Genomic DNA, 72089 nt, shown 5'->3' on the forward strand with positions numbered 1-72089 from the left:
ACCTGTGACATCACATAGGCGGGACCGGCAGATCTGTTGCCAAGGCAACAGCCACCATATTCCCAGACTCCACTTGACTCACCTCCCACCTTTACCTGCGTTATGTCATCACCCATATATAAAGAAAGCCCCCTCCCTCTCTTCCCCCCTTTTCTTTCCGCCGCCACCTTGACCCTCTCTCTCCCAATAAACCTCTTACACGCGGAACTGCTTTGGCCTGGTGTGCTGTGTTTGGACGGAAGCCGATATTCTAACACGTCCCTGACTCATCTCTCCAGTCTCTTAGGAAATTTTTAGAAAAGACTTTAACACATCACAAAAATAGACAAAAAATGGTTAGCTTATTTCTAATCAACAAACATAAGTTCTGTGTTATTGGTAGATTCTGGCCACTTAAATTGCTTAGCATCAAACACACATCACTGTATTCTAGTGCTCTTAGTATAAACTCAGAGAAATTGAAAAGTTGCATAATCAATATTTACCTTAAAACAACATATTGTGTCCCCACAAACAACTCAGTTGTTAAGAGTGTTTACTGCCTGGGCACGGGGACAGGTGTAACAATCTTGGCATGTTCTTGTACCTACCTGTAACCCCAGCACTGAGGAGGGCACAGACAAGATTGCCACAGCTGGATGACTTCCAGCTCTGGGTTCAAGGAGAGACTCTGTCTCAATGAACTAAAATGGAGAGGGACAGAGTGGACACCTGGGGCCTTCCTCTGTCTTCCTCCTGTCTACACAGTTGTGCATGCCCACACACACAGCTACCTGAGCTTGTACCACAGTCACATGTATGTGCTATTTTAAATAGGTCACCTGCCTGCTTACAGGACTTCCTTGAAGGATGGGATGTTTCAGTATTGGAGGAATACTGTTACACAATCAATCAATTGATCAATCAATATATAAAGAAACAAACAAACAAATGCATATTTTTAAAATATATAACACTTCAAGGTCTGGAGAGATGGTTGGGTGGTTAAGAGCTCTTTCAGGGGACCCGAGCTCAGTCTCCAGCACTCACTTTGGTGCTGGTTACAACCACCTGCAGCTTCAGAGGACTGGACACCCCCTTCTGGCCTCTGTGGGCAATTGCACTCACAAGATGAAAAAATAACAACAACAAATTTTCTATGGATTATCTGGCACTTCCACTAAGGAGTAATACAGAAGTACAGGTTAACAGGAGATGAGACATGTTTCTCCCTTATCCTCCTCCCTCAGGCTTCTCAAGCCACAATGGCTTGCCTTGACCACACATTCACTCCTACCCAACTCATTCACTCCTACTCATCTTGGCTCTGTCAGCTTTCATTGCATGCTCTGGAAGTGGGGGGCTAAGTGAATCTGGTCAGTTTCTGGGAGCTATTTGAGTTGTTTACATTCCTGCTTACAGAGCAGTCTTGCAGGTAGGATGTTTCAGTCTTGGAGGAAACTTACATAACAGTGTGTTATGAGAGAAAGAGATAGACAGAGACAGAGAGAGAGGGATGGAGAGAAAAGAGAGAGACATGGAGACAGACAGAGAAAGGAAGAAAAAAAGAGAGGAGGGAAGGGGAAGAGGAGGCTATGAAGGTGACAGGAAATTCCTGGGGTCATAAGAGGTGGGTAGGAAGGAAGATTCTGGTTGGATATGATCAAGATACATTGCATAGAGATATAAACTTGTCATAGGAATATCCTTTTAGAGAGAAGGATCCTTTTAAAAAGAAGAAAGAAGAACCTAGTGAGAATGCTCAAGGAAATGACAGCATTTAAATTGCACTTTTGAAGTCAAAGGCCATGTGGAATAGTAAAGAAAGCTTGTTTGAAATTTATAAATGTTTTGATTGGATGCCAAGTGCCAGTTATCAACAGCAGTAATTAAACAACTATAAAAAATGAAAACTTCAGAATTATAAGAGTTTAAAAGAAAACATTCAATCTTTGTCATTTTGATGAGTCTGTGGAACCATCCTGCGTTGGGTGATGACGTCCATAGCTCTTTCTTTTCCAAACTTTGAAGACCATCATTGGTTAAATTTCCCACTGTGGTGGATCCAGGTCCTCACCCTAAGTTCAAGCCGGAATGAGCTTTAAAGAAATAACCCACCATATTATAGAGAGGTTTGTTGCCAAATGATGATGGTCTACTAACAATAGCTATTCAATGAGAGATCAACCAAGTTCTTATGATACAAGAGATTGTACACTACCACAAAAGATTTATACTGTGATCCTTCATCGCGGTCTATGTGATGACTGTCCATCAAGAGGCTATGGAGTCACACAGGGCTGCAACGGTGATGATTTAGATCATCCAAGTGGATTTTACTACAGAAGCTATGAGAAGAGTGTTACCTGGGCCAATGTTCCTCATGCAAAGAGTCCCACTTCCTTCTAGTAGAACCAATCACTGTGGTAATAACTGCATTTTTTTGTGACAGATAGGGTGGAGGACAAAACACATCTTTATTCAAGATGTCACAATTACACAATTTCCTTGGAATACAAGAACAACCCCCACCACCACCACCACCACCACCGCCACCGCCACCCCTCCCCATCTGGGAAGGAGGTACCCTTCACACAAACCCTACAGCGATGCAAGCCACAGAGCAGCAAATGTGGTAACACTGGGGGGAGCCAGTCTTACAGAAACCCTAGAAATCCATAAAACCCTGGGCTAAAATATTAAATTAAAATATAGAAATTATTCTGTCATAACTACCTAAGGATTCATAGAAGAAAAAGTTGTGTGCACCTGAATGCTTTGCAGCTGGGTTCCTCCTCATAGCCTGTATGTTTCACCAGGAGAAAAAGGAAAGCACTGTTAATTTTTATAGAATTATTTCAGCAAGAAAATGCTAAGTGTGTTAAGTCCTGACTTGAACTAAATGTAAGTTTCAAATAAACGAATCTCTAAAGCTAGAGAGAGTGAGAGTGAGAATGAGAGAGAGAGACAGAGACAGAGACACAGAGAGAGAGACAGACAGACAGACAGAAAGACAGAGAGAGACAGAGACTCAGAGAAAGACAGAGACACACACAGTGACAGAGAGACAGAGAAAGAGAGAGGGAAAAGAAAAAGAGAAGAAAGGGGAGGAAGAAAAATGGAAAGAGGAGGAGAAGGAAAAGGTGGAGGAAGAGGAAGAGGAAAAGGAAGAGGAGGAGGGAGGGGGGGATACCTGTAGCTCAGAGATCAGAGTTCAAGCTAAATTTAATTTCAGCAAACAAGATAAAACAGGCAGAATGCCTGAGAAAACTCCCCCTACAATATCATGGCCAATATTCTTTTTTTTAATTAATCAATTATTTTTATTTATTTACATTCCAAATGTTGCCCTCTTCCTGGTCCCTTCTCGAACCGTTCTTTCTCTCATCCTCCTCCCCTTTGCCTCTGAGAGGGTATCTCCCCCATCCAGGTGTACCCTCTCCCACTGAGGCCAAACAAGACAGTTCTCTACTTTACATATGTGGGAAGGAGAGAGAGGGCTTAGACCAGCCCCTGTATGCTTTTGGTTGGTGGCTCAGTCTCTGAAAACTCTGAGGGTTAATTGACACCATTTGTCTTCCTATGGTGTTGCTATCCCCTTCAGCTCCTTCATTCCTTCCCTCTTTCATAGGAATCCCTGACTTCTATCCAGTATTTAGCTATGAGTATCTGCATCTATCTCAGTCAGCTGCTGGTAGAGCCCCTCAGAGGACAGCAATGCTAGACTCCTGTCTGCCAGCACAACATGGCATCAATAATAGTTTCAGGGATTAGTGTCCATCCATGGAATAGATCCCACGTTGTGCCATTCGCTGGTCGGCCATTCCTTCAGTCTCTGCTACATTTTTCTCCAAGCACTTCTTTCAGACAGGAGCAATTTTGGGCATGACCAATGTTCTTAAGAGTTTGGTTTGAGAAACTCTCAAAAAAAAAAAAAACAGGGAACAAAGACCTCCATCAAGTTAACTCTCAGTCTGAGGACTCTCTCCTCCCCCTCAGTGATTCATAGAGTGATTCCTCCAAAAATCACCATACTGTTAAACTCTGAGAGGCTGAAGGTGGAGTGTACATCAGAGGCCTCCACCTCTAGGCACCTCCATCTGAGCACTGTGTGTCCCTATCAAGCCTGAGTTGAGGAAGACAGAGACACTCTAGAAATATTGTGTATCAGTGTGGCATGGTAGCACAGACCTGAAATCCCAGATGATCAGAAATTCAAGGTCACCTTCAGCTATACAGGTGTTCTGAGTTACAGTACACGCCATGTGCTAGTGGGTGGGGATGGGGTAGTGTGTGTGACAATGGCCAGTAGCAACACACACACATCAATGATTATGTCCTATCAAATAAATGCGACTACCCTTAGTCACTGAGGTTATGCAGAGGACAGTTAGAAATCATTTTGCTCCAGAGTGTACGGCTTCAATTAATTCAATCACATGATTACTTTTTTCTTCTCTGGTATTTTCCATCACAGTTAAAAAAGAAAAAGAAGAAAACTATGCTTTGATCTCCAGAATTATTAGAGACAGTAAATAAATGTAACAGCTGTAATCTTTGTAAGTGCTAAGAAAAAAGTTTACAGCTAAAATTTTACTGTGATATTTTTCCCCAAAACTTTCTACTGAAAAAAAAAAAAAAAAAAAAAGCAATGTATTCTGCAGAGAAGTTTATCCACAGCATGTTGGGGGTGGGGGGTGGAGAATAAATTCAACCGTCCATTTTGGGGGACAATTAGTTACCCAGGCCAACAGACATATGGTGAAAAACATGATGATAAACATATGATGATCTTGGCTTCAGTTAGTGAATTCCCTTGAATTTGAGGGCAGCCTGGTCTATATAGCAAGTTACAAGCCAGCTGGGGAGGCACAGTGAGACTCTCAAAAAAAAAGTCTGCACCCAGCAACTGTTCAGGCCCTACAGTAGATCACAGCACTGACTGTGGCTCAGGCCCTACAGTAGATCACAGCACTGACCGTGGCTCAGGCCCTACAGTAGATCACAGCACTGACCGTGGCTCAGGCCCTACAGTAGATCACAGCACTGACCGTGGCTCAGGCCCTACAGTAGATCACAGCACTGACCGTGGCTCAGGCCCTACAGTAGATCACAGCACTGACCGTGGCTCAGGCCCTACAGTAGATCACAGCACTGACCGTGGCTCAGACCCTACAGTAGATCACAGGACTGACTGTGGCTCAGGCCCTACAGTAGATCACAGCACCGACTGTGGCTCAGGCCCTACAGTAGATCACAGCACCAACTGTGGCTCAGGCCCTACAGTAGATCACAGCACTGACTGTGGCTCAGGCCCTACAGTAGATCACAGCACTGACCGTGGCTCAGGCCCTACAGTAGACCACAGCACTGACTGTGTCTCAGACCCTACAGTAGACCACAGCACTGACTGTGACTCAGGTCCTACAGTAGATCACAGCACTGACCGTGGCTCAGACCCTACAGTAGACCACAGCACTGACTGTGTCTCAGACCCTACAGTAGACCACAGCACTGACTGTGACTCAGGTCCTACAGTAGATCACAGCACTGACTGTGGCTCAGACCCTACAGTAGATCACAGCACTGACTGTGGCTCAGGCCCTACAGTAGATCACAGCACCGACTGTGGCTCAGGCCCTACAGTAGATCACAGCACCGACTGTGGCTCAGGCCCTACAGTAGATCACAGCACTGACTGTGGCTCAGGCCCTACAGTAGATCACAGCACTGACCGTGGCTCAGGCCCTACAGTAGACCACAGCACTGACTGTGTCTCAGACCCTACAGTAGACCACAGCACTGACTGTGACTCAGGTCCTACAGTAGATCACAGCACTGACCGTGGCTCAGACCCTACAGTAGACCACAGCACTGACCGTGGCTCAGGCCCTACAGTAGATCACAGCACTGACTGTGGCTCAGACCCTACAGTAGATCACAGCACTGACTGTGTCTCAGACCCTACAGTAGACCACAGCACTGACTGTGACTCAGGTCCTACAGTAGATCACAGCACTGACCGTGGCTCAGACCCTACAGTAGACCACAGCACTGACCGTGGCTCAGGCCCTACAGTAGATCACAGCACTGACCGTGGCTCAGGCCCTACAGTAGATCACAGCACTGACCGTGGCTCAGGCCCTACAGTAGATCACAGCACTGACCGTGGCTCAGGCCCTACAGTAGATCACAGCACTGACTGTGACTCAGGCCCTACAGTAGATCACAGCACTGACCGTGGCTCAGGCCCTACAGTAGATCACAGCACTGACTGTGACTCAGGCCCTACAGTAGATCACAGCACTGACCGTGGCTCAGGCCCTACAGTAGATCACAGCACTGACCGTGGCTCAGGCCCTACAGTAGATCACAGCACTGACCGTGGCTCAGACCCTACAGTAGATCACAGCACTGACCGTGGCTCAGGCCCTACAGTAGATCACAGCACTGACTGTGGCTCAGGCCCTACAGTAGATCACAGCACTGACCGTGGCTCAGGCCCTACAGTAGATCACAGCACTGACCGTGGCTCAGGCCCTACAGTAGATCACAGCACTGACCGTGGCTCAGACCCTACAGTAGATCACAGCACCGACTGTGGCTCAGGCCCTACAGTAGATCACAGCACCGACTGTGGCTCAGGCCCTACAGTAGATCACAGCACTGACTGTGGCTCAGGCCCTACAGTAGATCACAGCACTGACCGTGGCTCAGGCCCTACAGTAGACCACAGCACTGACTGTGTCTCAGACCCTACAGTAGACCACAGCACTGACTGTGACTCAGGTCCTACAGTAGATCACAGCACTGACCGTGGCTCAGACCCTACAGTAGACCACAGCACTGACCGTGGCTCAGGCCCTACAGTAGATCACAGCACTGACTGTGGCTCAGGCCCTACAGTAGATCACAGCACTGACTGTGTCTCAGACCCTACAGTAGACCACAGCACTGACCGTGGCTCAGGTCCTACAGTAGATCACAGCACTGACCGTGGCTCAGACCCTACAGTAGATCACAGCACTGACCGTGGCTCAGGCCCTACAGTAGATCACAGCACTGACCGTGGCTCAGGCCCTACAGTAGATCACAGCACTGACCGTGGCTCAGGCCCTACAGTAGATCACAGCACTGACTGTGACTCAGGCCCTACAGTAGATCACAGCACTGACCGTGGCTCAGGCCCTACAGTAGATCACAGCACTGACCGTGGCTCAGGCCCTACAGTAGATCACAGCACTGACTGTGGCTCAGGCCCTACAGTAGATCACAGCACCGACTGTGGCTCAGGCCCTACAGTAGATCACAGCACTGACTGTGGCTCAGGCCCTACAGTAGATCACAGCACTGACCGTGGCTCAGGCCCTACAGTAGACCACAGCACTGATTGTGTCTCAGACCCTACAGTAGACCACAGCACTGACTGTGACTCAGGTCCTACAGTAGATCACAGCACTGACCGTGGCTCAGACCCTACAGTAGACCACAGCACTGACTGTGGCTCAGGCCCTACAGTAGATCACAGCACTGACTGTGGCTCAGGCCCTACAGTAGATCACAGCACTGACTGTGACTCAGGCCCTACAGTAGACCACAGCACTGACTGTGGCTCAGGCCCTACAGTAGATCACAGCACTGACTGTGGCTCAGACCCTACAGTAGATCATAGCACTGACCGTGGCTCAGGTCCTACAGTAGATCACAGCACTGACCGTGGCTCAGGCCCTACAGTAGATCACAGCACTGACCGTGGCTCAGGCCCTACAGTAGATCACAGCACTGACCGTGGCTCAGGCCCTACAGTAGATCACAGCACTGACCGTGGCTCAGGCCCTACAGTAGATCACAGCACTGACCGTGGCTCAGGCCCTACAGTAGATCACAGCACTGACTGTGGCTCAGGTCCTACAGTAGATCACAGCACTGACCGTGGCTCAGGCCCTACAGTAGATCACAGCACTGACCGTGGCTCAGACCCTACAGTAGATCACAGCACTGACCGTGGCTCAGACCCTACAGTAGATCACAGCACTGACCGTGGCTCAGGCCCTACAGTAGATCACAGCACTGACTGTGGCTCAGACCCTACAGTAGATCACAGCACTGACCGTGGCTCAGACCCTACAGTAGATCACAGCACTGACTGTGGCTCAGGTCCTACAGTAGATCACAGCACTGACCGTGGCTCAGGCCCTACAGTAGATCACAGCACTGACCGTGGCTCAGGCCCTACAGTAGATCACAGCACTGACCGTGGCTCAGGCCCTACAGTAGATCACAGCACTGACCGTGGCTCAGGCCCTACAGTAGATCACAGCACTGACCGTGGCTCAGGCCCTACAGTAGATCACAGCACTGACCGTGGCTCAGGCCCTACAGTAGATCACAGCACTGACCGTGGCTCAGGCCCTACAGTAGATCACAGCACTGACCGTGGCTCAGGCCCTACAGTAGATCACAGCACTGACCGTGGCTCAGGCCCTACAGTAGATCACAGCACTGACTGTGGCTCAGGCCCTACAGTAGATCACAGCACTGACCGTGGCTCAGGCCCTACAGTAGATCACAGCACTGACCGTGGCTCAGGCCCTACAGTAGATCACAGCACTGACCGTGGCTCAGGCCCTACAGTAGATCACAGCACTGACCGTGGCTCAGGCCCTACAGTAGATCACAGCACTGACTGTGGCTCAGGCCCTACAGTAGATCACAGCACTGACTGTGGCTCAGGCCCTACAGTAGATCACAGCACTGACTGTGGCTCAGACCCTACAGTAGATCACAGCACTGACCGTGGCTCAGGCCCTACAGTAGATCACAGCACTGACTGTGGCTCAGGCCCTACAGTAGATCACAGGACTGACCGTGGCTCAGGCCCTACAGTAGATCACAGCACTGACTGTGGCTCAGGCCCTACAGTAGACCACAGCACTGACTGTGGCTCAGGCCCTACAGTAGATCACAGCACCGACTGTGGCTCAGGCCCTACAGTAGATCACAGCACTGACTGTGGCTCAGGCCCTACAAGTAGACCACAGCACTGAAACACAAGAATGAAAATAATTGCAGGTATTTCAGGAAGTCTCCGTTGGCTTCATTACAGTGGAAGGTTCAGACTCTATTGGTTATCTCCATGGCCTTGTTATTAATAATCTGTGCCTTGTCGGGAGAGTTGGATTTTTTTTTTTCATTCGCACAAATTACAGCCTTCACAGTGTGTTAATATATGTGTATGTATATATTTATGTATGTATAGAGAAAATTACATGAGCTCATCAGATTATTTTATTAATTTAAGAACCATGGTATAGATTAAAACATTATAGAATTGAAAGTATCAACAAATTATGTCTTTGCCTGTTTTCTCTCTGGACAGGGAGTTTTCAGAGAATCAAGACCACCCATGTATTACTCTTGTATCTGGACCACCTGGTACCTTGTAGGCACTCAAACCCAATGAATTGAACCCAAATACAAATATGTGTATAGCTCGCCTTCACTCTCTCAGTAGTAATCGATAGCTGTCTCTGGACTCGCCCTCCAACTGCTGTAAAGGCCAAAGATGTTTTGAGATAAAATGAAGATAGTTATTTACTTTGCCAATCCTGGTCCTCTAAGAATCGAGCCACGAATTAACGTGTGTAAGAAAAGGCATTAAACCTTAAAGAGGCCCATGGAAAATTGGTGCAGAACTCCAGATTGGCTAAATCAGGTTTGTTATTTTATCCATTAAATAGTCTAAGCAGATTAATTGGAACCAGACATGTGAAGATTCATAGGATTTGCATTTTTACTAACATTGGTTATTTTACCAGAAAATCTGTAAGTTACATTTCAACACATCCAAACTAACTCCTTAATGAAAATAGAGATCTTGATTAATAATTCTTAAAAGCACACATAGGCAGGGATGTTATAAGGCTTCTTTCCTTTTGTAGCCAGATCCACCTCACATTAACAATGCATTCAACTCCATATGCCTTATATAAATAATAGCAGCGACCTACATTATCATAGATACATTGTACTTTACAAATTACGTACATCAAGGCAAAAAAATGTTTTCTTGAGTAAACAAAGTGAGGGAGTTTACATCCTGAGTTGGTATTTTGCGGATACCTTTAAGTCACAGCTGCCTGTTGTCCAGGCAACAAAGGAGCCAAGCAACTGTTCTCAGCAGATGCCCATCAAAGGAAACGTTTCTCTCAGAACACGGATCATCAGACTCCAGGGTCAAAAGCTGACTCACGTGATTCTCAAGACTGCTGAGTCATAACTGAGACCCACCCCCATCAAAAATTAGCATTTTAAAGCTTTACCTTGGTGTAGACAAACCAGTTAAAGAGAGCACAGGACTGCTGCATTCTAGCAAAGCTCTATCCACATTCTCCTTCCAATTACAGCCTCACAATTATTCCATTCCCAGACATAATACTCAGCTATCAAACAATATGTGTCTGAATAGGTTTTGAAATGTCGCATTAGGTCTGCGCTGAAGTGCTCAAACCTTTGTGAGAGACCCCAAGATAAAAATAAATACCTAGTTAGATAAGATCAATAGCCTCTACATTGCATTAAAAATAAATTTAACATAATCACATTACAGGGCCATTGTACTTTATTATTCTGTGAACCAGTTATTACAGCCTTGGACACAATGTCAAAAAATAAAATTCCTAAGTTTAATGCTTATAGTGAAGAAATACATTAATTGTCAGGAATATGCACTAGCTCCCAATAAAGGACCAAATAGTCTGTCCCCTAATATCCAACCCCCTCCCCCAGATGTGTGCTCTGTTTTGCTGGGTGATGATTTCACCTTAATTTTATAGCTTTGTTTCCAAACCTCTCTCCCCAGCATCTTTACTACTGTAATGTTTCAGAGCTGTTCCTCCTCTGTAACACTTAGCACAACTGCTGTTGACCTGGACAAATGTGTTTCTGATGCCTGTCAGCAAGTATAAAAGCATAATTTCATTAAAGTGTATTTTATATGCTCTGGACCGAGGGAACAGTATAAAATGAAGTTTGGCGAAAGTTCAACCGGGCATCAAATAGCACCAGCGAGAATGTTTTTAAACAGATGGTGCAAAATCTTGCTAACACGATAGTGTGTGCTCGACACAGGAAAGCGATCGGGAACAGATGTGCTCCAAATGACCACCGTACCAAGCAGAAACGACTAACAGAGATATGCATTAGAAACGACACCCTCACCAGCCAGAAAAGCAAGCAATGAACACAGAGTGCCCTGTCAAACCCCAGGCTCCACTGAAGCTTTCTGTGTATTAAAGGTGGCGCGCAGAAATTTTCCCTTTGGCTTCTGCTCATATGTTATTACTAAACTTCTCTCAAAGTGGCCAGAATTAAAAGCGTGGTTTTTCAATCTAGTAAAAAGATAATTCCACGAAGGGAAAGTAAGTTCTTGATTTAGCTTAAGAAATTCAGCACCCTGAGGACCCTGTCCATCTTTGAAACAAAACATAGTTTCATTAGCCTAGAAGAAGCGCAAGCGCAAGCGCAAGCGCGCGCGCGCGCACACACACACACACAGCACGCCCCCTTTAGGACTGTACACGCGTGTCTAATCAAGTTACAAGCGTTCGCCCCAGAATTGAACGGCTTTATTTAAAAAGTACCAAAGGCCAAGCAGCTGTGATTGGCAAGGGGACTAAGGCCAGATAGGCAATCCGCAGGGAAATTCTCCCGGGAGAATGAGATTGAGCCACTCCAGAAGGATGGCCAGGCCCACATCCTTAGAGACTCCTCCTGAGCCACCTGCGATGGAGTTGGAAGATAGAACTTTCAGCTGCCTGGAACTTCAGGCCCAACCCCCACCCTCGAGAGGTTTGGCCTAATCAAGCCTTGCTACAGTGTCTTGTCCCAAGCAGTTGACTGGAGCAGGAACCTTCTGCTCCACTTTTCAAAGCTTTCTGCTCCCTTCTGTAGCTTTTTAGAGCCAGAGCAAGAAGTTCTCTATGTATTTACAAGCTAGTGGGGCTGAAGGTAACCAAGGCTTGGGACCCGGAGCGTCCTCCTGGAGGGAGCTGACTTTCTCATAGAGAAAAGTCTTAAGGCTCTCTGGATGCCAAATTCGATTTCAAACCAGGAACCTTTTGTGGTGTTCCAAGCCTGAGTGCTAGACTAGCCCACCGCCTAGGGCAGCAGCCTGCATTCCAGGACCAGCCTAGCAGGTTCCATACTCCTCTTTACAGTGACTAGGTGTGGTGTAATGACCAGCCACAGCAGCCTTCCTGGACATTTGAGTTTTGGGATGCTTGCAGCATGCCTAAGTCAGTGTTACCTCTGGGTCGAAGGCCAAGGGGGCGCTGTCCACTGCCTGGACGCTCCCGGGCTGGATGGATCTAGGGCAAGCCAAATGAGGCCTGCAGAGGGGGCGCCGACCCATGACCCATGCAGCACAGGCTGCCCAGGAAGAGGAAGGGCCTGGAGCAGAGCAAGGGGTGGCTTGTTAGCCTGGGGTGTGGGAATTACGAAGGAAATGCAGCAATATTTATGACCCCAGACTGTAAGAAAGTGCACGTCCAGCATGTGATCTACCCTATCTCTTACAAGTCTGCTGCCAGGAGGCGTTCCTTTGCACAGACCATAAGCCTTGAAATTGATGCTCAGGACCCTCCAACCTCGCACCTTCCACCGCCCAAACTCGATGATAACTCTTCACTTCTATTATTCCAAGGGGGTTGGGGGAGCCTGCTATGGGGTAACTCTGTGATTAAGACCTTGTCACGTGCTTATGTCCAGCTTCTGTGAGGCATCTCTCAGAGCTTTTGATTTCTGGTCTGTAAAGTGGGCATCGCAGATGTCGGGGACAGGTGACACAGTAGAAAAAGCTGTGTGCTGCTCACTCAACAGCTGCTTATGATGATACTCAGACACCTCAAGAAAGTGGGCAGTCCTTGAGGGAAGCAAGTACCTCACATACAACGCCATTTCAAGAAGCACAAACAAGCTGGGCAGTGGTGGCGCACGCCTTTAATCCCAGCACTCAGGAGGCAGAGGCAGGCGGATTTCTGAGTTCGAGGCCAGCCTGGTCTACAAAGTAAGTTCTAGGACAGTCTGGAACTCACTCTGTAGACCAGGCTGGCCTCGAACTCAGAAATCCGCCTGCCTCTGCCTTCCAAGTGCTGGGATTAAAGGCGTGCGTCTCATACGGAGCGGCACCATCAGCCTCTGATTCAGATTCCATGAAAAGAAGTTGCTTCCACCCCACTGTATCTTTTACATTACTGGTGCAGAGTGGAAATATTCCAAAGAGAAGGAAGAGGAAGAATCACTGAAATGTTTACTACATGCTGTATTGAAGAGCTGTTTCTATATTTAAAAACTCAGAAAAAAAAAAAAACACCTCTGCCTATTGTGTCCAAGACACAAAAACAATAATGAATACACTAGTTCAGAATATTCTCCAAAGGTGATGCAATGTGAGACATTCCTTACCTTTTTTTCTCTTAAATTACTTCTATTTGTTGTGAGAGAACACATGCCACAGCTAGCCTACACAGGTCAAAGAATAACTTACATGTGTTCCATCTCCCTCCTGAGTGTAGGTTTCCAGCAGTGTGACTTAAGTGTCTTTACCCTCTGATGGCCTGGCCTGGCTAGCGCACACTTTGGAGGATGGGAGTGAGTGGGCTGGAGTCCCTCCTGAAAAGAGTTTGGTTGAAATCCATGAGCTTGCCTGCTCTTTAAAAGTTGGGTTTTGCCACGTTGGCATAGCAGCCCATAGCAGCGCCTGATGCATGTGCAGGTGTTATTCGTACATGTGAGAGACTCATGAGCAAGATGAAGCCTTCCCACCACCATCACCCTGCCCCAGGGGAGGGTGAGTTAATCACAGTCAGAGCTGGTGCCCCCCACCACAGCATGAGAGGCCTCTTCCAGCCCTTTCCAAGAATTGGAATCCCAGACATCAACTTTCCTGGGGGTCCTGTACAGGGTGGCACAGCCAGGGTGGAGGAGGGCTGAGTTTGGGATAGACCTTACACAGCACCTGGCTCCCCATGACTCCAACTCCAAACTTTACTACCTATTCTGGACCACATTCTTTTCCTGGAGCAAAACCTGTGTCAGCATCTGATAATATGCAACAGGAGTTCTGTGTGTGCAGAGACCAAAGAGGCTTATATGTCACTGAACACACATATTCTCTATCCAAGATGTCCCTGAAATGATACACTATAGTAGCCCCAGGTGTCCCTACAATGATACACTGTAGTATCCTCAAATGTCTCTACAAGTGATATACTGTAGTATGTCTGGATGTACCAACAATGGTACACTGTTGTAGCCCCAGGTGTCCCTGCAATGGCACACTGCAGTGTCTCTACAATGGTTCACTATAATAGTCCCAGGTGTCCCACAATGATTCACTTAATATCTCCAGGTTCAGAGGCTACTTACTCCTCCTGTGGCTTCTCAAGAAGTCAAGGCAGGTGTCCAGTTCCATTACACACACTGAAATCTGAAGAGTTCACTCATGATAAATGAAGGATGGAACCCAAGTTCCCACAATTTTATGGTCAGATTGTCTACTCCCTTCCTTGCTTAAGATGTTCAAGGAAGAAGAGGAGGAGGAGGAGGGGGAGGGGGAGGGAGGGGGAGGGGGAGAAGGAGAGGGAGAAGGAGGAGGAGGAGGAGGAGGAGGAGGAGGAGAAGAAGAAGAAGAAGAAGAAGAAGAAGAAGAAGAAGAAGAAGAAGAAGAAGAAGAAGAAGAAGAAGAAGAAGAAGAAGAAGAAATAGAAATCAACTGTAGTTCCTACTGAACAGGAAGGTGCCAGAACAAGGGAGGATGTGTTGGAAACAGGCAGAGAAGGAAGTGAGCCTACTGTTATCCAGAACTGTTACTGTCTAGCACCAGGAATTAAATCGGGTTATAGAGAGTCAGGGGACCACACTATTTCTGAAGGCTTTCCCACAGATAGTAGTGGGTAAGATACTCTGGTTTTGCATAGCCAGAGCCAGGCTCTGGGTCTTCATATTCTATAGTTACAGAGCCAGTTGTAGTCGAATTTAAAGGAGAAGTTACAGGAGAGGTCTCACCTTCTACACCACTATTAGTAGAGATTCACTTATTGCTGGATTCATCCAGGATGAATCCATTTATGAAAGTAAACACCATCTGTGAGGGAAGAACAAAGGCTTCACTGTGGGTTTAAGACCTCACTCCATTTTCCCCTCTTGGGGCTTTTTTTTTTTTTTTTTTGATTCTCCGTTGTTCCCTGCTGTTATTGGTCAGGTGTCCATAGAAGTAGAATAAAGCATACTTCACCACTAGATACCAGAACCTATTTACCTAGGGGTATGGAGGCAGACAGAACTCCCAGGAGGAAAGGGATGGAGGGGGTCACAACCAATTCTCCTGAACTCTAAAAAGAATCAAGTCACAAACACATATACTAAAATGTGCCTTTCTGAACTCACCCAAAAGAGCCATATGGCTGAAAGACTAAAAATGCAGCTTCCATGATTTGAACGTGTAGCATTGTTGAGCAAGTTAAAATTTGGAATGTGCTCTGGAGCACACGCTGGTGGGGCAGTTGATAAGGTATCTACCACATCTACAATCATGCACGCTCTTGGTACTCAGATGCTTGCACTCATTCACAGAAACCCTGCTGCCTGCTTTTGAATGGCATAAGATTAGCCTCACATAAACCTGGGAGAAAAGAGCAGTTTGGGAAAGCTGGAACCCACAGAGGGGAGCAGGGGAGCTAAAACTCCCAGTAGAAGGGGCTGCAGACTGACTGCTCTCTCCTAGAGCCTCAGAACTTCCTGGAGACACACACCTGCTTAGAACAACAGATCTACCTGAAGCCATAACAGGGCCAAATGCATGCATCACACCAGACAGTCAAGAACCTGGCCTGTTCCTACCTCTTGGCTGTATGCTTTGGTAATGCTTCTGCCCCCAGCCCTCTTGAGAGAAGCATGGGAGAATAGGCAGAGAAGGTGAGAATTGCATCCACACTGGACCTACTGTGTGGGTGAACACTTATTCAAGCATTATTTACATTCATATATCAACTTCTTAGTGGTACCCTTAGGTAAAGATCGTGTGGATGATAAAACTGAGGTCTTAAAGTAAATTCCTCAATACCCGACTGCAAGTTGACTAGCTCCAAACCTCGAATTAATAGACAGCACATCACCTAGCCTTTTAACACCTCCCACCCCCATCCCAAGGAAAGCAAGAAGGGAGAGAGGAGAAAGGGGGGAGACAAGGAACTGGAGGGAAATATTACCTTGGTTACAAGGGCCAAGTCTCCTGTAGTTGAAATCCACATATAAAGTTCTTAACTTTAAAAAATATGGTTTAGAGTTTTGCTGCGGCCACTCATGGCAAACGCATGCTTTTATAAGATCTGTTAAGATATGAAATGACAGAACATGACAGAGAAGTGTTGCTGAGGGAAGGAGCCACAGACACCAATGCTGTGGGCATCCTGCTGGCCACCAGGACAGTCTATTTCCCTTAGCAACCTTTATCAAATTCTGGGAATCAGAGGCTGTCCCTCACAGTACACTGTGCTCCCACTCCAGGCTACAGAAACTCCCTTGGCGCCTGGGCTGCTGCTTTGAGACTGAGCGTGGCTTTCTTGCCACCCTGGCTGAGGCTTAATTCCAATTATGGAACCTGGAGGAATGGAGTCAGGATGGGTAGGGTGACTTGGGTGAAGTATGAGTGTGTGGGGGTGCACCTCCAGGCTTGGGTCTCCACCCTCCCAAACCAGGGAGCTCAAAGCTGGATCGCCTTGGAGAGGGGAGTGCCTAGAACCTGTAAGAAAACTGGAGGGGTGGTGGAGAATATTAGTTGGATTTTTCTCATTTTCCCCGATACACAGGCAGGATCCTACAAAAACAGCAGTCAAGTTTCCGAGGTTCCTGGTTTATTGGTCATGACAAAAGGCACAAAACACCCACGTTTCCAAATCACAGGCGTGCTTTAGATGAGACTATGGGTTTGAGGATGTCACACTGCATAAATGGAGTCTTCCAGGAAGCCCCTTCCATTAGTTTTGGGCTTCCAATGGCCCCCAAGTTCTTTTCTCACTTCATTTCTCTGCTCATTTACTGGGCCCAGGTTTCCTCTGCTTGTGTGCAGGCTCAGTAACCTTAACAGGAGAGCCTGGCTCTCCTACCTCGGATCTCCAGAGTTTATCTTCATAGAGACCTGAAGGCTTCCCACAGAGTCAAGGAGAGCCGCATTGTTCTGCACACCAGGGTACCTAGAGTGTGTGTGTGTGTGTGTGTGTGTGTGTGTGTGTGTGTGTGTATGTGTGTGTGTGCCCTTGAAAGAAAGTCACTCACACACACCCCACCCCCAGGTTCTCAGCCTCAACTAGCAGAAAATCCGCAGATCGGTGTTCAGGCATCCACCTTCTTGGCGACCTTCTCTTTCTAGAATAATCTCACCTCTGTTTTCCCCCTGAGACTGGATCCAGTTTAAGTCTCAAAGTTAGCAAGTTTCACCCTCTGTGCCACAGAGTGCAGAAGCAGATTCCTAGCCTCCGGCTTTTAGCAACAAAACAAAACAAAACCTCTGGACGCTCTCTTTTCTCCACTTTCCAGACTCCGATGAGCACACGAAGTGGGCAACAATCCAAAGTGTCTTGCATGCAGTTTCAGGGTGATCAAAACTGAGCGTTCACATCAGGGACATTGACAGTTCCTTCTTGGGAGCCAAGGTCACACATTACCCTAGTGCAGCAGATAATCCTTGGGTTACATTACCGCCCAGAATCCTTGGGTCGACTGTGCAGAGGCGCGGTACTAGGAAGTGAATCTCTCCGGTCTTGGGTTGGAGAAAGTGCCAAGCTAGACTTTGGTCAGGACACTGTAGCTACTTCACTTAGGCTTCTCCCCAGGTTCCAGCCCTGTCTAGACTAGGATTTTGTGAGTCCTTGCCAGCCCTCTGGAGGATCGCAACTCCAGAGAGGGCAACATTAGAAGCTGAGAACCAGAGTATGACCTGCCTTTTGCTCAAGTTCCGGGATAAGTCCCTTCAAAAGTGTAGTTAGCACAAGGAGCTCAGAAGCGCAGAGTTCAATAGTTAAATTGGCGGGGACTTTCACTACAGTAATAATTTTCTAATTCGGATCTATTGCTTTTAAATATCGAACTCCAGAGACCTCTGTCAATGCAGCCTTTTTCTGCCCCATTGATGCTTGATGTTCATAAACGGCTCCTGCCTTTCGAGCAGAGTGTGAAAATACCATTTTATGCCTTTGATAGGAATCGCCAAGGAGGAGGAGAAGGGTAATTAGAAGACTGCAGATTTCGCAGCAGCTCGCCGTCCAATTAGGAAGCTCTTCGCCAAGGTGGAAGCTCTGAGTGTCGGGTAGATTCTTTCTTGGATCCTAGACGAAGGCCTGGCTCAACGGGCTCCAGACCCTTTCCTGCACCCCACCCCAAGGGTTTAGCAGGGCACACTTAGTGCCTCCGAACTTGCAAGCGAGCCGCACAGCCCCGGAACAGACATAGTTTTCTTTCCTACCCCATTCAATCCTTGGAGAGAGCCAGGAAATCCACGGTGTTGGCAGACCTCTTAGTGGGCCTTCCTCTCTGGTTTTCATTTGATGAACAGTGGCTTCTAGAAATTTCAGTCCAATAGGAAGGCACCAACAAGGCACGGCCGATTTATTTTCCCACCTACAGACAAGCAAGATAATATATATATACATTTTTACTGTGTTTCGTTCAAAATTGATCTCAATTGGCTTGCGGAGGCCAAAACTCTCATTCTGATTTTTTTTTTTTTTAAGAAAAGTGCTTTGTAAATTTTACCTCAAACACTTAAACTTGGAAAGAGCAGAAGGCGAACTTTTTCTCTGTCCGATCCGAGGAACAGCGAGCTCTAGTTTGCCTGCAGGCAAGGAGAAGCTAAACATTTTTTAGGCAAGTGGTATACGCAGGGTCAGAAGGTCATTAGGCCCAAGACCCCGCAACTCAGCCTTGACTTTCCCAGTAAAAACTTTCACTTTCTGCTCCGCCCCATCTCCAGCCCAAACCCCAAGCCAAAGCCTCGGTGGCCAGGACAGGGAACGCACTTACCACGGGGTAACCCCTGGAGCGTGCTGGACACAGGCAATTATGCCGCTGGTGAGGTCTCAGTCCCGCCGGGCGCCGGGAGCAGGGCGGACGCCAGACCAGCCCTTTAGACTCCAGTCTGAGGTCCTCCTTCTCTAAGCCCGGAAGCCTCTAAAAAAGAATCATTTCCTCCACTTATGCAGAGATAGGAGCTCTCAGATCAAGATTAGTATGTTGAAAACCTGATTGAGAGCAGCCTGATTAGGCGAGAGTGGGTGGAAAGGCGGCGTACACGACGGCGCCCCCTCCCTATGTCCCCCAAACAGCTCTAGCACGCTGGGCTCTCCAGTTGACCAGCACAGACCATTCTCGCTAGCAGGCAAAGGGAACTTCAGAGTTACATTGCAATCCTTTAGCACAAAAGACTGTAAGTAATTCTCCAAGCTAGACTCTAGTTTTAGTTCCTCATCCAGGGAGTCGGTCCAACGCCCGACCTGCTGGAGCCAGCATTCCGCACCAGTCTCTCTCTCTCTCTCTCTCTCTCTCTCTCTCTCTCTCTCTCTCTCTCTCTCTCTCTCTCTCTCCTCTCATCTCTGATCAGAATCGTATGGAAAATACTTTATTATGTGGATTCCCTTACCCACTCCTGATTTTCGCTTTTGACGAAAATCAGCAGCAGAAGCAGCAGCAGCAGCAGCAGCAACAACAACAACCACTATTTAGCTTTTCAGGCAGCCGGTCCAAACCTCCACCATTCTATGCTTTACCAGAACACAGTCTATTCTTAAATCTCAGGTCCCTCATACTCCACGCTAAATTTAAATGGAGATCTCCTGATGGGCATCGGCCAGAGGGTGCTAATATGAAAGTGTATATAATGGCTGAAAAGGAGAGCCGAGATGTTCAAACGTCCTCTGTGTTTAAGGAGGAAAGGGGCAATCAAAGAAAACCCAAACTCCTAATCCCTGCCCACCCCAAGGCTCATTTTGTCCAGAGAAAGTGTGGTTAGCATTAGGTGCTGCTGGCCCCTCCACTAGCCCCTGATGGCTGGTCTGGGTTCTTCTCCCACTAAAATAAGACAAGGGAGTAAGATTGCTTGTCCTTGTGTTTCACTACGTATATTTCTGTCTAACTAAGGAAACAAAGCGTGGTTTTGTTACAAGGCTTGAGAAACTGACTCCAGGATGTTCTTATATCACTTAAATCCCAAACGTTTCTCTTTTGCTTATCTAAAGGGACAAATAAGAAATAAAAGTAATTTTTAAAAATAACTTCTTACAAAAATTTTCTTCTATAAACAAAGTGAGACCTCATAAACAAACAAACAAAAAAACCTCACACTTTCCAATTCAGATAAAAATTATCTCTACCCTACTCACATTCAAGCGTTCACACTTAAGCACGGGAATGTGGAGTGCGCAGCAGCCCAGGACTCGTCTATCTGTGGCATACGGTTTGTCTAGAATTAAAGAAAATAAAAAATCGGTAACATACTTTCGTTTTTCTTGTATCCTTGATTTCAAATCTAGTCGTTCGTTTGTCCCTTCAATATCTTAACGGGAAAACCTTTCGAAAATGTAGAGAGAAATATTGGTGAGGATTAGGGAGACCTAAGACCTGGGAATCCAGGAGACCTCCGCTTTCCCTCCGTGCGCCGCTGAAAGAGCTGTAACCGGAATCTTTGTTTAGGTTTTGGCTGGGGAGCGAGAACTTAAAAACAAGTCAGACGCAGAAAGCGTATTCTTAAAAAGAAAAAAAAAAGTCAAGTTAACGGGCATCCGCGTTCCCCCCACCTTTAACACTGAACTCAGGGTAAGTTGTCTGGTGCAGATAAAGATCTTAACATGTAGAGAAGGCGGGTTTTTCATAAGGAGGTGAGGCTGTCCCTTAAGGAAAAGACTTTCCCCCACACCCCCTCCTCTCTGCGAGGTTCCACCCTCTGGAAAACACTTCTTTTCCTGGAGGGACAGGCCTTAGTGTGGCTGAGAGAGGAGTCTTAAGAACAGTGGGTCAGAGAGTGGCTACGGTCACCGTGGCCTTTTTGGAACGAGACACACTGGTGGCATCGCTGTCCTGTCTGTTAGCTTTCCTTGGCCTTTGGGGGCGGAGGAGGGGACACTGCGGACACCCACAGCCTCTGACCCTCTGGAGCTGGTATGTGACGAGCAGCGCCTGCGGGGCCATGTATTGGAAGAGCGATCAGATGTTTGTGTGTAAACTGGAGGGAAAGGACGTGCCGGAGCTGGCGGTTCCCCGCGAGAAGGTAAGCGAGCCTTCACCGGGCGGGATCTGTTGAATAGGAGTTTCCTTGAGAGAAGAGAGTTGTCCTGCTCCTAAACCAGGCTGGGAAACTACCTGTCACTGCCTCGTCTCCAGACCTGACAATTTTTTTTTATTACGTAGTAGCGTTAGGTAGTAATCACTGCGTCCCCTCCCCACGGGCTCACTTAACCTGAGGCATGGACACTCTAATTTGGGAGACGAAGCCTGGAGCCTAAGACGCTCACGGGGCAACGTGAGTTCTGCTTTTATTCTTTCTATGTGACCTGCTGTTCGCGGCAGTCTGGGGCAGGGGCCGGGGGTCTAGGTGTTTGTCTCATGGCACCAGATACCAATGGCTGCGCTCTGCTGAACGCTGGCTCTTGCCAGGGATAAGGTGCAAGTGGGGCTTGAGACCCGGCGGCGACAGACCTGGGGACTTGGGTCTTCCAGAGCCCGCCCGCTCTTAGAACCGGTCAAAAGAACGATTTCATTGGAAATACCAAAGGGGCAAACTTCGCAGTACGAGGCTAACCTAACGGGGAGACCTGGCAAGCTGTCACCTACTCCGGAGGCACGACCCGTGGGTGCTCGCATTTTATGGTGGAACCCAGTTCCTAAACTGTTGGAGAGCGGGGCTGGTGTGGGGGGTATCGGCTGGACACGGGCAGGTACTGCTGGCTTCGTGTTTGTCTGATGGTTGCGGGTAGAGTTTTTGCCCGGATGCTTTCTGTCCGCGAGGACGCGCCCGGGAGCAGCTGCGCTGGGGATGCCCAGGCGTGCGGCCCCTGGCCCACCTGGAGCTTTCGGAAGACAGAGGAAAAGGAGACAAAGGGACGCAAAAGCGAGGGGTGTGGGCTGTTGGAATCCGCGGACCCACTAGCCCTATACTAGACTTCTCAGAGAGACTGCATTCGTTTATAGAACAAAACTGAAAGTGCAGCCAGGGCTTGGGGACACTTGAGCGACGCGTCCGCGTGCTCTAAAATATTCTGACCCGCATTGGGTGAGGTTTTGTTTTTTTTTTTAATGGAACAAATTAAATTCAGCTGGATATTTCCATTATTCGGCTCGCTTTTGCACTGGTTAAAAATAATCCTTTAGTAGCTAAAATGTTGACTTACTGAGCACTAAGTGGCAATTCACACCTTAAAGAAACCAGTGTAAATCGCTTACGGTTCTAATTGCTTCAAGTTTACCAAAGAGCTGCTGGCTCCGTTTAATCTGAAGCATTTTCATTCAAATTGTCGGAACAAACACCAGGCTTCTTAAATCCCACTGTAATTAGCTTTCAAGTATCCGATTAAACCTCTTCACCTTTTGGGCTATCCTATTCAAAAAGCCCCCCCTTTAAAAAATATATGTGTGTCTTGCTCTTTTAATTGAGGTTATTAAAGAAATCAAGTTTCTCTCCCCACCCCCTCCTCAGTCATCTTTTCTTCTCTCTCACTCCACCTCCCCCCCGCCCCGTGCCCCCTTTAGCCGGGTGTTCCCCGCTCCCGGGTGATTGACGTCTAGAAAGCAATCGCTTTGTGCACCGAGGCCGGTTATTAGCTGGGTACCCCCGGTGGGGGGCGGGGGCCGGCGCGCCGGGGTGAGCGCAGGGCTCGAGCTCGGAGCAGCGGCCGCGCAGTCGTCGAGTCGCCCGCTGGCGGCGGCGGCCCAGGGAGGCTGCGCGCTGGCCGGCCAGCTGCGCCGGGGCTCAGGTGCCGGCGCTTGCACGCGCCGCCCTCGTGCGCGCCCTTCAAGAGCCCGGTGGGGCCCCGGCCGCCGGGCGCCGCGTGCTCGCCGCGGGCTCCTGACCGCTGTCTCCCTCCCTGCCTTCCCGCTCTCGCGGCGCAGTGCCCCGGGCTCATGTCGGAGGAGTGCGGGCGGCCTGCAGCCCTGGCGGCCGGGAGGACCCGCAAAGGCGCTGGGGAAGAAGGACTGGTGAGTGGGGTGGCGACCCGAGTGGGGACCCCCAGCTCCCTGGGCGGGGCGGGGCGCGGGGCTCCAGGGGTCCTGCTGGTCTGGGAATCCCACAGTGCGGATGGGGAAGGCTGGGGACGGAGGACAGTCCTTGGGCTGCCCCGTGGGGAGGTGGGACGTGAAAGGCCAGTGCTCGGCTGTTCCTGCAGGTGAATCCCGAGGGAGCCGGGGACGAGGACTCCTGCTCCTCCTCGGCCCCGCTTTCCCCGTCGTCCTCGCCCCAGTCCATGGCCTCGGGCTCCGTGTGCCCGCCAGGCAAGTGTGTGTGCAGCAGCTGCGGCCTGGAGATTGTGGACAAATACCTCCTCAAGGTAGGATGGTGAGCCCCGACGGAGTCAGTGTGAAGGTCGGGGGGAAGTGCCCCACCTCGTGTCAACCTCTCAGCATATTAGTCCACCACTCTTAAGGCCCACAGCGAGAAGTATGATATGGAACTATCGGATTTTCCTTATTGTGAAAGTCTAGGGATAGGGTCTACAGTGTAAATGAGGGTTCCCCAACCCCACCCCGAATGTACGGAGGACTCGGTCACCAACAGCAAAAAAAGGACTTGAGGAACCAGCACCCATTCTGGGACAGCTACCAGATGCCTAGGCTTTTGTTTGTTTTCCAAGCCTAGACTTTTGCTTACTTAAAAATCCCGTACTCTGCAAACTGGTCCCTCCTCTCCAATACACCCGTGCTGCTGTCTACAGAGACTAGTCCCAGTTCCGTGTGTTATTCCCTCTCACAGCGGCTCCTTCTGTAACTAAAAACACTTTAAAGATGTTTAGTTTTGAACTGTTACTGTCATCGCGGTCATAGGTTTATTTACCGGTACCTGGAACCTTCCCAAAGCAAAAGTTTATATAAAGCTTTAGAAGCCATTTCGGTACCTCCTAGATCTTGCTAAGCACAGTGATGTTATGTCCTACCAGGGCTTGGGGGCGGGGAGGGGGGCAGTCTAGCTGTAAAGTTTGGTGCACATATAAAACCCTCAGCTGAAGTGTTTCACGGGGTGGTTTCAGAGTTGACTGTCTTAATTTGGTTTAACTTTCTCTTAGACTCTTTCACTGGGGGTGGGAGGTTTTGCAGTTGAGATTCTGGCAGGCTGCAGTTACCCGTGTCCTGTCAGGCAGGATCTTGGTCCCCTGTGTGTCTTAATCTGAACACATTGGATTTCCAACTTCAATAGCTTTTAAAAACCACTATGTAAAACAATGCTTTCCAATATACTAAATTAGTTGCAAACCAGTTCACTTTCTGTCCCCCTCCTTGAGCTTCAGTTTTCAGAAGGATTAATTACAGAGAATAAAAGATCAAAACGTGAATTAGTGGGTTTCGTTAACTTAATGTCAACATTCAAAGGCTGCTTTCTGGGTGGAACGTGAATATTACTTCCTGGAGCCCAGATAAAACACGGAAAGAGGCTTGAGTGAAAACATTTTCTAATGTTTTTATTTGATTCTTGAAGCTGGAAAATTAACCTGGCTTTCTCTTTAAATCTGCATTCTTAAAATCCCATTTCCCATTTCGCTTCGTCCACAAAACCATGCACTGAGTCAACACAGCTTCTTGTTTGAAACAAAGTTCTCAGTGACTACCAGAACCTGGAGCAGTGTTTCTGGACCCGACTTAAGAAAATTTCAACATTTCACAGCAGAGATGTAGAAAATAACTACACAGTAAGATGTATTGTCTGAATTCTGCCTCAGACACTAGCATTGACCTTGTATAATTTTACACATTGTTCATGCTTGTCTTCATATTATATAAAAATTGTGTGTCTATGTGGTTCTGTAAAGTTTTCTTTTGTAATTGGACAGGAGTCTACCTAGGAAAGTTTTCTACACACAATCATATTCTACTAGGATTTATAAGTTAACTGAAATTTTCTACCATACAATCATTTAAGCACTCTGAACTCTCAGCATGCCTACCCCAAGCTGAAGGGCTAGCTCCTTATTAAGTTTGAATCTAAACTTCTCACTGGTAGCAAATATTTGACCCAGTATAGATGTAGCTTTTGAGGTTATGAAAAAAAAAAAAATACCAGCCTGTGGAGCAGCCGCACAATGTCAGACAAAAGAGTCAGCTGTGGTTGTTGCCCTCTACAGTCCTGTCCTAACCTAGCCTGGTGTGGAGCCATATTGGATTGATGCTAGTTCAGCAAAAGTTTCCAGAACCTTCCCAGAGTTCCCCCCACCCACCCTCCTTATTCCCTGGCAAGGACTGGGAATGTTAAGCAGCTCTCTTCTCTTTTTCAAAAGAAACCTTGAGGAAAGGTGTCAAGCCAGGCCTGAGGTCTGGCGCATGTAGAGCTAGAGAGAGGCTCCAGCCTCTGTTTTAAAGCCTTGTTTTAGAAAACAAAACAAAAGCCTGGTGTGATGGGAAGAAGGCCTCCAGTGGTGGATGCTCCAGATGCTTGGACTGAATACAGCTTAGGGGAAAACGTGAGGAAGATACATCTCTGCTTCCAGGAAGTATTCTGTTTGGTTAATGTCTTTTTATTCTATTTTAATCCAAGTAACTATTTTTATCTAGTGAACAGATAGTTCTTTCGAAGAAAGACCCAAACTTAAATTTTCATCAGAAATTAAACATTGCTTCGGGAAGAGGTTCATAAGTAGTTAGAAATCACAGTGTTTCCTTCAGAGTATCATTTATATCTTCCTCCTGTCAGTAAAACACCCTGGCTGCTAGCGTGAAAGTACAAACCTACTTAGTCCCAGTCTGCTGATCAACACACTCCAGGATCCGCATTGCAGGCCAGCACAGCTGGACATACATCTCCACTGGGGGGACTGAACTGCAGTGTTTAGGGGGATAACCTTCAGGTAACCTCAGTGGTCATTTGTTTTGTTCCCATGTCAAAGTCTAGAGTGCCCTACTTGATTAAATACCACTGTCTCACTACTTGAAGTACAAGTAAACATATTTCCTGGGTGCATTTAAAACCACCTTAATCTGCTATCTTTCTTTCTCCAGAAGCTCAGTCATTCCTTGGGCTAGCAACATCCCCTCCTCCTGGGCACTTTGCTCTCTGTAGCTGTATATGTTAGGGGAGGAGGCACAGCATCCTTGCACTCTACCTTAGGAAGGTCTGATGTATAAGGGAAGGGTATTGCCTGCTTTCTCTATTGGGGTGTTTTACAAATCTATTCTCTGTCTTTGTTGTTCCTACTGATGGGTTGCACAGTTCACAGCTGTTTGCCCAAACTGTAGGTCAAAAGGTTTGTCTTGACTTCCGTGTAACTACCAGGTTATAGAAAGGATTAGAGTAAGGACAGAAACAGAACCCGTATATATGACTCTAGACTAAACATTTTCTCTCAGGTTTTCTCAGAGAGGAAGGGAGAGAGAAAATGAATATGGAAGAAAACCCAAATCCTTCAGAAGCATGTAAAAACAAAACCAAGCTTGAACTGTGGCCTAGAGGAGTCTGGGTTCTTGTTGGAGTCTAGAAGAGACTATAGCCGGATGCATGCTCATGTCAAGGGTGCTGTTTGGGTGGAGGCATTCAGAGCGTTCAGAGCGTGGCTGGGGCTCAGAAGGCAGTGTGGACCGGGCTGCTCACCCTCACTCTCCCCTTGCAGGTGAATGACTTATGCTGGCATGTCCGCTGTCTCTCCTGCAGTGTCTGCAGAACATCCCTGGGAAGGCACACGAGCTGCTACATTAAGGATAAAGACATTTTCTGTAAACTCGATTACTTCAGGTATATTGCCAAGTTCTCCTTTTAATAAACACCCCCCAAGACCATTATTTTAAAAACGACTTTTGTAACAGGGCCTTTTGCATACAGTTTGATTACTCAAGGGCAATTTTTAGGATATATTTCAAATTATTCCTTTCTAGATCAGATCTTGCTACATAGCCTAGGTTGGCCTTCAACTCAGGATCGTCCTGTGTTGGCCCTCTCAGGTGCTGAGATTAGAGGTTTCAAGCATCAGGGTCAACCTCTTAATTTCGGGGGATGGAGTATAATTTGTACTAAAACTAAATTAATGTTAGTTTGCTTCCTTTAGGAATTGTCTAAATAAAACTTCATATTGGGTTGTTTTCCCAAACTAGAGGGCGAAAGTTTGGGGCATTCAAAACAGAGACTCGTGGGGTCTGCCGTAAAGGATGAGACACTCAGTGGCTGCGGTGCCTCTTGTTTAAAGTCAGTGGTGGAGTGGGATGAAATCATCATGCAAGAACTGATGCTGGTCACAAACAAGGTGCCAGGCGTTTGGATGCTATAATCAGCTACACTATTATTCAAAGGACAAACTAATCAACTGTCATAAATACAGCAAACTGAGTTACTCTGCCAGAGGTCGAGCCAGAGGCCGAACCTTCATTCTGCTCTTCGCCTTTGGGTTACGAGACTATCTTTGTACAAGATATTAAACGTTACAATTCTCACAGGGATCTCCCCGTGGCTGTTTGCGTCAGGTGTGTCCCAGGATGCACTGCTCTGTGGAGAGTTGTGTGAACGTGATCATAAGCACTGCTTTAGCTGTGGTCATGTCTCTTCTTTGTCTGCGTTCCGAAATGAGAAAAAGTTCACTGCAAAGCTCTGTCTAGCAGGACTTTGCTAGACAGTCTGCTAATTGTGGTGTAGATGAGGTTTCAAAGACTTCTATCAGAGTTCTATATGATTGCAGCTTAGAGCACGGCTTTGTAGTATCCAGTCTATCTTATAAAATCAAATGGTCTTTAAAATTACTAAAAATGTACAGTTCTTGCCAGAGCTGCTTTCCATTTTAAAAGCGTTAGTAACAATTGCTTCCTCTTCAACTTACAGTGTGCTGAGTTTACTTTTTTATATTAAACACCCTTTGAAAAATTTTTGATTCTTTTTAAAGATTCATTAAAAATCCATTTCTTTCGGGTTTTGGATTTTTTGGTATATGTTCTGAAGTTCATTTTTAGAATTTAATGCTCCAATTAATTTGGCAATACTTTAAAAAATGGTTCCCGGGTAGATACAGGCAGATATGCTAACCTTGTCCACCAGTGACTGAGTTGGGAGACAGAGCAGGGCATATGATCACTAATACTGGGAGCATAAAAATTCCCTTCTGCTCTTGTGTCTTGCTAAGAATGCCTACAGATGTTTCTGGAAGTTTTAGACTCCATTTCCACACTTCTGTGGCAGGCGAAGTGGCCATTTGTCATGGCTGGGAAGCCTCTGAATTTTAGCTCCTCGCTCCAGAGGGTGAGGAATATAGATTCTGTACATTCTCTGATAATTTCCAATTTAAATATGTTAGCACTAGTTGCTACCCCGAATCATCTCAGCTTGATTTTGTGTTTGTTTTGTTTCTGGCACTGGGGACTAAACCCAGTGTGCATTATTAAGTACACACCCGACCATGAGCTAGGCTCATCCCCTCAACTGGATTTTAGTCATTGTTTCTATTTTGGGTTACCATATTTTTATCCTTCAAGGTTTTCAACCTGGAGTGTGTATGAGTGAGTGTGCGTGTATATCTGGAATCTCTAGAAAACCTGTAAATGCCTTAATGGTTGACACAATGTAAGGGCTGTTGAGACTACTATTTCATGTATTTTAGAAAAAAAAAATCTGAAAACTTTTGAAGCGTTGTTTTTAAGAAAGATTTGAATTGGGACCATGTCTCAACTGCTTCCCATATTGATATTAAGAGGAATTCATTCTTGTTTCACTTTTAAAATACTTAACTTAGATAATTCCAATACAGCACGATGATGTGTTTGTTTGAGGTCAGCCCGGAAAAATACCTCACCATGCCTCCTTCCTGTGTCCAGACGGTATGGGACCCGCTGTTCCCGCTGTGGCAGGCACATCCACTCGACTGACTGGGTCCGCAGGGCCAAGGGCAACGTGTATCACCTGGCCTGCTTTGCCTGCTTTTCTTGCAAGAGGCAACTGTCCACAGGAGAGGAGTTCGCCTTGGTGGAGGAGAAGGTCCTCTGTAGAGTGCACTTTGACTGCATGCTGGACAATCTAAAGAGAGAAGTGGAGAACGGTGAGCGAGGAGCACAATTTCAGTCTTTCAGGATGGGGAGCGAGGAGATTAAACCTGACTTCACCCCAGGGCAGTTCTAATGCATTATTTTATACAGGGAACAATGATGGTAAAGTTAGCATCGTTGCCAGCAAAAGACTCCAGCTGTTGGTTTACAGCCAAAGCGTGGCCTCAAAGCTAGTTCTACATCCACACTATAGTCTCAGGCAGCAGCCTAGAGTTTGGGTTCAGCCTTTATTTTCTATGCATAGATATATACTTTTTTAAAATTATTTTTATAGAGATATATACTTTTAATTTACTGCATTTGGGGTAGATTGCACAAGGCTATAAGTACTGTCTCTTATAGTCTATTTGCAGCAAGTTTTTCTTTAAAAAAAAAAAAAGCTTTACCAATTTAAAAGATGCATGGTGCATTGCAAGAGGCCAAGGTGTGTGAGGAAACTGGCTGTATAGAAGTATAGATCCATCTGAGCTACCAACTAGATGGTTTGTTTTCAAAATGCAGGTAATGGGATTACTGTGGAAGGAGCCCTTCTCACAGAGCAAGACGTCAATCATCCAAAGCCAGCCAAAAGAGCTCGGACCAGCTTCACAGCCGATCAGCTCCAGGTAGACGTGGCAATGCATTTGTGATTTTTTTGAAGCCCTTTCCCCACAAAAGAAAACAGACCTAAAGAAAAATTAAAAAGCAACCTCCATGCTGCCGGAAAATACTGTTTTCTAAAAGGTTGTAGTATACTTTTTTAAAAGATATAACTTTTCTATCTTTTATATATCCACGAGAGTGTTAATGTGTACTTAGCTGCCTTGAAAGGTCATGGGGTGCAGTCTAGTCAGTAGTTTGGTGTCCTTCAGGTCTTTTGATGTCAACATCAAATGGGGGCACAGTGTTGGTCTATTCCGGCTTCCACGAGCTCAGTCTAAGGCAGACATTTTTGATACAACAGAAGATGACTGTATGGAGACTCAGCTGAAAGAGGCAGCATCCAGGGCTGTGGGGCTCCAATGTGTTGCCATTTAACTAAATGACATGTTGCTTAATATATAGAATTGCACGAAGTTTGTCTAGAAAAGACCAGAGTCTGCCCAGCACAGACAGGAATCTACGGTTGACACCAGTCATAAAGGGATGGAGGTGGCATTTTCTTCTCTGTGCTAAGGTTGACTCTGCCCTTGAAAACAGAGGAAGGAACTTCCTTATCAGAGCTGTGCTGGCTATGGGCATTACCTCATCTTTGAAAACTGTCAAGGAATATACCCCTTGCTTTGGATTTAAGTCTACATATGATGAGTCTTTCTGGCTTTTTCTATTTTCTTTTGAATCATGTTTTCTAGAAGATCAGCATGGCTGAGGTATTTGATTTGTGTTTAGATAAATAATTTACTGCACCTCTTCCAGGGACTGTATATTTAGCATCAACTTCGGCTCAGGACTGAAGGCAATTGTGTCTTGTTAACAAATAAAGGAAAAACCACTTCTAGTAGTCAGAGACTGGCCAGCATTTCAGACCTCTATAGCAGAAATGTTTCAGGAGTGGTATTTAAAGAATGATTTGAGGGGTAACCTGGATGTGACCAGTGTTCTAAAAGAATTTGGCGGTAGACCAGACTCAGATTATTAAAATCTAGATCCATTAAGGAAAAAACCTCCAAGGACACAATTACTTTTATTAATTAGATATTAAGTCTTTGACCAGTGAGTAAGACATGAAAAATGAGAGAATTGAGAGATTTCGTTTCCCTTGAGCTGTGTTCCTCTGCTGCTCCCTGGAGCGCTGGAGAAAATCACAGACAGCCTGGGTTTGAATTCTTATCCGAGCTTTGCAGTCTGAACAGGTGGGCTGGGTTAGACAGAGTGGCTAAGAGACAAATATCGTATTGAAAGTGCCTCAGAGACTTGGCCGTGACTTTGACAATTACAAGCTTCATAATTTGGATGTGAAAATTCCTTCTTAAAATTATAACTGTGGAAGTTTGAAGTCATGGCAGGTATCTATACAATCTCCTGTGGGAAGATAGTTACAGAAAAAAAAATGTGATTATTTGCGGAGGTTTATGCGGGCCAAGTCCTGTCCATATCATCTTTGTCTCCTCACCTATTCCAACAAGTCCTCCGTGTAGTCAGCCTCTCCAAGGGCACATCGAGGCAATCTGCCACTGAAGGGAATAGCAGAAAAAAGGCTCGGATGTGCCCAACCTCTGTGCTTTTCATGTGGTTTTGCCTCCCAGGAGGCCATGTGCTTCACCAGAACACAGCAAAACAGAGAAGAGAAATCTTGAATTTTACAGACAGGCTTACAATAACAACTTGCGTTGTTCACAAAATACTTAAACCATGCATTGCTATATAAGAACATGGCTCAAACCATAAGCTTTAAAAAACGGATCAGAGTGAGTTCTAAAAGTGAAAGCACGGTCTCAACTATTCAGCATTCAGTGGCATTGATCCTACACCCGAGACTAGAGAACAAGAAAGCCCGAATAGCCACAGATAATAAACAAACAAGAAAACCCAAGTCATTTCCTTTCACCAGATTATCTGATAAAAAAAAAAGTATGATAATCACCTTGTCAAATTGTCTCAATTTTGAGAAAACTGAATGTATTCAAATATTGAATTCAACAAAATAATAATAAAAAAAAATCACCCATGAAAACTGGTCTGAGACTGGCCATGCTTGCTTTGGACAGAGGAGTGTTCACATAGGGTAACTAAAGAAATTCCCCAAATTCCATGTCAGAGTCTCATAGGAAGAAAAGCTTCCAGATCAGAGGGGTATGGCTACAGTTGTATCTCAAACATGGGATACAGATGTATCATAAGCACAAGGAGGACACTTAAATTCCTGCTTGTGCCATGGTTCACTCCCAACAGCCAGCCATGTCCGGATCAAACATGCCAACCTGGTTGGCTCCTCCTCGGGTGTACTTTTGCTATCATTGTTCAGATGCTGGTACACACACTGTGACTTTCCTGGATCTTGGCTTAGTGATGACGCCACTGGGCTTTGCCTTGATCGTCCCCAGACAGCCCCCACTGGGCCTGGGAGTGGTTTGTAGTTGCTTGGGCATCTGCCAAATAGGGAAGCTACATAGAATTTAAAGGTCTTGGTTTTCTTTTCTTCTTTTTTCCTTCCTCCCTCCTTCCCTCTGTCTCTCCCCCTTTCTTTCTTTCTTCTTTTTCTTTTCTCTTTCCTTTCTTTCTTTCTTTCTTTCTTTCTTTCTTTCTTTCTTTCCTTCTTTCCTTCCTTCCTTCCTTCCCTCCCTCCCTCCCTCCCTCCCTCCCTCCCTCCCTCCCTCCTTGTTCTTCTTCTTCTTGTTCTTCTTTTTGTTCTTCTTCTTCTTGTTCCTCCTCCTCCTCCTCCTCCTCCTCCTCTTTCTTCTTCTTCTTCTTCTTCTTCTTCTTCTTCTTCTTCTTCTTCTTCTTCTTCTCCTTCTCCTTCTCCTTCTCCTTCTCCTTCTCCTTCTCCTTCTCCTTCTCCTTCTCCTTCTCCTTCTCCTTCTCCTTCTCCTTCTCCTTCTCCTTCTCCTTCTCCTTCTCCTTCTCCTTCTCCTTCTCCTTCTCCTTCTCCTTCTCCTTCTCCTTCTCCTTCTCCTTCTCTCTCTCTCTCTCTCTCTCTCTCTCTCTCTCTCTCTCTCTGACTGAATACTGGTACTAGCTAATAGAATAGCAAAGTGCCCTATTTTCCTTAGAATAATTCTGGTTCCTAATGGCCAGGGTGGACTTAAGTTCCATTTCCTTCCTTGATGGATATCTTTACTAAATGTATGCTGGTTCTATTATTAAACTTTTACTTCCAGAGGTCTTTTTCTTTTTCTTTTTAAATCAGCTAATCAGTAATGACCTTGGGAGCAAATCCCCAAATATCCCTTCTGCTTGATCTTTCTGGGAAATTAAAGACATGATCAATTCACTTGCCATTTGTCTTTGGGATGTTACCCCCAAGTCACCACACACACACACACACACACACACACACAAGCACAAGTGGATAGAAAAGCAGCCCCTTGGATTAAAGAACGGTAGAAAGAAGGGATACGGAGTCCATTTTCCAATGTCTTAAAATAAGAACGTCTATAATCCTTTTACAATGAATCTATCAATACAGTTTTAGATGGGAAGCTAGAAGCCCTTGATTCTAGAAGAGTTCTAACCCGCGGCATCTTAACTGAGGGGGTCATTTGCAGTCTCAAAATGTTTCTGGGCTTTTTCTCCATGCTCTTGAGACTTTCCTCATATTGTCAACGTTCCTCTGAAGAGTACATTGCATCACAGGCAACACAGGCAAGCAGAGAATGCAGCCACACCGCCCCCTACCCACTAAGGAGGGTAATGCAATGCAAAAGGATGCTTTTCCCTATTCAGAGAGAGGGACTTTGCAAAGTAAGCTGATGGGTTCCCTGTGACAAGTGAAGAGACAGAAAGCCAGCCAGCGCCAGCAGGAGCAGGCCAAGACAAAGCTCACACTGCCTGGGGGAGGTGGGCAGCAGGGTGAGGAAGTGGGGACACCATTTAGGGCAGCAGGGACCAACACAGTGGGGAAGTGGGTACTGCACAGACAAGCACAGCCTACTGAATGCCCTATTCTTAGTTAATTATCTTTATCTCATATTCCCCTCAGCTGACTGACTTTACATAATAAAATTCAAAATTACTGGATTCTCACGAGTCCCCCATCCCAGAAGCCTTCACAGCGGCTTTCATTTCCCTCTTTCCATCACTGTTAATTAGAGAGGATGACTGGCATTTCTATATTTTTCTTTTAGGAACTTAAGATCAGGACCCCCTACCCCCACCATATATGAATGTACATTTGTCATAGCACTTGGCATAATGGTATCAATCCAGAATGTCACCTCTGAATCGATGGACTCTGCTAAGGTCTTGATGCATGGACTAAAGTATGTGTCTCCTTTTAAGATCTTAAGAGGTTGCTTCCTATGAAGCAAACACCCTCCTCCCCTTCCCTTCCCTGCCCCCCCAGCAGTGACATCATTGCAGTATGCTGTAATCCATCTCTGCAGTGGAGTACTGTTTGTAGATCAACAACAACAACAACAACAAAAAAAAACGATGTAAGAGCCCTTGAGGCTGTTGAGACCCACGGAGGCTAGAGATAACTATGGTGGGACTTGAGTCTTTTGTTGAGTCCCAGTGCAGGGATATTTTACAAATGGGAAGCCGAGGGCGAGAGTGGGAGAGTCAGCTCCTGTGTGTTTTGGGAGTTCGGAGACTGGGTGGAGAGAGGGTAGTGTCTCTAATGGCCTAGCTGAGGGGCAGAGTTTCCAGGGGGTTAATTTTTAAAGATCTTAAGAGTTCATGTAAATTTACAAAGCACGCGCCTTTCTTTTACTTGTGTTCGCTGTATTCATTTTCAAATACCAAAATACACAACACGGTTTTTCTTTGTGTGCCTTATCTGTGCTACCATCAAAATGCAAAGGATCAAGCTTTTAACTGTTTGCTCCCAACTGTTTGCTCTGTCTTTAAAAACCGCCGCAGGTGATGCAAGCACAGTTCGCTCAGGACAACAACCCAGACGCACAGACCCTCCAGAAACTGGCAGAAAGGACGGGCTTAAGCAGGCGCGTCATACAGGTGAGAACCCGTAGGTAAACCAAGAGGTGCAGAGAATTCTACATCTGATGCTTTGGGTGTGTGTGCTATTCTTTTGTGGCAAAACTTCAGACTGCCAGCTCCTACGTCCACTCTGAGTCAATTTTTTTTTTTTAAAAAAAGCTTTATTTTATGTATGTGAGTACACTGTCATTGTCTTCAGACACACCAGAAGAGGGCATCAGACCCCATGATAGATGGTTGTCAGCCACCATGTGGTTGCTGGGAATTGAACTCAGGACCTCTGAAAGAACAGTCAGTGTTTTTAACCTCTTAGAACCATCTCTCCAACCCCTAAGTCAGGTTTTTTGGTTTTGTTTTTGTTTTGCTTATGTGGCAAAACTTTTCCTGGGAAGACGCAGGAGATGCAGCACCCGCATCTGTTCACTCCAGATAAGGAGCCTACGACAGACCAAAGTATGGAGGCCACCAAGTCCAACTTAGTGAACTAGCAAGTTTTTTTAGGGGTTACTTGCAGGAGCAGAACTGAGTCAAAGACAGCTAAATTATCAAAGCCCACCCCAGCATGTGTGACAGCTCACAGAGCTGGCAAGCTGGAGCTCACTGCACAGCCTGCAGGCAGCTCAGCAGGCTGGAGAGTGCCCTTTCCAGGTGCTCATGTGGTCTAAAGTTCTCCCAGGAAGCTGGGTTGGCTGGTTTGTCTCTGCTTCTCCCAGACAACTGCTCCCCCACCTCCACCCACTTGCTCAGGATCTGCTTTGCAGCTTTGCCTTTCTGAAAGTGACTCTCAGCTTTTAATGTTTACCCTGACAGGGAGAGGGGTGGGGCCTGTGAGTCTGCTCAGTTTCAGGGACTTCCTGAAGTTATTCTGAGCCATTTGCCTTCCTGCTTAAGGAGCTTCCTCCTGGATGGGGTGTTTCAATCTCAGAGGGAACTGTTAAACAACAGCCTGTCGTGGGCTTCCTGGGACTAGGCCACCATCTGTCATGTGACACTCTGGTCATCTTTATTCTAGTCACAGAGGCTTTTGATCCTTACACCGAGAAGCACTGAAGGCAAATCTGGTTCTAAACTCGGCTCTCCTTTCCCCTACTGTCCCTCTTTTTGTACCCCGCATCCCCATGTATAGGGTATGAGCTGCCATTACTAAAGATTCAGGGAGAGGAGGTGACATAACCAAAGCTAGGAAAGGATGAGGTACAGCCTAACATACTACACTGTAGAGTTTATATATGGAAATTCTGGGATTGGGATTGCAAAAGCCTCTTTGGAGAAGGAAGCCATGATAGGAGACTGGAGAAGATAGGATACATTGGCATAACATGGGAAGAAGTCAAGCCAGGAGTTTTGGTTGTGGTGACCAAACCAGTGAGGTGGTTGTTGGTTTGCTAGATCACTCACTCACTTGCCTGCTCATTCATTTGTTCCTTCTTCGTCTTAGGAGATTCAAGTGCAGTGTGGGCCTATAACTAATTGCATAGTGATAGCAGATACTGGCTGCCAGCAAGACAAGAAAACAGCCTAGAAACTGCAACAGAGAAGCAGAGGGAAGATCATTGTTAACTTAGAAACCAAAACCCAGTTGGCTATTGGGAGGGAGATGCACTCACCTTTACCTGTGCTAGCCATGCAGTGTGGGGTAAAGGCTCCCTCAGGTGGAGGCAATGGCTGTGAGAACACCACCTGAAGTGTAAACAGAGGTCCCCCCAAAAGCCTTATACCTTGAATATCGAGTTGATCTTTAATAAACATGGAGTGTGTACAAGGAGTGGGGAGAAACCGGAGAGGGAGGATAGGGTCCCAGGTGTGTGTGCACGGAGCATGGCAGCACCACAGAGGGTCTGAAGAAGGATGGCATCAAAGAGGAGGAGACCACCTGAGCCAAGTCAGCAGAGAGAGACTGGGGATGTGGAACATAATTTAAAAGAATTGCTGAGTTTCTTTTAAAAACCAAAGGCACTAATAATAACCAGTAGGGAAAAATATGGAAAAAAAATTCCGGCCAGGGCTGGTGGTGGCTTGCTTTTCTTTTGGGATGCCTGTGTTGTTTGTGAGGCCTGATACCTGCCCCTAAGGTACTCTCCAGGGAGCAGGAAGTATTTCAGATGAACAAGTAATCCTGCACTTGCCTCCACCCTCCCCCAATGGTAGCAGCTTCTCTAAAGACAGGGCTTCCAGGGGCTCTGGTGATTGCAAGATGCCAGAGGCTCCCTTGGCAAGCAGGTCCATATTCCTTATCCCTTGTACAGCCCACACATTCAGAATGCTGTTTATTTGTACAGAAGAACTAGCAAGGGATCAACCCAGAGCGCTTAAAAGATCTAGAAGTGGTGTAGCATGAAGCACTATATGACTGTGGAGAAGAGGCTAGGATAAGGAGGGGAGGCTGTAGGTATCTTCAGGCTTCTGTGCATGGCATTCTGTGAAAGTGTGGATAGCAAGGACTGGCTCAACCCCAAGCTGCATCTCTGCTGCTGATACCACTGCAGGCAGTCAAGTTTCCTGTGGGTAGCTCAGACGCCATGGCCTGAGGGATCCCTTCCAGTCCCAGACTCTGTATATTCATGGTGGAATTCAGACTCATGACTGTTGTGAATCTGGCAGAGGAGATGGGATGGCCTTTCCAGAGTGGTTTGACTTATTGAAGGAATAAGGATCTGAGAGAGACAGAGACAGAGAGACAGAGACAGAGACAAACTGCTAGGCTGTCTCCAGACACGTATTTGGGTCCCCGTGAGCAAGTCAGATTGAGTTCTAGCATCAGCACTCAAGGATTATATTTTTTGGATCAGAACTTCTAGTATGTGTCCATTGAATTTAAGATGTCTCCGGTGAGATAATTAGTGACTACTGCTATCAGAGGTGGCACGTGACCTTCTAAGTCTCCACCTAGAAACATTCCCTGCGCTTTCTCTAGTCACCTGTGTGCCCTGTGACAGTGATAACTCCCTGGTTTGAATTTATGGCTGGTCAGCACTCAGCTCAAGGGATAGCGTATGCCTTTGAAATCAGACCAACCACCTTTTCCCTTATAAATTCTTTGCAGCGTCTTTCTCTTCTCTCACGCCACGAAACTCCTACTTACCAGACCTGGACGCAGGTGACCCCCAGGTCTTTCCCTGGCTTTGGTATCTCTATTCCACCGAGATGCCAAAATGCTTATTCTAATTTCTTTTGTCTTTATCATTTCTCCTGTGACACAATTTTTTTGGAATGATGGGGGTCAAGTAAATGTGTGTGTGTGTGTCTGCCTGCCTGCGTGTGTCTGTACGTGCACATATGTGTATGTATGTGTAAATGTTTTGGATTGTACCCAGAGTCCTACACATGCCAGGCAAGCTACACCCTAGCCTGTGGTAGCATTGTTTGATAGAATAACTCTGTATGTTGCCTCTCATGACAGACTGTCCACTCACATACAGATTAGTTTCTGGATATGGTTTCTAGCAGTCTGGCCTCACCAGTCTGGAATTGCTTCATTTCTGCAATAGAGAGGATGGCAGAGTGGCTGGTACTTTGCTTCTTATGAGGCCTTACCAGTTGGGTGTGTTTGTAGTTCATTCTACTTAAATACGACTAGTTTGTTCTTATAATAGAGTTGACCTTAGTGTGCTTTGAAGGAAATAGTCTGTGTACTCACTGAGAGAGCTTGCACTCAGCAGGCTAAAATGTGACTGGGATGGCTCAATCAAGAATTTTGTAGAAAGCTGTGAGTTCCCAGTAGGGACTTTAATAATTCGAACAAGGATTTGAAATGCATCCAGCAGGTGTCTAAGAATACAACAGCACTTTCTTTTTAAGTTCTGATTAAAAGACCTTTCCTGTTTTCTGCTTTTTCCAAATGCCAATAGTAAAACTAGAGCTATGTTTCTGGAATTCTCAAGGCTTTACTATTTTTAAAAGATGCTGCTTTAGCATAGAATAGACCTTGAAATCACCAGAGACTATTAGCTGGGGAGAAAGGACTTGTAATAATACTTGAACTAAAATGTTAGCTCCAACCCTTGAACTTCTTAGGACTTTTTGAGGCAGAATCTGGCACATCCCAGGCTGGCTTCTAGCTTTCCACACAGCCAGAAATGACCTTGAATTAATCAATTTTTTATTGGATATTTTCTTTATTTACATTTCAAATGATATCCCCTCTCCCAGTTCCCCCCCACCCCCCAAAACCCTCTATCCCATCCCTCCTCCCCCTGCTTCTATGAGGGTGATCCCCCCACTCCCCCACCCACCCCAACCTCCCCCCCTTGCATTCCCTTACACTGGGGCATCAAGCCTTCACAGGACCAAGGGCCTCTTCTCCCATTGATGCCCAACAAAACCATCCTCTGCTACATATGCGGCTGGAGCCATGGGTCCCTCCATGTATACTCATTGGTTGGTTGTTTAGTCCCTGGGACATCTGTTTGATTGATGTTGTTCTTCCTATGGGGTGGCAAATTTATTATCTACCTGCCTCCTCCTCCCAAGTGCTGGGATTACAGGAATGCAGCACCACATCCAGTTTCTATGAGGCAGGTGATGAATCAACCCCATGGCTTCAGGGCCTCCCAGTCCTGTCTGCAGCCTTTTGGAAAGCTTGTTCTGTGGATGGCTGTCAGGATGTGTGCCTCAGGCTGCTGACCAGAAGCTGCTGTGTGACCTCACCACACACTCTTCTCCCCGGCAGGTGTGGTTTCAGAACTGCAGGGCCCGCCATAAGAAACACGTCAGTCCCAACCATTCTTCCTCAGCCCCGGTCACAGCTGTCCCCTCCTCCAGGCTGTCCCCACCCATGTTGGAAGAAATGGCTTATTCTGCCTACGTACCCCAGGATGGGACGATGCTGACGGCGCTGCACTCATACATGGATGGTAGGTAGCACAGCTGGGAACTTCTAACCTGTTTGTTGATCTCATTCACATTTTGAAAGATTACCTCGGTCATGGCTGAACAGCATTACAGCAGGTACAGAAGACAGTAATTGTAATCAACTATTAGTTGAACCCTCTATTGCGAAGCCACAGATATAAGTGATGACTCAGGACTTGGGTGGTTTGGTTTTGTTTTGCCTGTCTATTCCTCTGTAGCACTGGTACTGTAAATCTGCGCCATCCTGCCTAGAGTTGTTGTTTGTTTCTGTTTTTGTTTGTTTGTTTGTTTGTTTATTCACTTTATATCCCACTCACTGCCCCCCTCCTGGTCACTCCTTCCCACAATTCTTCCCCCATCCCCCTCTCCCCTTCTCCTGTGAGTGGGTGGGGTGGGGCCTCCCTAGGTATCCCCCTTCACCCTGTCACCTCAAGTCGCTGTGAAGGTAGGCACTTCCTCTCCCACTGAGGCCAGACAAGGCAGCCCAGCTAGAACACATCCCACAAGCAACAACTTTTGAGATAGCCCCTGCTCCAGTTGTTTGGAACCTACATGAAAACCAAGGTGCACATCTGCTACATATGTGCAGGGAGGCCTAGATCCAGCCCCTATATGTTCTTTGGTTGGTGGTTCAGTCTCTGAGAACCCCCAAGGGCCCAGGTTAGTTGATTCTGTTGATCTTCCTGTGGAGTTCCTCTCCCCTTCAGGGCCTGTAATCCTTCCTTCTATTCTTCCATAAGAGTCCCCAAGTTCCATCCACTGTGTGGCTGTGGGTGTCTGCATCTGTCTGAGTCAGCTGGTGGATGCAGCCTCTCGGAGGACAACATGCTTCTGTCTGCAAGTACAACAGCGTATCACTAATAGTGTCAGGGATCGGTGCTTGCCCACGGGATGGGTCTCAAGTTGGGTGGGTTATTGGTGACCATTACCTCACTCTCTGCTCCAACCCCCATCCCTGCATTTCTTGTAGACAGGATACATTTCAGATTGAAAGTTTTGTGGGTGGGTTGGTGTACCTGTCGCTCTCCTGGGGGTGCTACCTGGGCACAGGAGGCAGCCTCCTTAGGTTCCATGTCCCCAATTCTGTGAGTCACAGCTGAGGTCACCCCCACTGATTCTTGGGTGCCTCCTCTATCCCAGGTCTCTGTCTCTTCCTGGAGAGGTCCCCCACCTCCCTTCCCTGTCAGTTGCAGATTTCCATTCTCAAGGCCATTTGGCTATCATCCCTGCCCTTCTCCATACCTGGCCCCAGACGCCCACTCCCCTCCCATCCCCTTTCCCACCCAGTTCCCTCCCTCCATCTGCCTTCCTTGGCCATTCCATTTTCCCTTCCAAGTTGAACTCAAGCAACCTTGCTCCAGCATCTTTAGGTCTGTGGATTGTAGTGTGGGCATCCTGTACTTTATGGCTAATGTCCACTTGTAAGTGAGTACATACCATGCATGTCCTTTTGGGACTGCGTTACTTCACTCAGGATGGCATTCTCAAGATCCATCCATTGGTTTTTGCTGGCAACATTTTGTATTTCTTTCTTTTCATTTTTTAAAGATTTCCTTTATTTTTATTCTATGCATATACGTGTTGCCTGTATGTGTGTCTGTGCCACGTGCATAAAAGTAACATCAGAGGCCAGAAGAGGGCCTCTCTCCTGGAACTGCAGGAAGGTGGTTGTGAAGCACTATGTGGATGCTGGGAATTGAACCTGGAAGAGCAGCCAGTGCGCTTAACTGCTGAGCCATCTCCTTGGCCCCTTTTGCTTTGTTTTCAACTAAATAAATATTTAAATAATTTACTTTTCTATGCTCAGAAAGATTGACCTTTCTGGACTGGAGGTTTCTGTTTTGTGTTGTCTTGATTTGTTTGGTTTTTTTTGTTTTTGTTTGGTTTGGTTTTGGATACACACACACACACACATATATATATATATATGTATATATATATACACACATATATATGTATATGTATACATACATATATATGCACACATATATATACACATATATGTATATATACATATATACACATATACATATATGTATATATATATATATTTTTTTTTTTTTTCTTAATTGAAGTCAATCATGTATAAAGCACTCACAAGTGCTGGGCATGGTACTTGCCACAATGAGCACCCCTCCCCTCCCCTCCTCCCCACTCCTCCTCTCCCTCCTCCCTCTCCTTTCCCTCTGTCCTCCTTTCCCCCTACTTCTCCCCCCCCCCTCTCCATGGAGTGTGAGAGTCCTCAGTCTTGCTGATTTATTATACAGAACTCCACTTGAGGGATCGTTTCATGCCTGTTCTGTGGTTGATCATTTTTTGTGTTCCAGTTTGGGTGTTTTAGTAACAAGCTACTGTGGATTCTCTTGCATGCATCCCTTGGTACCTGTTGAAGCTTCTCTCTGGTCTATGCGTGGGTTATGTGTGAGGGCGTAGCTAGAGCAGTTGCTCTACTTCAGGACATTCTACCAGAAGCTTCACACCATGGCCAGACCAGCTTTCCCTGACCAGCAGCAGCATGAGAGCCCTGAAGGTCCCCACAAGCACTGAGCATGTGTCCCTTCTCACCCTGGCCAGTCTGGTGACCGTGAGGTTCCATCTCATGTTTATCAGCTTTCCCCCATGACAGACAAGATGTCCCCAGCTCCTTGGACGCCTGTTTAACTCTTGTGAAGACCCTCCATATCTATTTGGTTACTCTCCTGATGGTTTCAATTTTCAAAACAGATTTTATTTCTTGATTGTTATCTATGTATAAAGCTTTTGATCACAGCACACATTGGAAATATCTTCTGCTTAGAGGCTCTTCTAGCTTGTTTGATGCCTTGCATTAAAAAGAACCGCTTATTTAGCCGGCTGTGGTGGCATAGGCCTTAATCCCACCACTTAGGAAGAGGCACAGACAGGTAGATCTTCGAGTTTGAGGGTAGCCTGATCTACATAGAGAATTCTGGGCCAGCCAAGGTTACATAGTGAGACTCTGTCTCAAAAAATTATTTTTGGTCAATGTCGAAGATTTTTTTTTTACATTCAGGTTTTTGACCTTTCATTTTTAGTGTATTTTCTTCCAATTCATCTTCTAGTTCACAAATTCCCTGTGTATGTAAGAGCGGCAGCCTTATCCATTGGCTTCTTCAGTTGCTATGTTCCTCAGCTTGACGACTCCCATCTGTGCTGATATCTGTCTCGTTGACCTCTTAGTCCTCATGTGAACAGTTGGATTATCCACGTTCACATGGGGGCTCACGCTTGATGGCTCCAATGTTTGGGCTTTTTCTGCATCTTCTCTGATATTTCTCCTCTGTTTTTAGTCAAGCCAAATCTTATTTCTTGCCAAAACAAAGCAAAACAAACAAACGAAACCAAAAAAATCATGAAACACAAAAGCACTTTATTTCAGATGTTAGGTAAGAAGAAATACCCAGAGGCTCTGGATGGCCTGTCTGCAGAGATGACTGTAGCTTCCTGTGGTACAAACCTGGGCTACAGGAAATCACCGTAAACACAGTCCTTGTGAAGCAAGTCTGCATTGGCTTCACAACTTTTGACACTGGGATCCCAAATGAGGGACTGTGTGTGTTCGATTTTTGTTTGTCCACTGCCCCACCAAAGTCCCCCAGCCTGAGAGACATTCCTCTCTGCTGCATTTGTTAGTGTCTCTGTCAGGAAGAAACCATCTTTCCCTTCTCTCCTCTCTGTCACTAAACTTGAGAACTCCCCAGTCCTTGGGTATCTTCCCAGCTCACAATCCAGTCACTATCTGGCTCTCCTAGTTGCTCTCAAAGGGAAGTTTGGGTTGAAGTGGCATGGCCTTGGCTTTAAGTTTTTTTGTTAAAAACCAACAAACACAATACCATTGTGCCATGCGATCACGCTACAGTTGGAACTGTGTGTGTCCTTTAAGAGACTGCAGTGCTACCCAAGACAAACATGTTTAGATGCCAGCAGAGCATGGGGGTTCTCACCTGTAACCCCAGGACCCTGGACACTGAGGCAGAGGAGGACCATGAGTGTAATTCAGGGAGAATGCACTCCTAAGGGGAACCTGGGTGTCCCCCACACCCTGATACCCGCACAAAAGACAGGCAACGTCTTCACACAGGGCTCATGTACCTTTCTCACTGAATGGGACAGTGATGGAACACATCACCATGCCCAAAGCCTCCCCCTGATAAAGATGGGGTGGCTAAGGATCACCTGGATGCTTAGTTGTTCACTCCCTGTAGGAATGAGTCAGCAGTGCTGCTGAGGTGGGAGAGTGACCTCTGCTAGTGTCTGATACCTAGCTATCAGGTGAAACCAATGCCCATCCCCGAGACAGTGACCTTGACATGCTCTTGTGTGTTTAAGCCGCTCTCAGTCACGCTAAGGAACTGATAGCCATATCTCTTTCTGTTTTGTAGCTCACCAACAACTCCTGGACTCCAGCCCTTGTTACCCCATCCAATGACCCAGCTGCCAATAAGTCATACCTAATTCCTTCTTTCAGGGATAGAAATGATTGAGGATATAAACTTGTCATTTATTATGTATAAAATACCATTGAGAAGATATTAATGTTAATTTTTTTATTTAACACTCAAAGCATTTCGAACATCCTCTCGCTGCCCAGGTATGTATCTAGAGTTGGCCTGCAAGACACTTTTATTGATTCTTCATTTTGTTTTTTTTTGTAAAACTTATGTTTACAAAGAAGAAAACAAGTCAAAACATTTTTTTTTTGTATTGTCTGGAAATAGTTGGCTCGAGTGTGTGTCTATTAACTTATTTGTCACCAAAAGAGCACTTTGCCTGAAAGGCAGGACTGATCGTGTGCAAAACGTTTACAATCCTTTGTGAAACTGTAGTTTATCATTAGTTTGTACCTGTAAGTTATTGTTATAAATATTATCTGTATTTTTTGTCATATACAACTTTATACCTTGAAGCTTGTATCTGTGAATTTGCAACTGAAATTTATTTTGCCAGTGTTTTCGGGACGAGCTGAAGGCACGTCCGTTGTAGCATGCCGCGCACACCCACGGGGTGCCTGCACTCGGAGTTCTAGCTGTAAATAACACTCTAGTTTACAAAGCCTACCATCCTAAGTTCATTAAACACTTTGCATCCTTGTGAAATTTGCTGCCCACTTCTCTTCTGTGTGTATTGTCACCAGTAAATTGCTCTTAATTCCTTTTTTTTTTTTAGCTGTTTTCTTTTGAAAACAGGGTTATGGGTACATTTTATTGGGAAACCTATTTGTAGATGACTATTCTTAACAACAAGAACAAGCCCACATGAAAACATCTCATTTGGCCTCTTTTAAACTAGCTCAAATTAATGTGAGCTTAAACGCAGAGTGCTCTTCACACTGACTGTTGGAGCGCCCTGCTCTAAACATGGAATGTAGCTAAATCATATATTTCTTCAGAGTTTTAATGAAACCAGAAGTATCTGAGTTCGAGTAGAGATTCTAGAACAAGGGCTCTGGGTTTGTTTTTGTTTTGCTTTCCAAGTAACTGCTTTCCCCACTCCCTCCCAACCCCGAACAAACTTCTTGGTTCTAAATTGTAACCCCAGGACTTTACCCTGTGCTTAGGCAATAGGCGCTTCTCTCTGATTACAAAGGTGCACAGCGCCATGCCACCACATAGAGAGAGTGTGACTCTTGGGCTTGCGCGCTTGCTTAGGGAGCAGATGCACATCTGGCTGGGGACTGGAAGTAATAGTGAAGTATTTGTAATTGCAGCCTACTCATCATAAATGCAGCCAGAATGCAGTCACATGGGCACAAGTAACTAGACGGACAGTCTGCCTCGTGCAAGGAGCTGCACGTCCCAGTGGAAGAAAGGAGCAACAATTTTCTTGTTTCAACCTGCTGTTCTGTTTGCAATCCCTTTGACCAAAGTCCAAATAGCAGAACTAAAAGTCACTCTGCGCTGTTGGGAGATTGATGCTGGTCTCCTTGGGTCTCACTACCTGACATAGGCAGGGAAGGGTGGTGATGTCAGCTTTACGTTTCCCAGATGTCTGAGCCAGCTCCCGTGGATCAGCGAAGCTCAGCCCTGGGCAGCTTGAGAGCACCCCCACCCCCACCCCCACCCCAGCTGTGTGTTATTGGCATCCTCAGCCTGGGAGGGGCTCAGAGGCAAGGCTTTTTCTCTCCACTGCCCTTTTCCCTGAATTTGTAAGGGTTTGTAAAACTCCCGAAGATAAATCTCAAAGCTGGAGTCACAGTTCTTCAGCAGAGATTCAAAGCTCTGCGAATGGATGAGGCTTATATTCCCTGCACCAAGCATCATTAACAACAAGAGATGGATACAGAACTGACAGTGTCAGGGGACAGGCGCCTGTGGCTGTGTCTGAACTTTACACAGAAAGCCACCAGAAGGTTAAGTGTGTCTGAGCTGCCATGCCCGGTGTGAACCCGGTGTGGACCCGGTGTGGACATCATACATACTGGGTTAGAACTGGAGGCAGTGGAGTAGTTTTGGTGCTGGTGGGAGGGAGGGGCTTTCTGTTGTTGCATGAGAAGGGGCCAGATAACAGCTTTCCTTTTTACATGAATAGAACAGAGAAGAGTGGAGATATTCATTTTACCAGTAGGTGCAGCAAACAAGGGTTCTAGAAAGATCTCAAACCCTGCTGGTGGAGACCTACAATACCAAGGCAGTTAAAACATTTTAATACCCTTAAAACCACAAAGCTGGGAGGGTCGGATGGCTTTTGCCTTGGGAATCAAGCTTCCTACTCAAACAGGAAAACTCGACTCAGGGCTCTTAAGCCATGCTTGTTAGTCGGACGAGGTGCCATTAACAACAGTAATCTTACATTTCACAAATGCCATTCTTAAGATCCCATATTATTATAAATTATAAGCACACGTAGTTGAGTATTCCATAATAAACACTGTGAGGTAGAATCATAGTTCGTACTTTAAAAAAATTTGTTATAGGCATTTGAAAGCTGATAGCTGTAGCATTTCTTGGCACACAGTGTATATAATTACTGGAGTAGAATTATGAGATTAGGTGGGGGTCTCGAGATGTTTGCTATGGTGTGAGGGCCTTACCCAGTTGGGAAAGAAGCACTTCTGTGTTGTTTGAGGTCTTTTAGATGGCAATATTCTCCTGAATGTATATTAGCTCAGAAAAAGTTCTCACCGCGCCGACCGCAGGAGGTAAAGGAACTGAAATCGTACAACTAAAGTTTCAGGGAAACGGATCTGCATCTGAGGCTTAGACACGGGAGCTGAAACTGAGTTCAGCTGGTAGAGTGTCCACTCTGCGTGAGGTCCCGGTTCAGTCTTCAGCACATCAGGTATGATGGCACATGCCTGTGACCCTGTCCCTCCAGAGATGGAGACTGGAAAAGCAGAATTTCAAAGTCACCAGTGGCTAAACAGTTGAAGCAAGAAGGTTTGAGTTCAAATGCCTGTCTACCATGTAAAAGCTGGGTGTGGCCACACACATCCTTAACTCCAGCACTGGGAGGGACAAAAGCTTGTGGCTCCTGGGAGCTTGCTGGCCATCCATCCCGGCTCAAACAGCAAGTATCAGGTTCAGTAGGAGACACCGTCTCGAACTAAGGTGGACGCTGGAGAGATGGCTCAGTTAAGAGCACTGGCTGTTCTTCCAAAGGTCCTGAGTTCATTTCCCAGCAACCCGCATGGTGACTCACAACCATCTGTAATGGGATCGGATGCCCTCTTCTGGTGTGTCTGAAGACAGCGACAGTGTAGTCATATGCATAAAATAAATAATTATTTTTAAACAAAAAACTTGAATTAATGAATAAAAAAACCTAAGATGTAGAATAGAAGACACCCCATTATTGCCTACACACACACACACACACACACACATGCACGCATACATACACATACTAAAAAACAATAGCAAAGTTTAGGGACTCTGGATAGCATGTAAAAAAATATTTACTATGTTCACACACAGTCCTATTTTATAACCAGATTTTTCCATTTTATACAATATCTTTTTAAATTAGAATACCTTCTTTTGATAATTTCATATGTGTAAACAATGTATCTCCATCACATCCATCTTCAACTTTCCCTCTCCACTCCTCCCAAGGTGCCCCTCCCCCCTTAATGTTCCCCTCCCCCAGCAGCCCCTTCCCCCCCCCTTTAATGTCCCCTCTTTTTATTCATGAGCCATTGAATCCAGTTAGGCCTGCTTGTTGGAATGTTCACTGATCACACTGGTTTGATCTTCTGCAGTGGCTTCATGGGTGCATCAGCCACTTACTGCCAGGAGGTGGCATCCCAACTGCCCTCCACCCCACCCTCCATCTCCTGCAGTCTCTGCATCTCCCTCCTGAAGTTTGCTAACTCTCAGAGGAGGCAGCTGACACATATGTCTCACTTAGGGATGCTCATTTCATAGTCACCGGGGCTGGTTATGAGTCTGCATTAACTGACAACCGGAGAGAAGCATCTCTGACCAAGGCTGAGGGCAGCACTAATTAAAACAACAACATCTTAATGCCAGCATTTACACAGACCTCCTAAGTGGCACAACTGGATTGATCTATGCCCCAATAAGTCTGAATATTAGAAACAAGATTAAATACCCACTGATTGCTAAAAATCTAAAGACAAATTACTAAGGAAATGTGTATAAATGTCTTTTAAGTGAAATATTCATTTATAATCGTTTAATAGATATGAAGGGCTATGGTCTGCTATCTTCCCCATACTTACACATTAAAACCAACTACAGTATCAAAATATTAAAAAAAGATTTTTACATTTAATTAAATACTTAAAATATATGTTACATTGTAAATTATATTAATGCTATTTCCCCCATCCTACCATATATATATACATGTATATATATATATACACACACACACATACCTATACATATACATATATATGTGTGTGTGTGTGTGTGTGTGTGTGTATACTGATTTAAAAAGATATGGGGCATGGTGGAACACGCCTTTTTATCCCAGTACTCAGGAGGCAGAGGCAGGGGGACTCTCTAACTCTTAAGTTTAGGGCCAGCCTGGTCTAAAGAGTGAGTTCCAGGTCACCCAGAGCTACACAAGGAAACATTGCCTGAAAACACAGGCACTTTCAGGATGAGGTTGGAAGCCATTCCAAACAGGAGGAATGACCTTATAAAGAAGCCTAAGGTATCTTGTTTGCCCCTTTATCTTTCCTCTTGGAGGATGTGTAGCAGGGCCCATCTATGAAGAGTGGGACCCAAGCAGACCCCTGAATGTGCTAGAGTTTTGATCTTGACCATCCCAGCCTCTCAAACTATGAATGCCATCTTGGTACTTATAAGTCACCCAGTCCGGGGTACTCTGCTATGGCATCCCCAGTGTACTGAGACACGCAGCATAGTAAGTTGAGAGATGCTATCAGCCTTCCACATTTGGATATGAGTGTAATCTGACACTGAGTCCTGGAGGCACACCCAGAATACCTCAGACGTATTTGTTAAACACAGGATCTATCACTAACCTCACTACTGCATTACAAGTGTGCAAATTGAAAGCTCTATGCCCATGTGTGCCAGGGCAACCGCCAGGCAACGTGTGAATCCAACAGTTTTTCTCCCCAGGGGCCACCTTTTACCTCATGCCTTTACTCTCTGTTTTATCTTTAATTGGGTTTTCTATGCCAGGGATCAAGTGCATTCTAGGCAGGTGATATACCAACTCAGCTATATGTCAGTTGTGGCAGGCATCTTTATATCCAACTTTTCACTACTAAAATTTGATTCTAGACAAGTTTCACACACACACATACACAAGGCCATCAAGGCAGACCTACACTATTATGGATAAAATGTAATCATCATGTTTCCTTAGTGTATCAGTTACTCTCTATTGCTGTGATGAAAACACCCCCAACAAAATGCAACTTCAGGGAGAAAGGGTTTATTTCACTTACAGATTAAGAGGGATCGGGTCTAGAGTGGTGGGGAGGGTAGAGGGCAGGACAGGGAGAGCATGGCAGAAGAACAGGAAGCTAGCTGATGCCACTTCATCCTCAATGCAGGAAGTGGAGAGCAAACCGGAAGTGGGGCTAAGCCATAAAACCGCATTTTCTCTCCCACCCCAGTGTTGTGCTTTCTCTATCAAGGTTCCCCCTCCTAAAGTTATCTACTTCTGGCACCATTGACTGGGAACCAAATGTCTAAACACAGGAGCCTCTGGGGGACAGCATTTACTTCTAAACTGCCACGTTTAGGGGTGGTGTGGTGTTTAAGCAGAGCCTTAAAGACTTGAGATGCATCCACTGTGTCTGTGACCTTCATGTTGTATCTGCCGGGAGTTTTTCCCAGATCTCTCACCCACTTTACCTGGCACTCAAATGAATTTTCTAACTATTCTTTCTAATTAGTTTGTAGTTCATAGAACTAGTTTCTTGCAAAGGTGGTAAAATTAAACACAGCCAGTCTCGTCTAGGCCCCCGCATCCCGCACCTTAGATATTCTTCACACACTGTTAGAGTGGACTCACAGAGCGGCCATTCACTTAAAATCAGATTCTCATTTACCCACTGCCCTCTACGCTACCTGTGAGCTCTGCTGATCACACTTCAGCCCTTGGCCTGCACATCTTTCCAATGCTTCCCTGTTTAATTAATGAGGAAGTGGAAATGTAGGGAGTTTTGTTTAACATAAGTATCAACACTTTGGTTTTGTATGCAAGAATTATGCAGATGTATCTCTGTGGGCACCTAGGGTCTAAAGACCACCAACCAAAGAAAACACATGGTGGGACTCACGGCTCCAGCTGCATGCGTAGCAGAGGATAGCCTAGTCAGTCATCAATGGGAGGAGAGTCCCTTGGTCCTGTGAAGGTTCTAGCCCCAGGATAGGGGAATGACAGGGCCAGGAAGCAGGAGTGGGTGGGTTGGTGAGCAGGGGGAGGGGGGAGGGGATAGGGGATTTAGGAAAGGGGATAGCATTTGAAATGTAAATAAAGAAAATATCTAATAAAAAAGTGATTAAAAAAAAAGAAAGAGGCAGGCAGGCAGGCAGGCAGGCAGGAAACACAGAACAGAAGGGGCGGTCCTTCCCTCTGAGCCCTTGGTAGGGGATTCTGGGAAAGCAATCGACACACTGCAGGGTGCTTGGGCATCCTGGGACAGCACCTGTGTTCCCTGAGTTCAGGTTCTCAGGCTGTGCTTCCTCCTTTCCGCAAGTGTCTCACTTGCTGTAGCAGGTTGTGGTATCTTTTTCTACCTTTCAAAGGAGCGTGAGACACCTGGGTCACTGAAGACTTAGCCTCCCTTGATGCTGTTTTCCAAATAGCAAAGAGCCTCTCTGAAGCTATGGTAAGAAAGCGAATAGAAAAGACTGTTTAAAAACTTGATTCCTTAGTTTGGGAGTGGAGCTGGTGCTAGGAGAAGCGGCCAGTGAGGACAAGCTGCTATAGCATGGGCAATCCACAAGGTACCCTGCCGAAGCCCCGTGCCCTCCCTCCTTCATCTCACTAAACCCACAGAGGAACCTGAGCTGCCAGCCAGCGAGCGCCCCACGCTTGCCATTCTCTTGTTCCAGCCTCAGTTGGAATTTAAAACATAGATTCACCAATTTAAAACATAGATTCGCCGTCCACACTCTCGTATCTCCAACTTAATAAAGTTTTCAGTCAAGTAGAGGTGTTACCGCCCTCTGTGATTTGAGTTTAAAAAAAAAAAAGACTGTAAGTCTGTTTACTGGGGTGTTTTGAATGTTTGTAAAAATAAAAACCCAAGTAGTTGTGATCCCATATTCGAAAAATGGAAACATTGTTACAAATTCAATTTCAAAATATTTACTTCCAGGAACCAGGGTGAAGTCTCTGGAGAACCACGACTAGTTCTTAGCTCATTTCTTTCAGACACACAAGAAAGGGTTGGCTCTGTTGCCAACATGATCCTGAACCACACGTTTTGTCTTTGGTTGAGGCTCTTCCAAGGGAGACTGGGTGTGGGCAGCCCTTTCAGTTCATCGTTTGTCTTTCAGGAAACAGCTCTGTACACGAATGATGGCAGTGGGTGCCTGTCTCAGAGGGAAGGTACGTCTCAGGATGGGCCATGTCTCAGAGGGCACAGATAGCTCCACAGCCTCCTTGGCATATCTTGGCACTGGCCTGAGTGAGAGGTCATGGATGCCCATTTGGAAAGAGATCAGAAGAACTCTGACGAGGTCATCGAATGGCCACCTTGTGAAGGCTCTCCACACCTGTGAGGCTGGGAAAGAAGAAGCTTGTTGCCCCAGCTTTCAGGAGCATGCTCAGTTTATGCAGGGTAGAAGTGGAGGCGTTGGAGACCAAAGGAAAGAGAGGCAGGAAGTGCTGGGTATGGAGGACCATGGCAGAACCAAATCTCTCATGGAGTTTGTTCTGCTAGGGCTGGACTCTGAAGCCCAGCTCTGGTCTTGTTTCCAACTGAGTCTCTTTCTTTAAAGATTTATTTGTTTATTATATGTAAATACACTGTAGCTGTCTTCAGACACACGGGAAGAGGGCGTCAGCTCTCATTACGGATGATTGTGAGCCACCGTGTGGTTGCTGGGATTTGAACTCAGGACCTTGGGAAGAGCAGTCAGTGCTCTTAACCTCTGAGCCATCTCTCCAGCCCCGAATTGAGGTGCTGTTAGAGACCAACCCAGACCAGGGGGAGAGGTGTAGATGCTGAGATACTGATAGCTGTAGGTTAAGCCCTAGCTTGGCCACAGCCCAAAATTGTCACTGTGTGTAAGAAGCAAACTATCATGTGGTTTAGATTCCTCTCTCTGCCTTTCTCTGTCTCTGTCTCTCTCTGACTCTGTCTTTCTCTCTCTCACTTTGTGTGTGCCCTTTCTTCTTTATCCCTTCTTCCCTCCCTCCTCTTCTATCTTCCCCTCCCCACTCTCCTTTCCCTCTCTTTATAGTGCTAGAAATGGAAACCAAGACCTCATGGATGCTAGACAAATGTTTAACCACTGGGCCGCACACCCAAACCTGCCTCATGTTTCTTATACATCCAAATGGGAAAATGACAGTGATACTTCCGATACGTGCCAGGATGTAGCAAGAGGGTATACATAAAGACTTTAAAGTGTGCCAGGTGCTTAATGGGTACTGGATTCTCTGATTTCTGGTTAAACTAATTCTTATACTAGAGGAGGACAAAGTTCCCCTTCCCTTGGCTCCTCTCTTCCGTTTGTCCTTTCCTGGATAACCTGACGGGCAGTTCAAACCCAGCTCACACAACAGCCCTGCCCCATACAGGTCGATTGCTGTTTGTGCATCCCATATTCCCTCAAAGACTATGTCTGGATAACACATTTAGGTTTCCCCTCTTAAGTTTGTCTCAAGTTTAATTTTGTGGGAAGGGCATTGTTCACATAAGGGTCCCCAGAACCTACCCACTGTCTTTCATGTGGTTAACATCTCCGTGCAGCTGGAGGTGGGCTCCTGGGAACAACCTTCCCTGTACCTCCTCAGCCCACTTCACTGTGGCCCATGGGAGGTTGCTGCCTCAAATGGAGACCTGTTTCTTGTTCTCTTTATCTAAGCAAAACAGACAGTTGGGTGATTATCAAGTAATTCTGGCGAGGGAAGCAGCCAGCACACATGTTTGTATCGGAGTTGCCCAAGTTGGCTGGCTCCCCAGCCTGTAGTTACTGGGGTAATTGCTCAAATCTTCAACTTGGCTTTCCTTGTGTAAATGTGGCCACAGTGTGCAGCCTCCTCACTGGCTCTTGTCTAATGTGGCTGAGGCCTTTCTTTCTCTTTACCCAGGCACCTGTGCTGAGCCATCAGCTCACGTTGGCCCATTGGTCCTCAGAGAACCAAGAGGTTTGCATGGGAATGCCCACAGCTCTCTCTGTGTCCTGGAAAGCTCTGCTGACTTTTAATTTTGGAGAGAAATATTCATATTCTCTCTCAATCTCTCTCTCTCTCTCTCTCTCAACACACACACACACACACACACACACACACACACACACACACACACACACACACACACACACACAATTTCTGTCCTGAGTTTTATACAGTGAGATCTTTTTGTCTTCAGATTTAGATATTGGAAATTTTTCTCCTCATTACCCATGACCACAGATCACTAGAGTTAGTGTGAAGATCACAAAATTAGTTTTCATTGTGATAGTTAGTTTTTATCATCTTAGAAGAGAAAACTTCAATTGAGATGATACCTCCATTACATTAGTCTGCAGGAATATTTGTGAGGGCTTTTCCATGGTTACTGGTTGGTGTGGGAGGGCCCAGTTCTCTGTAGGCAGTGGTGAGCAAGCCAGTTCCTCTACCGCCTCTGCCCCAATTCCTGCCTCTAGGTTCCTGCCTTGAGTTTCTGCCATGACTTTCCATCATAATTTCTGATAAGCCATATGCTGCGATAAATCTTTGTTTTCCCAAGTAGCTTTTGGTCAGAGTTTTATAACAGCAACAGAGAGCAAACTAAAATAAGCTTGTCTAAACGCTAGCCTGCCTCTTGCTACTTGGGTGCCTTAGACCAAGTTACTATGTATCTGATTGCCCAGGACTGTCTCTAGAGCTTGGGATTCACACACATCTCATTAACAGCCACATGGCTGTTTTCTTCCCGCTCCCCAATCCTCCTCTCCGACACATGAGACATGGGCAACGTCTCTGCTGAGCCCTTCCCCGTGGCCTTCCTGTTCACTCAGGAATAACCATGCCCTTCTCTGGTCCTAAAGAGCACTTGCTATTGGATGTTCCACACGTGCCTGCACCCAGAAGCCCTCTACCTCACCCCCATCCTGTCCCCACTCACGAAATTGCTCCCTCTCCTCCAGCCCTGCTCTTGCAGGCTGCAGTGAGTGAGGGAAGGCAGAGTGGAGCCTGTGGGATCTGTGGTTACCTTTCTGTAGGAACTTGTGGCTTCATCTCACTCTTTCTGAAAATGATCATACCCCTGACCACCTGACCACCCCATGACATTACATATCATGTTGTCATGTCTTGCGCGCGTCCGACTCGACCAGCAAGAATGACGCTGCAACAGGATCCTTCTGCACACGTTTATTGGGAGAGCTTGATTGTAGAGGCGAAAAGACCCTGAGCCCAGCCCTGGTGCTGCTTTATATAGGCCTAGGAGAGGCGTGTCTCACACCCGGATTGTGTTGTGCTTGGTTGATGCTTACCACCTCATTTGCATTCCTACATCTGATTGGTTACTTTCTCTCTCATCTGATTGGTTAACTTCTCTCTCTTCTGATTGGTCAATTTCTCTCTCATCTGATTGGTCAATTTCTCTCTCTTCTGATTGGTCAATTTTGGTTAATTCTCAAAACCTCATCTTGGCAAAAAACTTTCCTGCCTATGTATGCGTGGTGGCCAGCAGAAGCCTGTGCCACTCTGCAACGGCACATGTGGCTTCCCACAGTCATGTTAACGTGACATGTGACATGCTAATAATAAAGCATTCAGCGCAGTGCCCAACACACTGTTAACCCTAAATAAAGAAGTTGTGGCTCCTGGAGTAAGGGACCCACTAAGCAGGAGTGGACCCTAAGGAGGGAAAACAACATTAGACTCCAACACAGGTGAACTCTGTCCCTCACTGTCAGGTCTTCACTGAAGTACAGTCGCCTATTGAGACTCGCATTGGAGATCTTTTAGTCTCAGCCACCCATTAGGCATCACCGCCCCGTGTTAGTCGGCACACTTCCCAACCCACAGCTCTGCCTACACTCCTCCAGAGGAACCCAATTCTACAAGGATTGCTCTTCCGAAACAGGATTGATCTGATCGCCATTTGTGGCCATGCTCCAATGTCTGTAGATCACTGTTTAGCTGCGGGCCGGTTAATAAGGGCTTGGGGGCTCCCAGACTTTGGCAGTGAGACTTGTCCACTTACATCCTGGTCTTATAACTCAGTGGCCCCCCTTAGGAGCCTGAAAGCTCTGCCAACTCCTTTTTTTGCCCTTTCAGCAGAAATACCAGGCTACATTGCCAAAAGAAAAGGCCAGCATTCCCTGCTTGGGCCGTACCTTTGTATCTATCACCCGGCCTCTGCGGTAGCCAAGTCTTCACACCTGCTCCACCCAAAGCTCCTGCCTCACTGCTAGGGTTAATGGATCCTCTGGGCATATCAAGTCTAAGAGTGGGTGGATTTTAGACCAGGTACCTTCAAATGCAATTGGACTTTCACTAAAGTTAAGTGAGTTAATAATAAAATTCGGCTAATAGTCCAGGGACCTATATAATACTGTAATAATACAAGCATTCCCAGTTGGACAGCAAGTGAAATGCAAAACAAACCAAATGAAAATCTTAAAAAATGATACTAGGATTTTTAAAAATGTTAATCGTGGAGCAGGGGCTGGGTGTGGTGCCACATGCCATACCTGTAACCCCAGTATGCACTCACCAGCCAGGAGCTGGCAGAGCTCTGTGACTTGGCTGCCAACCTGGTCTGCATAGTCAGTTCTAGACCAGCCAGGACTATACAGTGGGAGCCTGTCTCAGACAAGCAAAGAAAAATGGAACCCAGGAGCCTCACATAAGGTAGACAGGCAAGCTACCACCAAACCACATCCTCTACCCCAAGCTTACGTACTTTGCGAAGCACCTGGCTGACTCTGTAAATGCTCTCAGACGGTACCAGCAATTACAGAGAATGCTACGGAGTCATTGGAAACAATGACTAAAAGGGGTGGTAAACCTTAACTAATGTTCTGGTTCAGAGCCTGTTAATCTTAAGACACTCAACAGCTTCGGGGGCAGAAAGGGGTGTTAGAAACAGTGGTACTCAGAGATGATGGCTTCCTGTCACTGTGGAGGGGACTAGAAGTGTTATCAAGCCTAGAGGGATTCTTCAGCAGGTGGTCAGAGCTCCCAGGTTACACCCTGGGAACCCGAAGTTTCCACACGGAGGAGGAGGAAGAAAGGACAGGTTTATGCCGAATAGCTCTGCCTCATCAGATCCATTTCATGTCGTGTCTGCCACCATAACCTATTGTTCAGTCAGGGTCTGCTTGGAGCTGAGCTAGGAGCTTAAAGTGACCACAGTTGAATGTCACAGGGTAGTGGGGGTAAGCTATTATCCGTTTCCATGTACAGATGATGATTTGAACCAAGGTCCCCCCTCCCTGTTTGTGTGTGTGTGTGTGTATGTGTGTGTTGCATGTATATGTGTGTGTGTAGACACGTATGATTATACATAAGCATTCTGAGGCCAAAACAGGATGTTGAGTGGCTTTCTCCATCTCTCCCCAACCTTATCTCCTTGAGGAAAAAAAAAAAAATCCCTAGCTAAACAGAGCTCATCACTTCAGCCGGGCTGACCGGCTAGTTAGCCTCTGCCCCAGGACTGTGTGTTTAGCACATGCATCCATTCCTGGCCTTCATGTGCTGGAAATACAAATGCAAAGCAGGCACACTCACCCACGGACTCATCTCTTCAGCCCCGATCTAGCACATATGTTACACTGAAGACTTAAAAAGAATGGCAGGCAGGTGGCGTGGGAAGCTAACCAACCAAGGCACGCTGAGAACTTAACTGGCCCTGGGGGTTCAAAAATCATAACAAACAACTGGACTTATTTTGTTTATAGCAAAATTCCTTTCACTGACTCTTTTTAATCCCATGAAATCTCTGACTAAATGCTATTTGGCATCTCTTGGCTGCCAAGGTTGAGTCAGTGGTTTGGAGAGGATGGGTGTATTTGGTACCCAGCATCTGAGTCTTTCCAAATATCCAGACATTTTGGCCAATCCCAGAGACATTGGCTCAAGCTCATTTTCTATTTTTTAGGTAGGAGTTCTGAGTCACCGAGTGACTAGAGGCACAGCCTAACAGTTAGTTGCTGTTTGTTTGCACAGTTATACTCGGTACAGACCACTTCTTCCAAAATGGGGGAGGAGGGCTAGGTGGTGGTGGAGTATCCAACTAAGGTGGTGGGGCCTAGGTGGTGTGATCAGAGTCTATCCTCGCCAGACGGAGCCAGTAAGGACGAAGCAAAGTAGCTCACAGGTGTGCCTGTGCGTCAAGAGAAGAGACACCAAGCAGGTGTGAGGCAGCTCCTGATGCACCCTACACTTGAGCTGACTGGGCAGACAGCTTCAGGTTCCAGACGATGTCTATACTGTAAAGATGGGGGTGCTCACTGGGCAGACAGCCTCAGGTTCCGGATGATGTCTTCTGAAGTTTCTCCGACTTCTCCTTTTCTCCTCTCCAAGAGATAGCATGGAACGACTGAGCAGCAAGGAGAGTTGGAGTGTGTTAAGTTGTGTTGGCAGACAGAATAGAGAGTTTGTACTCTGAGTCCCCACCACAGAAGCGTGATTCGTGTTCCTGGAGGGGAGGGGACCTGGATAGGTGTGCTCTGAGGAGCTTTAAAGCAGAGAGATTTCTTCCCAGCTCTTGTAAAAATCTCCTTCTCCGTGTCTCTTGAAGCATAAAAACAGCTCTCTGGCAGTAACACTTCAGTCCCGTCTTTGTGCCCTGTGTGACTATCCAATAGTAGGCCTGTCGTAAGCAGAGAAAGTGGCCCATTCTCTTTGTAAAGTCAGCTGGGCTAGGTACTTAGGTCCAGGTTACACATGTTAAAAGAAGCCTTAAACTGTCATCTGAATGCCTTTGAAGTTCCCTTGCCACAGTCTGTCTTCCAACCATAGTGAAAGGAGCAGGGAGGTTTCTGGAAGCAGCTAGGGTAGGACCCCCTCCCCCACACACCTGTGCCCCTCCCCTGCCCATCCAGCATTCCTTTCAGAGTTTCCTTTCATTCTCCCTAGTTTGGGTATAAAACTTCATCACCTTCTCGAGCAGACTCTGAGGCTCAGCAGGAATGTAGTTGGGACATATTTTCCTGAGCATGTGCCTGAATTCGTCTGCCTGGAATATTAATGTCACTTTTTTTGCGTCATCCTCGGGGCCTCAGTGTTTGTCAGATGCTGGATGCCTTAGGAGTCACTCATCAGATCTTCTCATTTTCCTCCCTGAGTCCCTGTCATCCTTCATGACTTTTCTTTGGACACAGGAGCAGGATTAAGCCTGTTTGGGCTCCCCTGCTTTGGCATCTCTGAGAAACTATCTGGACTCCGCTGCAGAAGCAGATCCTCAGGGATTCGGCTCCCTTGTGAGATGCAAAGTTCCTCCAGTCTTCACAGACTACCTGCTTGTGCCTTAAAATAACTCTCAGTTAGAAACCCTCCCCGGAAAACTCCAAATGCCAGCGTTCTGTCTCTTTCTAGCTTCCTTCTTTTGAAGAAAAAGTACCAGTGACTAGATGCAGACTGAGCATGCTCAGCCTGGGGCCCACACACACTTGGATTGGAGAGGCAGATCTCTATTGAGATAACAGCAGGGCCAAGGACTAGGATGAAGCCAAGAGGCAGAGTGCCACCCGGTTGGCATGCCGGAAGTCCTGGATTCCATCCTCAGTACCACAAAAAGAAACAAAAGGCCACAGAACCCAAACCATCAGAAACCCAAGTCAGTATACCATCAACACCTGACATCAGGGAGCCCACGGCGTGTGCCAGGGGCTGTGACAAGTGCATAACTCATAATCCTCGTGCGGTTTCCTCCGTCCTGACTTCACCTCACCTCTGGAGAGACTCAGTCCCTCTCGCAAGGCCTTTAAGCTGCCAAGTCGGCATTTACAACTCATTTCTACTCCAGAAAACACTCCTGGTCTATGCTGCCCCTCTCCAAGACTGTGAGATGTAAGCAAGAAAATGACATTTATTTTCAGTACTGGGCTTCAAACCCAGGGCTTCACAGATGCTAAGCTACTGCTCTATTGGACACCCCACTCCCACCACAAACCCAGGTCCTAAACTGCCTTAGTGTAACAACTTGGAGAGTCGTTAGAACTTAAACTTTTCTAAGGAAGTAATTTGGAGGAATCTCTGTAGCCAGTGAGTCCTCCCTACCACCCAGGCTGTGAGGTCACTGGCTGTCCTGTCTAAAGAGCAAGGCTCTGTGGATAAGGTCCTGAACAGGGGACACTTTCTGTTCGGCTGAGTATCCACTCATTTGCTGTTGGGTGGCACAGTGTTATTGGACCCTGGAACAACCCATGTCCACTAAAGAGGGGCTCCGATGCATCATCTGGTATCCGTCCCCGCCGCTGGTGCTGCTGAGGCTCTCCAGGTGAAAAAGAAGACCCGACCCCGGATTCCTAAACCTCAGAGTCTGAACCAGAGAACTAACTCCGTTTCTCCAAGGGAGTATCTGCAAGGGCCTGGAGCCTGCAGCCAGTATCTTCACCCTGCCCCACCATCTATCCCTGAACCCCCCCAGGCCCCGCCCCAAACCATGCTGTTTCTGGTGTCAGAGTAGATGTCCTTTCCACCAGTGAAATCCTATCCACTCCAGTAACTCATTATTCAAAATAGAACTGGACGGGACAAAGTGCACAGCAGCTCTTGAAATGCTCTCTAAACATTTTTGTCATTGCCCACCCTTCTCCCTATAGAAATTAACACGTGAGGTCAGTGAGGTTAGGGGGAGCTCTGGGAAGGTCCATTCCCCTGTCCCTGTCTCGTCATTGGGGAGCCAGCTGCCTATAGGGAACAGGCATTCTGCTTTGCTGCTGTGGGTTGGAGCAGTTTGCTTTCGTGGACAGCAGCAACAGGCTTCCGATAAATGGATCCTGGATGGAGACAGATTGAGCCATTCTTCAACCTCCAGCATGCCTAGAAAGTTTCCCTGGCGTGCCCACTGCAGCCTAAAATCATCTGGCCAGAGATAGCTACAAATGCAGCCCAGCACAAAACCACAAACTTAATTAAAACATTATGAGGGTGTTTTCTTTTTTAATTTTTAAATTCAATAGTGAGATTCTCAGGGGTGAACTTTGTAGATGCCCTTTTCTTGTCACAGCGTTGGACACGCCTGTCAGGCCATGGTGATGATTCTCAGAACTTGTTGGCCATTTTCTTCCCTTTCCCTTAGTTAATAAAAGTATAGATATTTGAGGCTCAGCAGGTATTTGCTGCTCTCTGAGGACCTGAGTTTGATCCTTGGAACCCACAAGGTGGAAGGAGAGAACTGATTCCCCCAGACTTCCCTCTGACCATCATATGTGTCATGGTGCAGGCACGGTCCTCCCACCAGGAAATAAGTAAACAATTTAGAAATCTTCCTAAATCATCCCCAATGAGCTAGATCTTTGTCATGAATGTAGGGCTTCCTGCTAGTAAAAGTGAAGGAAGAGAGGCCAGGAGGAGGTTGGGGACAGAGTCTGGGAAGTGCTTTAAGAAGTTAGTCATGAGTTCTGACTGCACAGCTGTATTGAGGTATAACAAAGCCTTAAATGTCAGCTTGCTTTCATACAACCACACCCATACTTGAATATACACTCACATGCTTACAAGTGCCTCTTGCTCTGTCTGTGTCTGTCTGTGTCTGTCTGTCTGTCTGTCTCTCTCTCTCTCTCTCTCAGCCCAGTCCCTCTCTACCACAAAGCAGCCCATCAGCTTCCCCTATTCTCCCTGGTCCACTGTGTCTGCCAACTAAAAGAAATGAGCATTCGACTCCCCAAGTGCCCCCCACCCCGGGGAGCCCCATTCCCTAAATTGAGAGGATGGGAGGGGACCCTCTAAAACTTTCCCCACAATTTCACCCCAATCTCCAGTAACTCCAAACTCCTTATACTCCCTCAGTCACAAGCAAATCTTGTAACAATTTTTCAACCATTGTGGTCTGTCCCACTATTCCTCTTGGAGCCTGGCCTCGGCTGGCAACCAATTGTATAATAGGAAGAGCTCCATATCAACCTCCAGTCCCCGATGCAGGACTTTCAAAGCAACAGCCTATTTATCCCGCTGGGTGGGGTGCTGGGATGTGAGCCTGGGAAGGTTGTGATGGCTCTGCTTTGGGTTTCTAGTGAGCTTACGCAACACAAAACTAAAAAACTTTATATGTGTCAATACTGTTTACCGATAAATAGCACCGCAAAGCAATGATCTGATAGGTTTTGGGTATGATTGTTTTAAGAGAAGATTTCTCTGCGTAGCCCTAGCTGTCATGGAACTCACTCTGTAGAAAACAAAAACAACCCCCCCCCCCATACAACTATGATGGAGTTGAAGCTAAAAAAAAAAATAGCTTTATCTTCTGTTTATTAACTTGGTGAGACTGTGATGTCCGGCCATTCAATGTAACATCAGATTCCATGATCCCAAGAAACATTCTTACACAGGACTCACATGTGTAGCCCTGGCCTATAAGTAAATAAAAGTGTCATAATTGCTTCAGTTGTCAATTTGTCATAAACCTAGAGTCACCTGGGAAGAGGAGACTTCAACTGAAGGCCGTGATTAGACAGGCCCGTGGCTGCATCTATGGGGCATCTTCTTGATTCCCACGTGATGGACACGGGCCCCTTGCATGGGGTGGTGCCACCCGTCACAGGTGGCTCTGAGCTGAAGAAGAAAGCTAGCTAAGGGAGCCAGAGGGAGGAAGCCAGGGAGCGGGTTCTATGTCGGTTTCTTCTCTCAAGCCCCAGCCTGGAGGTACTGGCTCTCAGTGGTGGAGTGTACCTGTAAAACAAACAGTAGTAATCTGTCTCCTCCCATGTTACTTTTGGTCACCCTGCTCACAGTGAGTCTCTCTCAGGTGCTGCAAGAGCCATTGGGTTACCGTATGAATCTGTAAGCTCATGAAATTCAATGAAGCAGGCACATGAGGTATTTCACCTGAAGTGTAAGCAAAGCCCAGGATGGTGGATAGGCAAAATATTTGGGTGGAAGTAAAACTGGAGTTAGCATTTGACTCCTGTTCTCTCCACCTTCTCAGTACACGTGGCCTTTTCCAATGAGAGGTGGAGTCCCTATGTCTTTTCCACTTCCTCTTTTAGGGAAAGAACAGGCTTGAGACTTAAAGCAGCAGGCTTAGCTTCAAGCTGGTAATTTAAAGCACTGTCCACAGGCACACACTGCCCACAGGCACACACTGCCCACAGGCACACACTGCCCACAGGCACACACTGCCCACAGGCACACACTGTCCACATGCAGACAGTGCTCCCACAGGCACACACTGTCCACATGCAGACACTGCCCACAGGCACACACTGTCCACAGGCACACACTGCCCACAGGCACACACTGCCCACAGGCACACACTGCCCACAGGCATACACTGCCCACAGGCACACACTGTCCACAGGCACACACTGTCCACATGCAGACAGTGCCCACAGGCACACACTGTCCACAGGCACACACTGTCCACAGGCACACACTGTCCACAGGCAGACACTGTCCACAGGCACACACTGTCCACATGCAGACACTGTCCACAGGCACACACTGTCCACATGCAGACACTGCCCACAGGCACACACTGTCCACAGGCAGACACTGTCCACAGGCACACACTGTCCACATGCAGACACTGCCCACAGGCACACACTGTCCACATGCAGACACTGTCCACAGGCACACACTGTCCACATGCAGACACTGCCCACAGGCACACACTGCCCACAGGCACACACTGTCCACAGGCACACACTGTCCACATGCAGACACTGCCCACAGGCACACACTGTCCACAGGCACACACTGCCCACAGGCACACACTGTCCACAGGCACACATTGTCCACAGGCACACACTGTCCACAGGCACACACTGTCCACAGGCACACACTGCCCACAGGCACACACTGTCCACAGGCACACACTGCCCACAGGCACACACTGTCCACAGGCACACACTGTCCACATGCAGACAGTGCTCCCACAGGCACACACTGTCCACATGCAGACACTGCCCACAGGCACACACTGTCCACAGGCACACACTGCCCACAGGCACACACTGCCCACAGGCACACACTGCCCACAGGCACACACTGTCCACATGCAGACAGTGCTCCCACAGGCACACACTGTCCACATGCAGACACTGCCCACAGGCACACACTGTCCACAGGCACACACTGCCCACAGGCACACACTGTCCACAGGCACACACTGTCCACATGCAGACAGTGCTCCCACAGGCACACACTGTCCACAGGCACACACTGCCCACAGGCACACACTGTCCACATGCAGACACTGCCCACAGGCACACACTGTCCACAGGCACACACTGCCCACAGGCACACACTGCCCACAGGCACACACTGCCCACAGGCACACACTGTCCACATGCAGACAGTGCTCCCACAGGCACACACTGTCCACATGCAGACACTGCCCACAGGCACACACTGTCCACAGGCACACACTGCCCACAGGCACACACTGCCCACAGGCACACACTGTCCACATGCAGGCACTGCCCACAGGCACACACTGTCCACAGGCACACACTGCCCACAGGCACACACTGTCCACAGGCACACACTGTCCACAGGCACACACTGTCCACAGGCACACACTGTCCACAGGCACACACTGCCCACAGGCACACACTGTCCACAGGCACACACTGTCCACAGGCACACACTGTCCACATGCACACACTGCCCACAGGCACACACTGCCCACAGGCACACACTGCCCACAGGCACACACTGTCCACAGGCACACACTGTCCACAGGCACACACTGCCCACAGGCACACACTGCCCACAGGCACACACTGTCCACAGGCACACACTGTCCACAGGCACACACTGTCCACAGGCACACACTGTCCACAGGCACACACTGTCCACAGGCACACACTGTCCACAGGCACACACTGCCCACAGGCACACACTGTCCACAGGCACACACTGTCCACAGGCACACACTGTCCACAGGCACACACTGTCCACAGGCACACACTGTCCACAGGCACACACTGCCCACAGGCACACACTGTCCACAGGCACACACTGTCCACAGGCACACACTGTCCACAGGCACACACTGTCCACAGGCACACACTGTCCACAGGCACACACTGTCCACAGGCACACACTGCCCACAGGCACACACTGTCCACAGGCACACACTGTCCACAGGCACACACTGTCCACAGGCACACACTGTCCACAGGCACACACTGTCCACAGGCACACACTGTCCACAGGCACACACTGTCCACAGGCACACACTGCCCACAGGCACACACTGTCCACAGGCACACACTGTCCACAGGCACACACTGTCCACATGCACACACTGCCCACAGGCACACACTGTCCACAGGCACACACTGTCCACAGGCAGACAGTGCTCCCACAGGCTTTTGAGCCTTCCAGACATCAGGGAAAGAAGGGGAAACAGACCACAGAAGGATGTGTAGCTATTGTGATACTGGCTTCCATTTCTCATGTGGCAGGTGCTGACCTGATTTTGTGTGGTCCTCAGAGGTCCTCTCTTGTCTCAGTGGTCTTGTATCTATAAATACCCTTGTCCTGAGTATGCGCAGCTCAGTCTGACAGTTTCTCCCCAGCTCTAGAAATCTTTCTTCAGCTTCTCTCTCTTGCAGGAAGCTTGGTCATCTCTCCTGAGATACACTGTCCATGGTTACTTTGCAGGCCCCCTCTCCCCTGGGTCATCCAGCCTCCTTGCTTGAGACAGGTATTAGTCATTTTCCTTATTGTCTTTACAAAATATCCTTACAAAAGCAACTTAAGGAAAGAAGGGTTCATTGTGGCTCACAGTTCAGGGTCTGCTAAAGTCTGAGCAGCAGGTCCAGCCGCATCCGTAGTCAGGAGGCAGAGGAAGATGAACACAGTCGCTCAGCTCTATTTCTTCTTCACATTCGGTCCAGAACCCCAGGCTATGGGATGGAACCCCACATTTAAGAATGGGCTACCATGTCAATTAACTCATTGTAGAAAGACCCTCACAGACATGAGGTAAGTCTAGATTCTATCAAGTTATCACCAATGTTAATCATCGAAATGCTTTATTCTCTTGGGTACTTCAAGGACAATTCCTTAGTGCTTCAAATTGGAGGATTAGTTAAATAATAGCTGGCAGTGTTCTCTTTTCTCTCCCCGATTATCAGCTCAGATTCTGAGGACCTCTGTCACAAAATATGTGTTATATTCAGAACTCAAGTGACCAAGGTTTCAGCCTGAAGCCTCCACAGCACCTCCGTTCTCCCTCTGAGAGAAGTTCCCACTTCTTTACGTACTTCACATTGACTTTGGCATCTGTCAGCAGTAACCATTCTTGACATCTTGGCCTGTTCTAGAAAGCACTCCTACAGCATTTCAGCAGGCACTACCCCCTGGTAGTGGAATCAGATAGCATGTGCTCTCTGGACAGCTCTGGTGTGATTTCCCAAGATAGCTTTATGGGAAACAGCTGGCTCCTGCCTGCACCATCCACAGATAAACAGTATTATCAAAACATAAGCAGGCTGCTTCTCTCTCTGCAGAAAGGAAAACAAGATACCAGAAAGCAAATGAAAGTCAAGGTTTTCTCATCTTTTCTCTGTTTTCTTGCATTTAATCAACCCAGTTTCTAAAGAGAAAGCTGGATGTTAATCAGGTAAACCACTAATTTATTATTTTTGTTTGTTTTGAGATGATGTCTCATAATTTAGCTGAATGGCTTGGAACTCTCTATGAAGACCAGGCCAGGCTGGAACTTGAAGAGATCTTCTTGCTTCTGTCTTCTGAGTACTAGGATCAAAGCTGGACATGCCCCGGCCCAATCCACACCATAACAGTCTCATCAAATGTATAAATGAAGGCCTAAAGTGAATAGGAGGAATTAAAGGTGTAGTTTACTGACTCTATTATATGGTCATGCTCACCTGACTAATGAAATGTCATTTTTGGAAAATGTGTCCCAAGAACAAGGGCTTAGCATTAAGGGTCTCATCTCTTTGTGGCCCAAATAAGAAAACCCCAGAAATAGAAATGTCCTAGAGGCTGGGGAGATGGCTAAATAGGTACAGTGCTCAGCTGTCAGGCATGAAGACATGAGTCGTGTCTTTAGCACCCACGTAAAATGCCAGGTTTGGTGGCAGATGGGTGGAACTTTGAGAGACACCTGCTTCTAAACTAGCAGGTTCTGGCTCCACGTACACAAACTTGCTCACGTGTACGCACACGTGCATACACATTAAAATGTGTCAAAACCGTGACTTCCTCATCGTGGTTTCAAATGCTGACGATGTCAATAGAGTGACAATGGAAAATGAGTTCACTTGATTGCAAGTGGATTCTGTCGATGAGGAAATACATCCTTTAAATGTATCATAGCATTGGAAATGTAATTGAGGAAAATATGTAATGAAAAATATTAAAAAAAAATAAATGTATCAGTGGTGTGTATCATTGTCTCCTCCCTCACCAGCCACTAACTAGCGTATGGCAGAAGACAGGGCCACCTCTGTCTGTTACCGTGTTTGTCATACCATACTGTAGCCTACACAAGAAGTTGAATGAATAGGGATACTATTTAATAAATTGTTTGTGTGTATGTTTGTATTATATGTTTTCATGTGACTCTGTGCCACATGGGCATTTGGGTATTTGTGCACGTGTGTGTGTATTTATGTGTAGAGGACAGTGGTCAATGTTGGGTGTCTTCCTCTGCTTCTCTCCACCTTAGGGTTTTGGGGACAGAGTCTCTCAGTGAACCTTGACTCAACTTAGCCAGGCTGGCTACTGAGCTCGAATGACCTGCCTGCCTGTCTTTGCCTCCACACCACCAGGATTGTTGATTAGCGTATGCTGCCAATTATAAGTGCACACTGCTCTGCTGTGTCAACATTTGTACACAGCATGCCAGCTCAGGTCTTCATGCTTGCACATGCTTTCACATGCTTCATGCTTCACAGCAAGCACTTTATGACTGAGCCACTTCCCCAGCCCTGTTCGACAATATTTATTCATTAATTTTTTTTCATCCACTAACAAGTAGTTTCTTTGCTAGGGCTGCGTACAGATTGAAGAGACACGGTCCACCTCAGGTGGCTCCTAGCCCAAGAAGGAAGTCAGACTGATAACCAAGTTATCGGTGACCATGGCTCAAAAAGTGTAGTACCCTAGGAGCCACGGGAGGGACAGACAAGGGAGTGGCCAAGTCTGCCCTGGAGAGTCAAAGGAATCGTTTCAGAGAAGGATTCCATTTAGCTGGGTCCCTTGGAACGAGAGGCTGAGGGAATGATAGGATATGGAAACTCTGTACCAAGTAAGACTTTAAACCAAGTCTCTTTGGCGCTCTGAGCTCCACGCTGTGTAAACTGCCTAGGGGTAGGGGGTTGTTTGGTCATTCTGAATCATTCAGATTAGGGTTCATTAATCAGGGTTATTTTCCTCCCTATGGCTCTGGCATTGATGACCACACTGTAGACAGATTCTCTCTCTTCCTATGCTGTAATTATTCTCTGTTCAGGCTGGAAACTGAGTGTGTGTGACAGCCGAGCTTAACATCTGAGTCTCTCTCTCTTTTGTTTCCACAGGTTGCTTTCCTGGTGCTGGAATGTAAACACGGTGTCTAAAACAGATACCACATAGTTTGTTCTAAATAAATAACTGCTCAAATACACTAATAAAATCAAGATTCTTTAAAACAACCCGTGCAGACGTCATTCAGACTAGACAAACATGGGGGAGGGCTTGAAAGGTGTATGTGGTAGGACCAATTGTATTAGAGCACAGAAGTGTTGATCTTGCTTATTTATATCTGTGGATTCAGGAACTGGAAGTTTCTCTTAGGTATAAACAGAACATTACAATGTTTAAAATGTCTTAATGAGTAACACAATCCTTCTGAGCAGAAAAAAAAAAAAACCAACCAATTCTTGGGCTAATAATAGTCCTATGATGTTAGTGGAAGTGTTAACACGCTTATTTAATGTTTTATTCAAAGGGATTACAAGAATTCATTGTGGCAGTGGTTATATTTGTTAAACATCATAAAATTTTATGTTTAAACTGTTGGTTTTGTTATGCATATTTAAAGTTTTAATAAATTAAAGACAAAGAGAAAGGGGATGGAGAAGAAAAAAGTCGACCCAATTTTATCATTTGGAAAGAATTAAACTTTATGTCTCTCCCTTGGCGCTGCTCTGGGCTCCTTCCTGCAGGCAAACACTTGGTACCTTTTAAGCAGAAAAATTAAAATCCATCACCCACTGAGCCAGGCCAAGATTGAAGAGCAGAAAACTCTGGGTTTCAGAAGATGGAAAGAGGTCCAGCACAGGAAATTGACTTGGTCAGATGTGTGGAAAACCAAGGCAATCCACAGGGCCATTAATGCAGGTCCCCACAAGTAGGTCTCCCCATCCCCACCCCCAGCCCTGCAAGGCCTGCTGTCTCCAGCCCAGAGGAGTTATTTTGGAGGCTGTGTGAGCCAACACCTTCTGAGGGAACGACAGCTGGAGCGTATCTCACCAGGAAATGTGAGCAGGAGAGCAGGCAGCGTTCAGGATGAAGACAGGGAGCCGGGCACAGCCGTGCCTTGAACTCAACCCCACTGGACAGAAATCCCAGCTCCAAACCTGATCAAGAGCATCCAGTTAGAGAGACTTTATCCTTAGGAAACAGCATCAGCAATGTCCTTTCCTGCTTTCTGTGAGGGAAACATGCCAAGATGCAAAGGGCACAGAGGAGATGGTCATTAAAGTCAGGCAGGTTGGCTCTTGCCTATAATCTCAGCACTCGGGAGGTAGAGGCTGGGGAGCTCAGAATTTGGAGCCAGCCTGAACTGCATAGCAAGATCCCATCTTAAACACGTAAGCGAGCAGGCAAAAAAGTTAGTTGATCAGTAGAAATGACCTCAAGAAGAGACCAAAAAGTGCCTAAAAGCATGTGGAGTTTGAGATAACCGTGAAGCCAGACCATGGTGAGTGCAACCATGCAAAGAGGTTGGTTTGTAATTACCAGAGTGATCTTGGAGCCATTTGTATTCATTCTCCTTCTCCAGGGTGTCGGGAAGATGCTGTGTAGACTTTACGTTGGTAACTTGAGCACACGGAGTCTATTCTGTCATGGAACTTCCCAGCAGTCTGTCGCCCTCGTCAGACCTGCCACTATTCCCATTACAGGAGGTTAGACAAGATGGTGGCAGCATGTGTGACGTTTGGTAGTCTCACGTCCAGGGTAATTCCTTTGTAATTTTCTGTGTTCCTTTGGATGCCTCCATTGCTGAGATAACATGCAAGAGAACTGTTTGATCTTGTAGACACCTGTGTCTGAGTCCTCCTTCTGTTGACCCCTGTGTCTCTGTATGTCCTTCATCCCAGGTGCCTGAGACCCTTGCATCTGCTTTGGTCCCCATGTGACCTTGCATGCCTCACACGTCCTCGTCCTCAGCATGCTGCCTTTTCCACCAGCTTTTCTCCAACTGAACAACTTGGTCCCCACTGTCAGCTCCTCCCAGTTCTCTGATGCCCAGCACATCTGAAGCTTAGGTGTGTGCTGGAGTTACCCAGGGTCCTGTTCAAGCACAGATCTGCACCTGGAGGTCTGATCTAGCCCTTCCTGTTTCTAAGATGCTCCACACTTCAAAGAACAAAAGGTAACCTTCTCAGGAGAGTTCCAGAAACTTATCTATTAGTTTCATGGTTTTTTTCCTAAGTGTCTGTGTGCACAGCCATATACTTTAAGCTCTACTGCCCTTCTATGTGAAGATAGCATAGCTCATACAATTTACAGTCAGCAAAGGACATGCACACTAGACCCATCCTGTGTTTCAGAAATCCCTACAGCCTACACCATCATCTAACCAGTCTACACTGACTCTTTCTTGTTTTTTTCTGGATGTTTTCTGGTTTCCACTTCCTGTCTTCATGTCTGCTTGGATTCTATCCTTTGCCTGAGAAGTCACTGTATTCCTGCCATGTGTGTTATTCAAGATCCTGTAACCCCTTAAAGACAGGATGCATAGACTGCAATCCACAGAACCTTTCTGCCACCGACATTCCTCCTGTCTGCTCAGCACCTCTGAGACCTATTTACAAGCGTCACATCTTGCCTTGTAGTTTATTTTTCTGCATCTGCCACCTCTGCAGTCAGACTGAGAGCTTCAAAGGGATGCTTTGGGGAAAGAAAGAACCATTCAGGGCAATGGAAGGGACAAACTATTCACACTCATGAGCTTAGAGCCTGAAGATTCCAAAGCACCTGGATCTCTTCACATAGCACAGAACTGTTCTGCTACCCACGATGAGGAGGCCACTCTGGACGTTTAAGACATAGCTTCCGCTTTTTTTCTTCTTCTTCTTTTTTTAACTCATCCATCTATCTATCTACCTAGCATCTATCTAATCTATCGTCTATATCTATTACTCATATATATGTATGTATACATATGCATACCGTCTTAGTCAGGGTTTCTATTCCTGCACAAACATCATGACCAAGAAGCAGTTGGGGAGGAAAGGGTTTATTCAGCTTACACTTCCACATTGCTGTTCATCACCAAAGGAAGTCAGGACTGGAACTCAAGCAGGTCAGAAAGCAAGGGCTGATGCAGAGGCCATGGAGGGATGTTCTTTACTGGCTTGCTTCCTCTGGCTTGCTCAGCCTGCTCTCTTATAGAACCAAGACTACCAGCCTAGTGATGACATCACCCACAGTGGGCCCTCCCCCCTTGATTACTAATTGAGAAAATACCCCACAGCTGGATCTCATGGAGACACTTCCCCAACTGAAGCTCCTTTCTCTGTGATAACTCCAGCCTGTGTCGAATTGACACACAAAACTCTCCAGTGCACACACTTATCTATCTTTGTGTGGAGGCCAGAGGAAAACTTGTAGAAATCAGTTCTTTACTTCTCCCATGTGGGTACTGGGATCAAACTCGGCCACCAGTCTTGGTACCAAGCAGCATTACCTGCTGAGCCATCTTGCTGACCCGTCATCCCAACACTGTTAAGTTGCTGCCGTTGTGCACTGTCTCAGATGAAGGCTGTGTCAGGTCCTGAAGCATAAGGCCAGCATGTCCTCACCATCTGACGAGTGCTGTTGGCCTGGGCCCTGAGAACTTCCACTGTGAGTTCTGTGGCTTGGCCTGAGACAGTCTAGAGTCGGAGCTTCCCTGAACCTGGTCCACTACACAGCTACATTCAGGAGGCCCATGATTCGGGAGGCAGCAGAGCATCCACTACAGAGAGCCCAGGAGGACATAGAGCCCAGGAGGATACAGAGCCCAGGACGACAGAGCCCAGGACAACACAGAGCCCAGGATGACACTGAGCCGAGGACGACATGAAGCCCAGGACGACACAGAGCCCAGGATGATTCATCCAGAAATGTGCTCTAGCTGTCATTTCCATTCTGCATCTGATGCCCTTCCTTCCTGACCGGTGCATCCATCTTCAGCTCCCCTGTCTGTCTGAAGATGGCATGTGTCACCTTAGAGAGATTCAGAGGACACAGGCACTGAGCCTTACTCCTATCCACTCACAATCGACTCTTAATGCAGGGTCACAGGCACAACCGTAGCCCATAAGGAGAATGAGGAAGAAGACCCTAAGTCTCCTGAATCAGAAAGTCATGTCCCGGGCCCTTAAAGCTTGCTGATGACTGAGTTCTGTCTCTCCTAGCAAACTATGTTCCTAAAACCCATGATCATG

At 46.8% G+C, this 72089-nt stretch overlaps 1 protein-coding gene across 2 annotated transcripts; it reads left to right on the forward strand.

Moving 5' to 3' along the window:
- The first annotated feature begins 21214 nt into the window (after positions 1 to 21214).
- Lhx8 (LIM homeobox 8) lies at positions 21215 to 44719 on the forward strand. 2 transcript variants are annotated; one of them, XM_021158321.2, is made up of 9 exons: positions 21215 to 21295; positions 23134 to 23220; positions 23409 to 23570; positions 26835 to 26956; positions 29017 to 29237; positions 29746 to 29849; positions 34744 to 34839; positions 39491 to 39674; positions 44073 to 44137. In XM_021158321.2, the coding sequence occupies exons 1-9, from the start codon at positions 21215 to 21217 to the stop codon at positions 44117 to 44119; spliced, it is 1104 nt and encodes a 367-aa protein (XP_021013980.1). In that variant the 3' UTR covers positions 44120 to 44137. The 2 variants fall into 2 exon arrangements, with proteins under 2 accessions (XP_021013980.1, XP_085691369.1); XM_085835243.1 differs by lacking the exon at positions 21215 to 21295 and having other exon boundaries at positions 39491 to 39678; positions 44073 to 44719.
- Positions 44720 to 72089: the final 27370 nt, after the last annotated feature.

This window comes from Mus caroli, unplaced genomic scaffold, assembly GCF_978045245.1.
Source record: "Mus caroli unplaced genomic scaffold, Mus_caroli_1 scaffold_3, whole genome shotgun sequence".
Lineage (NCBI taxonomy): Eukaryota > Metazoa > Chordata > Mammalia > Rodentia > Muridae > Mus > Mus caroli.

Coding starts and splice junctions, on each gene's coding strand:
- Lhx8 (XM_021158321.2), top strand. CDS start 21,215: ATGTATTGGAAGAGCGATCAGATGTTTGTGTGTAAACTGGAGGGAAAG. Junction 23,221..23,408: donor GCGCTGGGGAAGAAGGACTG/GTGAGTGGGGTG, acceptor CTGTTCCTGCAG/GTGAATCCCGAGGGAGCCGG. Junction 39,675..44,072: donor GCTGCACTCATACATGGATG/GTAGGTAGCACA, acceptor TCTGTTTTGTAG/CTCACCAACAACTCCTGGAC.